At 36.0% G+C, this 57,832-nt stretch overlaps 7 protein-coding genes, 1 long non-coding RNA gene and 2 pseudogenes across 15 annotated transcripts; 8 read left to right on the top strand and 2 right to left on the bottom strand.

Moving 5' to 3' along the window:
* The first annotated feature begins 8,130 nt into the window (after positions 1-8,130).
* On the top strand, positions 8,131-11,660 carry LOC110774486 (receptor-like protein EIX2). The gene has a single exon (XM_088248748.1). The coding sequence runs from the start codon at positions 8,182-8,184 to the stop codon at positions 11,353-11,355; it is 3,174 nt and encodes a 1,057-aa protein (XP_088104874.1). The 5' UTR covers positions 8,131-8,181; the 3' UTR covers positions 11,356-11,660.
* A 462-nt stretch (positions 11,661-12,122) lies between these two features.
* Positions 12,123-15,850, top strand: LOC110774483 (cinnamoyl-CoA reductase CAD2). 2 transcript variants are annotated; one of them, XM_021979026.2, is made up of 6 exons: positions 12,125-12,362; positions 12,860-13,029; positions 13,407-13,598; positions 14,077-14,239; positions 15,056-15,242; positions 15,522-15,850. In XM_021979026.2, exons 1-6 carry the CDS (start codon positions 12,245-12,247, stop codon positions 15,658-15,660), a joined length of 969 nt encoding a protein of 322 aa, XP_021834718.1. In that variant the 5' UTR covers positions 12,125-12,244; the 3' UTR covers positions 15,661-15,850. The 2 variants fall into 2 exon arrangements, with proteins under 2 accessions (XP_021834719.1, XP_021834718.1); XM_021979027.2 differs by lacking the exon at positions 13,407-13,598 and having other exon boundaries at positions 12,123-12,362.
* A 2,827-nt stretch (positions 15,851-18,677) lies between these two features.
* Positions 18,678-20,978, bottom strand: LOC148296244 (uncharacterized). Its single transcript, XR_015833742.1, has 2 exons — positions 20,309-20,978; positions 18,678-19,670 (listed from the first exon to the last, which is right to left on the bottom strand). It is a non-coding gene; the product is annotated as an uncharacterized LOC148296244 (long non-coding RNA).
* A 2,054-nt stretch (positions 20,979-23,032) lies between these two features.
* Positions 23,033-26,684, top strand: LOC110774485 (receptor-like protein EIX2). Its single transcript, XM_021979032.2, has one exon. It carries the CDS (start codon positions 23,085-23,087, stop codon positions 26,262-26,264), a length of 3,180 nt encoding a protein of 1,059 aa, XP_021834724.2. The 5' UTR covers positions 23,033-23,084; the 3' UTR covers positions 26,265-26,684.
* Positions 26,685-26,753: 69 nt separating this feature from the next.
* On the top strand, positions 26,754-30,956 carry LOC110774484 (cinnamoyl-CoA reductase CAD2-like). Of its 5 annotated transcripts, none has more exons than XM_088248750.1 (6): positions 26,754-26,983; positions 27,459-27,637; positions 27,977-28,198; positions 28,676-28,838; positions 29,600-29,786; positions 30,064-30,674. In XM_088248750.1, exons 1-6 carry the CDS (start codon positions 26,866-26,868, stop codon positions 30,200-30,202), a joined length of 1,008 nt encoding a protein of 335 aa, XP_088104876.1. In that variant the 5' UTR covers positions 26,754-26,865; the 3' UTR covers positions 30,203-30,674. The 5 variants fall into 5 exon arrangements, 4 of the variants coding, with proteins under 4 accessions (XP_088104876.1, XP_021834720.2, XP_021834722.2 ...); XR_015833741.1 differs by lacking the exon at positions 27,977-28,198 and adding an exon at positions 30,692-30,956 and having other exon boundaries at positions 26,760-27,031; positions 27,459-27,628; positions 30,064-30,536; XM_021979028.2 differs by lacking the exon at positions 27,977-28,198 and having other exon boundaries at positions 26,760-27,031; positions 27,459-27,628; positions 30,064-30,669.
* Positions 30,957-31,322: 366 nt separating this feature from the next.
* On the top strand, positions 31,323-31,982 carry LOC148296243 (uncharacterized; annotated as a pseudogene).
* A 1,341-nt stretch (positions 31,983-33,323) lies between these two features.
* On the top strand, positions 33,324-36,683 carry LOC148296242 (phenylacetaldehyde reductase-like). Its single transcript, XM_088248339.1, has 6 exons — positions 33,324-33,571; positions 33,804-33,973; positions 34,585-34,776; positions 35,354-35,516; positions 35,724-35,907; positions 36,262-36,683. Exons 1-6 carry the CDS (start codon positions 33,454-33,456, stop codon positions 36,404-36,406), a joined length of 972 nt encoding a protein of 323 aa, XP_088104465.1. The 5' UTR covers positions 33,324-33,453; the 3' UTR covers positions 36,407-36,683.
* Positions 36,684-41,010: 4,327 nt separating this feature from the next.
* LOC110770917 (phenylacetaldehyde reductase-like) lies at positions 41,011-45,569 on the top strand. 2 transcript variants are annotated; one of them, XM_021975149.2, is made up of 6 exons: positions 41,011-41,170; positions 43,657-43,826; positions 43,915-44,106; positions 44,504-44,666; positions 44,905-45,091; positions 45,193-45,569. In XM_021975149.2, exons 1-6 carry the CDS (start codon positions 41,053-41,055, stop codon positions 45,335-45,337), a joined length of 975 nt encoding a protein of 324 aa, XP_021830841.1. In that variant the 5' UTR covers positions 41,011-41,052; the 3' UTR covers positions 45,338-45,569. The 2 variants fall into 2 exon arrangements, with proteins under 2 accessions (XP_021830841.1, XP_021830842.1); XM_021975150.2 differs by having other exon boundaries at positions 41,012-41,157.
* Positions 45,570-45,741: 172 nt separating this feature from the next.
* LOC110745781 (pentatricopeptide repeat-containing protein CRR2, chloroplastic pseudogene) lies at positions 45,742-46,740 on the bottom strand (annotated as a pseudogene).
* Positions 46,741-52,539: 5,799 nt separating this feature from the next.
* Positions 52,540-55,148, top strand: LOC110770919 (phenylacetaldehyde reductase-like). 2 transcript variants are annotated; one of them, XM_021975153.2, is made up of 6 exons: positions 52,540-52,678; positions 52,954-53,123; positions 53,293-53,484; positions 53,653-53,815; positions 54,133-54,319; positions 54,859-55,148. In XM_021975153.2, exons 1-6 carry the CDS (start codon positions 52,561-52,563, stop codon positions 55,010-55,012), a joined length of 984 nt encoding a protein of 327 aa, XP_021830845.1. In that variant the 5' UTR covers positions 52,540-52,560; the 3' UTR covers positions 55,013-55,148. The 2 variants fall into 2 exon arrangements, with proteins under 2 accessions (XP_021830845.1, XP_088104463.1); XM_088248337.1 differs by having other exon boundaries at positions 54,856-55,148.
* The last annotated feature ends 2,684 nt before the right edge of the window (positions 55,149-57,832 follow it).

Here is a 57,832-nt window from a genome sequence, read left to right as displayed (position 1 = left end):
ACATCGAGGGCTCACTAATATGAAAAACAAGTGGATATTGCATCATTGGATATGAAGAAAAATTGGAGGAAACTGAGTGTGTTCTGCAAAGAAAATTTCGTTAGTAACATATTTATATACAAATAAGAGGAATAAGTAAATCCGGTGAATTTCAAATTAACCGTAGATATTTGCGAGATTCTCGGGGAGCTTTTGAAAAAGTAACTCCGTGAAATCCGCAAAGCAAGATCGGCTTTGATGAAAATAATCCTGAAAACGCCGAAAGTGCCGACAGATATTACTGGAGACCACGTGAAGTTTTGGAACCTGGGAAAAGAAAAAGAATATGGGGATCCGGGGAAATATTGGGATCCTGGAAACGGTGCCACATTTCCACCTATAGATATTACCTCTGCAAGATTTGATTGGAGCAACTGTGTTTCAACTCAATTCCTTTTCATTCTCTGAAAGTCCAGTTTTTCTAAAACTTTCCTCAAAAACCTTCTAAAAATGGCTTCCTCTTCTTCCTGCCCAAATCATTTCAATTTAAATGATGCTCCCACAACAACCCGTGATGCCAAAGTTTGGCACCCATCCTTTGTATCCCAAAATCGTCATCTCACAGTTGATGATTCTGTGATGATGAATGATGCTACTGCTGTCACAGTAGCTAGGAATTTCCTTATTCCTATGGATGACATGTTGTTAACCTGGAGGTCTGAAGAAGAGGCCATTGATGACTCATTGGCTTTTAGCATTCAGAGTGCTGCTTCTGTTTCTAACATGGCTAATCGTTTGCGTGCTAGAGCAAACGAGATTCAGGAGTTGAACACTGAAAATTTTTCTCTTCAGAGAAAGCTTCATGAGTCTCAACAGGAGGTTGAGAAACTTAAAGAGGAGAATAATGCCTTGTTGAAACTAGTGAGTTCATACTCCACTGATACGCAGACAAGGCTTGACATGCTGCAGATTTCCAATGAAAAGATTCTGGAAGAACACGAGTGGCTCATGGCTAAGCTTAAGAGGTGTCGTCCTCTTCCTGCAGAGGCTTCCAGAACATAATGGAATTTTATAGATTTTAACAGAGCCTGCTCCTTTCTTGCAGGTGAAGAAAATCTATCTGTTGTATGCTCCTTTTCTGTTATAATAATTGGGCAAATTCTTAAACTTGCACCTGTGGTTTTTTACGCCTTTTCAAGATGACGGTTAGGAACCTTGTGCCTTATAGGTTCAAATAACCACAAAAAAATCCCTCAAATTACATATTTCTATGCATGTGAGTTCGGAACTTCTGCCCAGGGCTAAACACGACTTCAAAATTTATTTGCCCTTTTCAAATGGGCATGAAATATGAATTGAGTAAAAGCCATGATAATATTGCAATATAGTAGTGAGGAGCATTAACTACTATATACCCAAAACTTCAAGTTCGGGATCTCTCATATATTTGGATCCATAGACTTCCGGCCCAGATCATATAATATAACAAAATATGTGGGGAGCCTCAATTCATCCTTTGAGGTTTATCCTGATATTATCCATTTCACGGTGTATTCTTAACAACCGAAATTCACAAAATATATTTCTTTCTTGAGGTGTCGATTGTAACTGAATCGAACTTTATCAAATTCATCATTTTCTTTTGCCCAAAGGAATATGTGGTGTTCCACAATTTGCAATAATACCTCAAGGGTTGTCCATTTAATTGTTGGAACTTCAGGTTCTCAATATTGCCAGATTTGAACTTCAGGCCAAAATCACATATTCTCATGGTATGGACATTTTTATAAATTCCTGTACATATTTCAGGACTTTAGTCTTTTACATAATTGTCCATGTTTTGAGGATTTCCTGGCATCTCATTTAATTACTCATCCATGAATTTAAGGAACTGTAGGTCCCCTTTTGTATATAGTGATAGTTTACCCTAAATGGTTAATATTTATGCATACGTCACTATTCATGTATATGGTACTATTCATCAGGTCATGAATACGTATCTATTCATGCGTACAGTACATTTGCCAGTACAATTACTATTCATGTGTACGGCACTATTAACCAATACGGTACTGTTACATTATCAAGGAACTCCAAGTCCTTATTTACATATCAAGGATCAAGGATCTTCAGATCCGATCTCTTATTTACAAATACAGTACCGGAGAGACTGCCAGCTCTCATATCATTATTATCATCAAGGATCTTTCAAGTCCTGATGCAGTTATATGATGAGGATCAAGGAACTTCTGGTCCTGATCTCTGTATTCTGTAAAAACTCATCATACCACACAATTAATTCATAAAATAAATAGCTTGTAAATAAATTACTGGTAAATAAATTGCTGATATGGACGATAAACCCGCACCATACTTTAAATAAATGTAAATGTGCGGGAAAGTAAATTCATAAATTAAATTGCTTGTTGTATGGACGTTAATTCCGCACCATACTTTAAATAATAAAGTAAATGTGCGGTAAAATAAATGTGCTTGTATGGGCACTAATTCTACTCCATACTTTTAAATAAAAGTAGAGGCAGTTCTGTGGACGATAAACCCGCGTCACACTTTTAAATAAATACTGTTGTATGGGTAATAAACCTACACCATACAGTAAATAAAGTAAATGCGGGATTAAAAACCACCACTTAAAAATATAGAAAGTGAAACTGTCCATAGAATTACTATATATATGGATAAAGTAAGGGCAATTATTTGTGGGTTCTTATCAACACCACAATTAAATAATATATATGTTGTCAATTTGAATTGCCTCCCCCTTTTTTCTTTCGGTGGAATTCCTCCCAAAATCAGAGGAAATAGGAAACAATATAATATTATTATATTAATATATTAGTTTGAAAGCTAGGGATATCATGTTAGCTTTTCTTCTTTCCACCTGCAATTAAGTTGAACTTGTTGTGCATAGAAATAATAAAATAATAGGAAAGGTAAGGGGGGCAACTTATCCTTCGATGTTGTTTCTTCTGACCACTTTTTCAAATCGCAGGCAGAGTCCTAGCAAAAGCCACCCTGCATCTTCTTTTCCTTTTTTTTTTCATCAGTACTTGTCATCCATGAACTTAGCAGAGACCAAGGCGCTGGCAATTATGAAGCAAGAGGGCTTGCATCTATTGGCGGAATCGGCGCCGTGCTTGCTGATCGTCAGCTACAGAAGGACCAGGGGTGGAAGCCTCGAGGCTCGCTGCTCCAGGGGCCTCAGCCGGAGGCGCAGGTGGGCTGTCCAATCTGGAGTGGGAGTAGCTGCCGGAGACTTGTGCCTAGTGGGAGTTGCAGCTGATGGTGAAGTAGTAATGGTATTATGATAAGCTTGAATTATGCTCAGGGCCCACTAGGAGATGGAGAAGAATTGAAGACCCATGAGAAGTTTTGTGAACCAATTCTGGTTCTTGAATTTGTGAAGTGGGTTAGCAAAAGAAAATCCCACCAAGCCCCTGATTGAGTTTTTGCAAGGTGGTCTGTTCTGGTGTTGATTAGGAGAATTCAGCTGGTATTTTTAGAGATATTCGTGCTGATAACGTGTTATAAAACTAAAGAGATTGAGGAGAGAATTTAGAGAATTCAAATAGTGATAGAAATATTCTTCTGATATTTTCATTGAGTCTTTCTCTATATCTCTCACACTACAAACGAGAATGAAGCCATAGTTTTATATGCAAAGCTTTGGCTAACTATTCGGTAAATAGAAGACTCGTGAAGGTCTCTTGGCTCCCCGTGGATGTGCAGTGTATCTTCAGAATTTTCTTCAATCAATTAAGTAGTGGACCCTATCATTTTGGGCTCCACATTCTTGACTTTACAACAGTGCTTACTATGTTTCAAATTTGTGAATTTTATAAGGACACACATTGACTGTTGGGAACTGGTTTGGACGTTTCTTGCAATTAAATATTTATATGTTGAATTCAAATTGTTCCCATCTTTTCCTATGGTCTTTTTCCATGAAACTTCACTTTTAAAAAAAAAAAACTCTTCTGAAGAATATGGAATTAGTTTCTTACTTAGCACGCAATTGAACATTATAAGTTGAAATCTCATCATGGTTCATGGCTTACAGTGCTTGCTTATCGAGAATTGAGTTTATGGAAACAGTTTCAATGCTTCAAATAGTGTTATTGCTAATTCTCTCCTGTACAATAGCAGAGTTTGCTTTTAGTAGTGATGCTCGGGTTATAGGCTGCCTAGAGGCAGAGAGAGAAGCTCTTATTGACTTCAAGGATGGTCTTGAAGATCCTGAACAATTTACCAATCTATAAATTAACATTGTCAACAAATCAAGTGTCTGTCAAATTCATTGAACAATTTGACCCATTTGGAATATAAAAACCCCAACAATTTGCCATGTCTGTCAAATAAGAATCACACCATTTCGTGTTTCGTACTTCATGAAATATGAAACTTCCCTTTGCAATCTCTTAATCCCATGTGTGTATTAATTTAATTACTTACTATTTCTCATGCCCAGAACGTACTTCCTCCTCTAAAGGTAGTTTGTGGGATTTAAATAGAAAATCTCTTTTATTTCTTATTTTTTCAGCTTGGGGTGTATTTAAGGGTAGTTTGAGAAGATAGTGGGGTTTACTTAGAAATTGTGAAAATTTAGAGCATGGGGATGAACTAAGAGAAGTGTGGGGTTTAAATAGAAAATCTCTTATTATATATACTTCCTAAATAAGTAGAAAACAAAGACCAAATATTAATTGTGTCAAAATTTTGGGGGGGCCCAGCCCCTTCAGGCCTTAACAAGCCTCCGCCATTTGCAGTCACGACACTCACATTGTGGCCGCTACATTGACTTGGTGTCCAGGCAATTCTCCTCAATTTGAAAGTCAGTAATTAGTAGGACCAATAATGATGATTTTTTGTATAATAAGGATTAAGGAAAGGGAGCTTCACTAATATACCCAAAATGGGTGCTGAAATTATAAAAAAACCCCATATGAAAAACACTTTATAAACACACCCAAAACCCATTTATTAAATAACAAATTAGTGTTGAAGTTCCTATATATTACAAGGCTGCCATTGATAAGCCCAACAGAAAAAAAAAACTTAAAAAACACCCAAAATCAACCCAGCCCAAATTTATAAACAAGCCCAAACATTTTAACCTCTAGAAAATCGTAACTTTTGTCCAAAAAAAAACATTAACTCAACCTCCAGCACGTGCTTTTATTAACTTCTCTGCAAAATGTCACTTCGTTCACCTTCATCAAAGCGTCCTCATCTTCAATCAGACAGAAACTCCATAACCACCACCAAGCACCAAGAACAAATACGACACAGTGACCTTCGCTTTCAAAACCAAGAGAAAAGTTCAGAGAACGATTTCAACACGAAAACGCATCAAAGGTAAGACATTCAATACCGAACTTACTGTAATGTTGATAAATTTATATAAAGTTCCATTCTAGGGTAATAACAGCATTTTAGATTCGAATCAAAGACAAAATCTTGAAACTATATTGGATTTCATTATTGCACTGACTGCTTACTATCATTATTTTAGTCGCTAGTTCACTGAAATTTCTGATTAATGACTGTAAAGTTCCAATACAGGGTATTAACACTGATTGTTTCCTCTGAAATCCTATTTCTGAAGAATGTCTACCACTGTAAAGTTCCAGTATAGGGTATTAATAATGCTTGTTTCCTCTAAAATCATATTTGTAATGCATGTCTACCACTGTATAGTTCCAGTATGTGGTAATAACACTAGTAGACGTGCATTAGAAATAGGATTTCATAGAAAACAAGCAGTGTTATTACCCTATACTGGAACTTTACAGTGGTAGACGTGCATTAGAAATAGGATTTCATAGCAAACAAGCAGTGTTATTACCCTAGACTGGAACTTAATAGTGGTAGGCGTGCATTAGAAATAGGATTTCATAGCAAACAAGCAGTGTTATTACCATATACTGGAACTTTACAGTGGTAGACGTGCATTAGAAATAGGATTTCATAGCAAACAAGCAGTGTTAATACCCTATACTGGAACTTTACAGTGGTAGACATGCATTAGAAATAGGATTTCATAGCAAACAAGCAGTGTTAATACCCTATACTGGAACTTTACAGTGGTAGACATGCTTTAGAACTAGGATTTCATAGCAAACAAGCAGTGTTAATACCCTATACTGGAACTTTATAGTGGTAGACATGCATTAGAAATAGGATTTCATAGCAAACAAGCAGTGTTATTACCCTATGCTGGAACTTTACAGAGGTAGACATGCATTAGAAATAAGATTTCATAGCAAACAAGCAGTGTTATTACCCTATACTGGAACTTTACAGTGATAAAGTTCCAATATAGGGTAATAACACTGTGAGATCACCATGAAATCACCATACAAACTAAGTCGTTGAATTTAAAACGTTCATAAGCCAAACACAAACAGAAAACACAACGATTCATACAATAAACACTAGAAAAATACTGAAATGGGAAATCATCATAAGAATAAACTATGAAAATACGTACATCAGATGTGTTACTGATGAGCTCACGGAGAAAGATCTCCTTGTTGCTGTAATAGGTGTTGATGATCAAACTCAGAAGCTGGTTGATCTCATGGATCAGGACTCGAGTTCACCTCCTGAGTTGTAAAACGACGTTGCCGAGGTCGGCGTATCCAGCTTTTCAAAGAAGAGCTTCTTCAATGGCGACCGCAGAGAGGAAGACGAAGCGGCAGCCCCTCTGGATCTGGAAGTATCATTGTAGTCGGCATCGGCGAATAGGAGATCATGGTTGCAAATCGGGAACACTGGACGGATCTGGCCATTTTGGAATATATCGTCGGTGGAAATTGGCGATCCGTCGGGATTGGTGCAGGTGAAAGAGAAATCGTCTTCATCTTCGTTCTTCTCGCAATCACCACCGGCGTTGGCGTTCTGAAAGCCTTCGTCCGGCAATTGACACCTCAAATCCGCGAGCTTAACCATTAGCTATGTTCATATCGAAAAAAAAAATGGAAATTAGCACCAAATTCAACGAAGAAACTGAAATCGAGTCAAAATTCAAGTAAATTAAGCAAAAATCAAAAGGATAATAACGAATTGAAACAGATGGAACAAACCTGAAAAGGAAATGGAGGCATCGGCGGCGAGAACATGTGTGAGGCCATCGACGTAACGGAGATTGTCGTTGGTCTTGTGTTGGTCCATGGCTCTGAGACTGTTTGGTTTACTTTGAAGGCAGAGAGAGGGAAGAAGGGAGAGAACAGAGGAGAGATGAGGGTTTGAAGGTAAGACAACCTTCAACCTTTCCTGCTCGTGAATCGAACGAAAACATGAGAAAATGACGCCGTTGAGGCCACTGGTGATGAAATTGAGGATTGAAAATTCTAAATGGAGAAGAGAAATTGAAAGTGAAATGAGCGAAGAGGAAGACGACAAACCTACGTCTTGGAAGAAGAGCCGATAAGAGCGTTGGCTAGAGCACCGAAAGGATTGGCGGAAGAAGATGAGCTTGGAACCGCACAGGCTACTCCACCAGTCATGAGCTCGCGCATCGTCATGGTCGATGTTCTTCTTCTTCTTCTCATTCCTCTTCAATCCACAAAGTAATTGTTATTAAATAAATGATAAAAAAGAATAATTTTTAAATCAGCTAGTTGGGTTGAGATTTGAGAAAAAGTAGCAATTGGTCTTCTCGGGATACCAACTTTTATGGCTTCCAGGTTGTTTTTTGTTTTATTTTTCGCATGCTTTTATGGATTCAACGTTTCTCAAAGAAGGTGAGCTGGCGATCATGGGTTTTCCTCTATACTTTATGCTAAAAGGGTAAAATCAGAATACAATATAAGTTAATAGGACAGCTGTCAATTTTTGGGTGTTTTTTGGGTGTGTTTATGGGTTTTAAATGATGTAGGGTTTATTTATAATACTAGTGTTAAGAATGGGTATATAACTAAATTTCTATTAAGGAAAATGCTTACTATGTTTCCAATTTGTGAATTTTATAAGGACACACTTTGACTGTTGGGAACTAGTTTGGACGTTTCTTGCAATTAAATATTTATTTGTTGAATTCAAATTGTTCCCATCTTTTCCTCTGGTCTTTATCCATGAAACTTCACTTTTTTTATTTTTTAAACTCTTCTGAATAATATGAAATTAGTTTCTTACTTAGCACGCAATTGAAGATTATAAGTTGAAATCTCAACATGGTTCATGGCTCACAGTGCTTGCTTGTTGAGAATTGAGTTTATGGAAACAGTTGCAATGCTTCAAATAGTGTTATTGCTAATTCTCTCCTGTACAATAGCAGAGTTTGCTTTTAGTAGTGATGCTCGGGTTATAGGCTGCCTAGAGACAGAGAGAGAAGCTCTTATTGACTTCAAGGATGGTCTTGAAGATCCTGAAAACCGGCTTTCATCCTGGAGAGGAAGCAACTGCTGCCAATGGTGGGGGATACACTGCAACAATACAACTTCCGCTGTTATAGCAGTTGATCTCCATAACCCGCATCCGCTGATTTCATACAATGATTCTTCTAGCAGGTATGGATTCTGGAACCTTAGTGGTGAAATTAGACCGTCATTGAAAATGCTGGAGTCTCTGAAACATTTAGACTTGAGCTTCAATACATTCAATGGCATTTCAATTCCTGCATTCTTTGGTTCCCTGAAGAATTTGCAGTATCTAAAGCTGTCACATGCTGGGTTTAGTGGCGGAATTCCTCCAAATTTAGGGAACCTCTCTAGCTTGCAGTATCTTGATGTGTCGTCTAATTTTGTATCTGTTGATAACCTTCAATGGATGGCTGGTATGAGATCTATGGAATATCTCAATATGAATGAAGCTGACCTTTCAATGCTAGAACCAGAATGGATTGAGACCCTTAATAAACTCTCGTCCTTAGCTGAATTGCATCTGTCGGTTTGTGGCTTGTCTGGTTTAATTCACTCTCCCAGAGTTATCAATTTTACTTCTCTTGCTGTAATAGAACTTGATTTGAACAGCTTCAACTCAGAGATACCCAGTTGGCTTGTCAATATCAGTAGTCTTGGAAGTGTCAGTATAAGCTATTCTGGCTTGTATGGAAGGATTCCACTTGGTTTCAGTGAATTACCAAGTTTGAAGGTTTTGGCTCTTTCCGGGAATGAAAATCTAACAGCAAGTTGCTCTCAGCTTTTCAGAGGAGGATGGAAAAAGACACAAGTTATTTATCTAGCTTCCAATAACTTACATGGTAAACTTCCTGCTTCCTTTGGCAACATGACAGCTCTAACTCATTTTGATCTTTCTGGCAACAATGTCGAGGGTGAGATCCCGAGCTCCATCGGTAAACTTTGCAACCTAAGAGATTTTTTCATATCTGGTAATAACCTAACAGGATTACCTGAAGTCCTAGTAACAGGGAACTGCAGTTCTAGGACTCCGCTGCCTAGTCTACAGCACTTTGATTTTTCAGTCAATCAATTGGTCGGTAAATTGCCCGAATGGTTGGTTCAGCTTGAGAATCTTGTTCAACTAAGTCTGTCCTATAACTTACTCTCTGGTCCCATCCCTTCATTAGTTTCATTACCAAGCATTTCCACTCTGGATCTTGGACATAATAAACTAAATGGGACTCTACCAGATAGTTTGGGAAAACTTTCTCAACTGTCTTCCTTTGATGTTTCTTTTAATCATTTGACAGGTAGTATAACCGAAACACATTTTTCGCAGCTCAGTAAGCTGACAATCTTACATCTGTCTTCCAACTCTTTAACATTAAATGTCAGTTCAAATTGGATCCCTCCATTTCAAGTCTGGAATCTTGATCTAGGCTCATGCCATTTGGGTCCATCATTTCCTGCTTGGTTAAGATCACAAAAGGAGGTCGAGTATCTAGATTTCTCCAATGCTAGCATTTCAGGTTCCATTCCTAACTGGTTCTGGGAAATCTCATCTAACCTTTCACTGTTAAACATTTCATTCAATCAGTTAGGAGGTCAGCTCCCAAATCTGTTAAATTTTAATCCATATGCGGATATTGACTTGAGCTCCAACTTCTTCGAAGGTCCAATTCCTCTTCCAATTGTTGGTGTTGAGTTACTAGATTTATCCAACAATGGATTTTCAGGTCATATCCCAAAGACCATTGGGGAAACCACGCCAAACTTGATCTTCCTCTCTCTTTCAGGAAACCAACTAATCGGTGAAATCCCAGCTTCTATAGGCAGAGTTCTGCTTCTAGGAGCCATTGATCTTTCAAATAACACGCTAACTGGAAATATTCCACCTAGCATAGGGAACTGTTCTATTCTAAAGGCTCTAGACCTTAGCAAGAACAATTTATCTGGAAACATTCCCAGCTCCTTAGCTCAGCTGAGAATGCTTCAAACACTGCACCTAAGTGACAACAAACTCTCTGGAGGTCTCTCACAATCTTTGCAGAATTTGTCGAGTTTGGAGACACTGGATATTGGAAACAACATGCTCACAGGAAGAATTCCACCATGGATTGGGAAAGGATTTGAACATCTGAGAATATTGAGGTTGAGGTCAAATGCATTTTTTGGAGAACTTCCGATGGCGCTATCAAATATAAGTTCTTTGCATGTCCTGGACCTTGCAGAAAATCAATTCAATGGAAGCATTCCAGCTAGCTTTGGAGATTTCAAAGCTATGGCTCAAACGCAAAACATGAACCGCTATCTATTCTATGGGATGTACAGGGGCAGTTACTATGATGAAAGCTTGATTGTGAACTTAAAAGGCTCGCCTCAAAAATATACCAAGACTCTCTCCCTTGTGATCAGCATAGACCTCTCTGGAAATAATTTGAGTGGAGATCTTCCTGAAGAAATAACTAAACTGTCTGGTTTGGTTGTTCTGAACTTATCCGGAAACCAAATAAGCGGTGGCATTCTGCAAGGCATCTCAAAGTTGACGCAGTTGCAATCTCTTGATCTTTCTAGTAATAGGTTCTCAGGTCTTATTCCTCAAAGTTTGTCTTCACTTTCGTTCCTGGGGTATCTAAATCTGTCAAACAATGACTTATCTGGTATGATCCCATATACAGCTCATTTGACAACTTTTGATGCAGCCTCTTTTGCTGGAAATCCAGGCCTTTGTGGTCCTCCTCTTGTTGTAAGCTGTCCGGGTGCTGATCCAGGCAAAGGAGGAGGAACTGTGGAAGATAATGACAGTGGCAACAGCTTCATTGATAAGTGGTTTTATTTGAGTGTTGGATTGGGATTTGCAGCAGGTCTTCTGGTTCCTTTTTTCATTTTAGCAATCAGAAAGCCTTGGAGTGATGCCTATTTTCGTTTCGTTGACAAAGTTTTAGAGAGAATATCATGTTTGAGAAACAGAAGAGCAGTACATCACAGGACCAGGCGTCCTCACCTGAGCTAACCTGTCTTTCTTTTCTTTGAGTTTGGTGCATCTGATTTTATACTCTTATGTACTATTTGAAGACTTTGATTTTAAGTTTTCTTATCTGGATTTAATTTATGTAGAAAATGAAAAATGGTGAACAAGTGGGTTGTCTCTGAGTGCAATTCCTTGCTGCATTTCATCTATAAGGACCAGAAAATTGAAGTATTTATGTGTTATTGGAACTTGGAAGCAGACCTATACTTGAACCCATATCCAAAACCTCTTGCTTATTTAGTGACAGAACCAGGAATTTGTTCTTGGACAAACCAAATAAAAATTGTGATGATCAATATTTTTCTTTCTATGTACTATATTTCTACTATACATAATAGCATTGGAAAAATAAAAACTATGTAATTTTTATATATTTATATATTTTTTTAATAGATATTTATAAAAATACCCAATTCTAGACATGTATTTATAAAAATACCCAAGCACTATTTAAACATAGAAACATACCCAAAATGGGTTTTGGGTATGTGTGTAATGATGGGTTTTGGGTATGTTTATAAATGGGTTTTGAGTGTGTGTAATGATGAGTTTTGGGTATGTTTATAAAGTGTTTTGGGTGTTGGGTGTTTTTATAATTTCAGCCCGCATTTTGGGTATTTTAGTGAAACTCCCTTTTTTTAATATGGTCAGATAGAAAAAAAGAAAAAAAGAAAAAAGAAGAAAAAAAAAAGAACATAGCTCTGTCAAAATGATTGGTGTTTTTTCCTCTCTTTTTTCAAATACCAAAACGTCGGTTGGACAGTTGGACTAATAGCTCAGCCAATAATAAAAAACCCAGATGACGTAAAATTACCAGAAAACGATCATATAGATTTCCACAGAGAGAGAGAGAGAGAGAGAGAGAGAGAGAATGAGTGGAGCAGAGAAGGTGGTGAGTGTAACCGGAGCGTCCGGTTACATAGCTTCGTGGGTGGTAAAGCTGTTGCTGCAACGGGGGTATACTGTTAAAGCCTCAGTTCGTGACCCAAGTCAGTCATCAGTCTCACTTCACTACTTTGTTTGATAAATAGTTAAATACCCACTTCTTATTTTTCTTTCTATTTCAATTGATTGCAATCGCTTCCCTTTTCTGATTAATTTGATGATCGCTGAGCCCTTTGTGTTTATAGGAAGCTTATGATACTTTATTTGGCAAAATTCTAGTTTATTGAACAATGTATCAGGCCTGATATGTTGGGTTTGTAATAATGCTTGAATATTTTCATCAAAGTTGGTAACTTTTTTAGAAAATTTGTGTGGGTTTCTGAAATTAATTAGTTTGATCACTATGATTTTGTGTGATTCGGACCTTGATAACTTGATTAGTTTAGTCACCTCAAGTAAATATTGGTAGTATCAAACTAATCCCCAAGAGTTGATATATAGATGTTTAGTAGATTGGGAATGTTTTGATTGGTATCACAAGATCTTTTGTTAAGGTAGGGTTTTTATGGTTTATGGGGTTATTTTCTTGTATATGCCACAGATGATAAAAAGAAAACAAAACACTTACTTGCACTGGATGGAGCTAAGGAAAGGCTACAGTTGTTCAAAGCAGACCTACTGGAAGAGGGATCTTTCGATTCCGTAGTTGAGGGTAGTGAAGGTGTTTTTCATACAGCATCCCCATTTTATCACGATGTCAGTGATCCGCAGGTACATCCTGTATCACTTTTAACCGCTCTGTTGCTTACACATTAATTATGATGTGTCTACATTTTATTTCAAGAAGTGACCGATTTCTGTTGCATTCTTGCTGGATTTACTGAAAGTTTATGATATTTTGATGTTCTATGCTGTGATTTTGTTGAGGAAGTCTGTCTTTCATAGATTTATTAGTATACAGTTATTGTTTGAAAGTTAAATTCTTTATGCTAAAAATGTTCACCGGATGCTAACTATAAGTTCTCAGTTGCAAAAGGAGCTAAGTGCAATGGTCTGCTATTGGATACTTTGCATTCAATTACATCTTATCTGCAAATTCTAAAATCAAGACCCTATAGGCTGCCGCTTTTAAAGTTTTCTTTTGTCAGGCAGAACTAATTGACCCTGCTCTGAAGGGAACGCTTAATGTCCTTAGATCGTGTGCTAAGGTGCCATCTATCAAAAGGGTGGTTATAACATCCTCTATGGCAGCAGTTGCGTTTACTGGAAAACCTCTTGCTCCTGATGTGATAATCGATGAATCTTGGTTTTCAGATCTAGCTGTTTGTGAAAAGTTAAAGGTTTGCGCACTTCTCATGCTAATTTTTTACGATGGAATATCTCTTCTATAGGTTCTTCGTGAACATCCATGTGAAGATGTAACTGGTTTATGTATTTGAAAAATCAGATGGAATTTTTCCCCCGATTTTTTGGCACCTGAGATCCAGTCTTGTTCAGAAATTTGCCCCCTTACCCTTTAGGATCATGCTTTGCCTAAGATATCTCAGTTTGTTTTTTACCTTCTTAGTGAGCCTACATATGAACACCTTTTAGGATTCTTTAGGCAGTAATGTCGTATTAAGCGGTGGATGTAAATTGAAAGACATAATTACATGTTGTGGCGCAGTTGATGCTCATATACATATATGTTTTTTTTTGGTCTGGTTGTTTGCATACCTTTTGTAAATGACTAATTTTTATTGTGTAAGAGTTAAATCTTATAGCTTTCATGCTTTAAATACATGTTCATTGTGTTTATTAAGACCTTTTCTTCATCAGCTTTGGTATATGATTTCAAAGACCTTAGCTGAGGAAGCTGCTTGGAAGTTCACAAAAGAGAACGGAATCGATATGGTTGCAATAAATCCAGGATTGGTGATTGGTCCTCTCTTGCAGCCAACTCTGAATACAAGTGTGGAGCCTGTTCTAAAGCTCATAAACGGTACTCTGAAGCGTCTGTATTGTATGATTTTATTATACAATCATTCCTCATAGAAATATATGAAGTATCATGATTTTAGAGATTTACTCTTTCTATATAAAAGATATAATAATTCTATTAAAAAAAAAAAAAATCTATTCAAAAAAATATAAAAGATATAATAATAAAAGAAAGTTATACTCTTTTATTCCTAAGAAAATTTAGTTTTATCTGCAAAAGTAATCTCCTATATATGACTGCTCAAATATGGATGCTTGATGCTTATACTAGGGTGCAGCAGAACTATTATATCCATGTTTGCCTTGTCAAACATTCCTCAATATTAGCTGGTGCATGATGAGTCCCGTTCTTAAGAGGTGTCCCTCATTTTAGAGTAAAGGATTACTTTGTTAGATTTCAACAATAAAATCTTTAAACCTTGAAACATACCAGATAATTCAATATTTATGGGATGAAATATGCCTCCTTTGTAAATAATGTGTCAAGTTATAGCATACACATGTTTACTTATCTAAACTAAGAATCCTTGAATGCTAAGTTAATTTAAATGTCGAGTATAGAATTTTTTTTTTTAAGAACACACAGAATTCTATTAATGAAAAAGGAAATTTAAATCTGTGGATAAGCAGTCCACAGCAAAAAAGATGAAACTATAAGGGTTCCTTCTGAAAAATCCTTGTACAAAAACTACGAACACGAAAAAATTGCTTCAAAATCCAAGACACAAGGTAATGCTTCAATAATACTTTCTCATTATCTCTGTGATAACATACAATCTGCTAAGAAATTCTTATTGCTGATGTTTAACCGATGCAGGTGCTGAAACATTTCCAAATATAACTTACAGATGGGTTGATGTTAGAGATGTTGCCAATGCTCATATTCTAGCCTTTGAGAATGCTTCAGCTAGCGGGAGATATTGTTTAGTTGGAAGAATAACACACTGTTCAGAGGTCGTGAAGCTTTTGCGTGATCTCTTCCCTGCTCTCAAGATTCCAGAAAAGTAAGTTGCAAATATAATCAAATTATAGCATGTTACTCCTTTCCAAGATATCTGTATCAACCCTAGAGATAGAGGAGGAATTCTTTGGTCAAGTTTACCATCTTGTTCTAGCCTAAGAAATCCGTGGCCATTGATATTGTTCTGTTTAACATTGATAGGATAAGCAGAGTCTGTAATATGAATTTTTCTTCATAAGTGCTAAATTGCGAAACGTAATATTTGGACTTTAAGGTTTGAAAGTCCAAACTTCAAAAATTAATGTCTATGTCTTCATGGCAGATGTGCAGATGACAAACCTTTCACACCAACTTACCAGGTTTCCAAGGAAAGAGCCCAAGTCTTGGGTGTTAAGTATACGCCTCTGGAGGTAACATTGAAAGATACTGTGGAAAGTTTGAAGGAGAAGAACTTCTTTTAATCATGGAACTCATTCGAATTACCGTCGAGACATTAGAGCTCAGTTTATCCATTATGAAAAGTATGTTAGGCCAATTCGCAACAAAAGTCCTTGTCTAAGAGCCCTTTACATTTTCAACCAAAAAAAAACAAAGCCCTTTACATGAAGTTTTATTAGTCACCTAAATGCAGTAATGGGGAACTTGTTTCAACTGCCTTTTACTTATTGCAAGCTTTAAACTTTGAAGTGACTCCATTAGAAGTTCTGCTCAACCCACGCCTTTTCCTCTCTTGAGGGACTTTTAGTGCGGATTGATAATCAAATTGCTGAGCTCCAGGAAAGGTAAAACTGAAAGTGACTTATTGGAGATGAAATTTTGACAGTTTATTATTAGGTGGATGTTATCTTCTAGAGAATTTTTTTTTTAAAATAACACACCATCAGATAAGCTTAAATACAACTTGGACACATTTTTACTATCAAACGGACAAATAATCACCTCAGGGGAACGTTTAATTCAAATTAGGAATATTCTACCAAGGTGTACATTACCCGATTCGAACGATGACTTCTTAGGCATGTACGAAAGTCTGTTGTAACAAATAACCCATTTTCTGGTCTGATAAGAAATTTGCCACTATGTTGCATCCGCATTGGAATAGCTTCATCATGGTCATGGTCCAAATCATGTTGTCCATTGTGATGTGAGCCAAGCAACGTACTACTGGATGATGATATGGTTGAACATGATGCTGATTTTGGCATTGCAAGACTCTTAGGTGAAGGGGATTCTATGACCCAAAAACTGACCCTTGCCACAATTGGGTATATGGCTCCAGGTGATGTACTGTTACTAGTTTACTTTCCAATTTTATATATGTTGTCCTTCATTATGAACAAGGTGACCTTATGATTTTCCTTCATATATAACTAAATTCACATATATAATACTTCAGAGTTTGGAATGGAGGGAATCATTTCAACCAGAGGAGATGTGTATAGTTTCGGTATTGTACTAATGGAGACATTCACAAGAAGGAAGCCAACTGATGAAATGTTTGCTGGGGAGATGAATTCAAAGCGACTGTCCTCCTACCAAATAAGGATAGGAAAGTAAACATAAAGTCAAGCAAACATTCTGCATATATGCAATGTAAGCGTCATGTCAACTCTCTGGCTGCTAGAAGATACAAATTGTTTATGAAGCTTACCATCACCGGAATTTATACTTTATTATACATATTAGTTTAATTAAAAATTATTGGTCTCTAATCAGTCAAAATACATTAATTATTAAGAAAAACATGTTTTTTTTATTCAGAGGAATTTGTGATTTGTGATTCAAGAATGGGACATGGATTTGACTTGGACAAACCAAAGAAATGACAAAACCAACATCTTACAATGGAACATTGAAGCCGCTGTAGCAGTTGTTTATTATTTAAAACCCCGCAATGGTTCCCTTCCTATTTAAACTTTAAACTTTGAACATTTTTTTAGATCATTTGAAAGCTATTTAAACTTTGAACTTGGTTCCCTTCCTAAGCCAATTGCACACATCTTCTCCAGCAACGGTCAATAAGCAATCCAATATTCCAATGGAGAGACAACCTGGTTTCCTCTTGTCAATAATAACGTTGCTACTGCTGTATACAAAGGGGGTGGAGGATTTCTCAAGGTGTTATGAGGATTCGAACCTGAGACCATGAGTCTACAAGTTAAAGGCCATTTTTCACTGGGCTAGACCCCGTTGGCAAAAATGTGACTATTTTAAAAGCAGCTAAAACCCACTATTCCTATTCTCTTTTTTTTTGCTTTTGCAAAGTTTAAAAACTTTTAAATTAGTTCTCTTTAAACCTTTTATTTATTTTTTATTTATTTTTCCTGTGGCACACATGACAGGTAGGATACCAAGAGAAATAGGGAATTTAACAATGTTGAAGATTGTATACCTTGACTTCAACAATTTCGAAGGTATACATTGGTTGACCTTAATACATGATCATAGGGGCTGGGGCCTGCTGGCTATTAAATAATGATCTCGAGTTTAATTGACTATTTTTCAGAAATTCCATACTTGAGTGGCAGCAGATATGAGGTGAAGGAGTTGTCTATGCAGAGAAATGGCCTTAAAGGGCTTGTTCCTACATATGTCTTCAACATGTCATCTTTGACTAGTTTGGTTCTACATGGCAACAGCTTGAATGTGCTAAAACATAGAGAATATTGAGAGTAGAGAGTGGAAAGTGTAGAGAGAATGAGAGTTGTAGAATATTTTCTAATTTTCACTTATGTTTCATTACTTACAATCAACACATATATATACAAGTTCCTAAGACATTAGTCAAGCCCCCCAAGTTAGGCAACCAACCAAGTTAGGCAACCAAACTAATTAGGCAACCAAACTAGTCAAGCCCCCCAAATATTGTAGGTGCCAAACATTAATTGACTACATAATTAACACATTAATTGACTAAACATTGTAGGCTACCAACCATTGTAGGTGCCAAACTAATCCTCATTAATTGACTATTGCTAACACTCCCCCTCAAGTTGGTGCATAGATATCATCAATGACCAACTTGCCAAAAGAGAGACTGTCGTTATTAATATTTCCGCATCAAGCTTCTTCTTAATAGAATGTCGATCTACTTCAACATGCCCCCTCACGTGGGACCACTACATGGTGGGCCACACGTGGAGCAAAGGCCACATCGAAGTTAATCATTTCGGTCTGTCGGTGGCAACACCAAATCCAAGTGCAGCCGGTTGGTCGGTAGATCACATAAACCATGCGAACAAGGCAAAGGCAAAACAAAGAACACAGAAACCCTGTGAACACGGCAAAGGTAAGGTAAAGGACACAGAAACCCTGTGGACACGGCAAGGACACAGAAACCCTGTGAACACGGCAAAGGACACAGAAACCCTGTGAACACGGCAAGGACACAGAAACCCTGTGAACACGGCAAGGACACAGAAACCAAACCCTAAAATAGGGAAAGGCACGTCAAGGTAAAACCAAACCCTAAAAAGAAAGGGTAAGGCAAGGTAAGGCAAATAAAGGCCAAGCAAAGGCAAGGTGGCAAGGCATGGCAAAGAAAGCCCAGATAAGGCAACAAAACCCTAAAGATAAGGTAAGGCATGACAAAGGTAAGGGCAAGGAAAACCAAACCCAAGCAAAGGCAAAGGCAACCAAACCCTAAAAAATAGGGTAAGGCAAGGTAAAGAAAGTCAAGAGCAAAGGCAAGGTCAACGGGCGTGACACAGCGGAAACACACCAGCAAAGGCAAGAACACGGTAGAAGCAACAACAACATTGTCCTCAACAAGAGACAACAACATTGGCAGCAGCAAGAGCAACACTGGCACCAGCAAGACAAGGCAGGGCAAACAACTGTGGCAGTAGCAACATCAGAGACAACTTCTCTTCACTCCCCATCTCCCCCTGAAGAGAAGGGGTCAATGGAGCCATATGATCAGTGGTACTGGCACCAGTGAGAGAAATCTAAGACACTGGCACCAGCAAAGGATATAGTAGGCAGCAACAACAATACTAGCAGCGTCACAAATACTTCCATTATTGCAGACACAACTTCTCTTCACTCCTCCTCTCCCCCTGAAGAGAAGGGGTTGTCAGAACCATAAAAGCAGTGGCACTTGAGAAACAGAAGCTGACTGAAGCTCAGATGTAGAAGAATCAGTCATGGCAGATAGGTAACTGAATTGCAGGCAGCGGAATAGATGAGCAGCAATGTCACTCCCCCTCAAATCCGACGACGTATGAGAGTCGAGATTTGGAGAAAGCAACACCGGTAATGACAATAAAGTTGCAGCACCCAAATAAAGTTGCATCTATCTCCCCCTCAAATCTGACACTGGTAGAGGGTCGAGATTTGGAAGAAGAGAAAATGAAATAATAGTAAAGAGACTCAAACATGCCAGTCTCGTGGTAGAAACAAATGCAAGGAAATGTGGAATGGAGATGGGCATCCGACAACTGGAGAAAAGGAATAAAAGATGGAAAAGAGTCTGCAACCCAAACAAAAAGAAGGATTAAAAATGAATGAAGGTGGATGACGTGTATGCACACATAGAGAGAAAGGGATGAATATTGTATAGATAGGGTAGGTGACGTGGACAAGTGTAAGAGGTGTTGAAACGGAAGCCAAGTTATTGGCGTGGGTGTGCATGAGAACGAAGAGATGAGGAGAAAACACCCGTGGGTAACACAGAGAAAAGTGAAAGGCAACAAGGGAGAAGAAATATACCAGACAAAAAATTGGATGGAAATAGAGTGGAAGAAATAATTTAAGGAAATAAAAGGGAATAAAATAAGAAGTATGAGATTGGTGGTGAGAAAAGAAACCATAAAAAAGAGAATAGTAGTATTAAGAAAATGGAATGTAACAAGTAAGACACCTATCACGTGGGCACAAGAGGAAATGATGAAGAAAGGCAATATGTGATAAGAAACAAACAAACAAAAAAGGAACCCACCAAAAAAAGAGACAAAGAAAGGGTGCTAAAAAACGAGAAGGAGAAAGAGAGCTCAAGATAGCAGCAAAGAAGATAGAGACCAGCAGAAAAGTCAAAGAAAAAACATAAGGAAGCTTGTTAGAGCTTGAGAGATGATGCAAACACCAGAGTGGCTGTGCAAAGGGAACAACGGCAGTAGTGTAGCTCGGCATGACAGAGACAAGGCCGAGTAGGAAAAGGCTCAGCGAGCGGTGACGAGGCTCGCGGAGGAAAGGAAATGGCTCGGTGAGCGATGATGAGGCTCACGGAGGAAAGAGATCATGGTGATCAAGGAACGTAGTGCCCATAGGAAACAAATTATGCCATCGTGGCCAAGGGACTTATTGCCCATACAAATAAAGAGAGGAAATTTAACAGAAACAAGAGAATTTACAGCAACATGAAAAAAAAACGCCAACGACTCTCAATTTGATAGAGGATCTTAAGGATTAGCCATAGGCTCTGATACCATGCTAAAACATAGAGAATATTGAGAGTAGAGAGTGGAAAGTGTAGAGAGAATGAGAGTTGTAGAATATTTTCTGATTTTCACTTATGTTTCATTACTTACAATCAACACATATATATACAAGTTCCTAAGACATTAGTCAAGCCCCCCAAGTTAGGCAACCAACCAAGTTAGGCAACCAAACTAATTAGGCAACCAAACTAGTCAAGCCCCCCAAATATTGTAGGTGCCAAACATTAATTGACTACATAATTAACACATTAATTTACTACATAATTAACACATTAATTGACTAAACATTGTAGGCTACCAACCATTGTAGGTGCCAAACTAATCCTCATTAATTGACTATTGCTAACAGAATGGTAGTGTTTCGGACAATATATGCCGGCATCTTCCTAGTGTTGAGGAGTTGCATTTGGTTTGTAAGAGATCTTGGGTCTGGAACCTCCAATCCTCATTTCCCCTCTTCTTTGTTGGTTCAATTTGCAAGTTTAGGATTCATCAAACAAATTTGTAGAGTGTAGGGTAGGATTAGCAATCAGAAAGCCTTGGAGTGATGCTTATTTTCGTTTGGGAAGGATATTAACTTCATCACCAGTATGCCCCGGTACCTATTACTTTGCACAATCACAATTTCGAAACTCTTCTATGTGGACAAGAAAAATGGAAAGTTATCGTCTCCAGCAAATGAAAAATGATTTGCAAGAGGGGGTACCCTATCCCTTATAACTCTGTAATTCCATTGTTTAATTTCATGTATTTTTTGCAGTTACATAACTCGTGTTCTTAATGTTTTAGATGTAATGCAGTTTTTTTTTTTTTTTCCTCCCTTAGATATTTGCTAGGTGTAAATAGAACACATGGTTGGGCTTACCCAGAAAAGTACAAAGTATTAAAACAAAACCAACCGATTACAATGATTTTCAAAGCACAACATAAGTAACTTTTAAAAAAAATAACAGCAATCCCAAACTGGCCCTACAAAACACCCCAAAATGAACAATATTTTTATTCCAGTCCTGCATTATAATAGTATTTACAATCACAAGCAATTAGCCAGTGGTGAAGCTAGGAATTTATGTGTTGGGGGGCCAACATATAAACCAAACAAGGCATTAAAAAATTTCAAATTTTCAACATTAACAATGTTTGGAAAAATAAAAGGCAGAAAATAATTGTTTATTCAATTAGGTATCAAAATAACATTCGTCGTTCTTTCATATCTCCAAAACCATCTATGAGATACGACAAAAAAAATAAATCATATTCTATGCATAGAACATATAAGATACGAAACATATAACTATAACAATGAAAACTTCAATTTTCACTCATATAAACATATACAAATATATTCTCATGAAAAATAAATAAACAAAGGAAAAAAACTATGACTATGTAAAGTTATCTAACTTGGAATTAAAATTTTTGAAGCAGGAGGTTGGAGAGCAAACAACAAAATTCAATTATTTTCTTTTGATGTGTGCAGCTGCTTCAAACTAAGTTCATGTTGCTTCATATAGGAACAAAAATTAAAATCCCAATCCTTTTTTATTTGGGTAAAAGTCTACTTCCTATTTTTGGTTACAACTTCCTATTTGATAAAGGAGATTTTTTGAAACTTTATTTGATTGGCTGCTTTTATTTTCTTTTATTTTTATATTGTTTGGCTCCTATTCGAAGAAATCACTTTAGTCTCTTTTGGTTACATTGGGAGGAAAGAAACCCCTTGGGGTTTCGAACCTGAGTTCTCAAGCAGGGGGAAGGGGGAGGCCACCACTGTGGTACCTGCACTCGACAATCACTTTAGTCTTTTACTTGTATAGAGAAACACATATTTTCTTTATTGTGAGGGGGCCACAAGCAATAATTATTAATATATACTTCCTAAATCAGTAGAAAACAAAGACCAAATATTACTTGTGTCAAAATTTTGGTGGGGCCCAGCCCCTTCAGGCCTTAACAAGCCTCCGCCATTTGCAGTCATCACACTCACATTGTGGCCGCTCATTGACTTGGTGAAGTAGAAAACAAAGACCAAATATTAATTGTGTCAAAATTTGGGGGGTGGGGAGGGCCAGCCCCTTCAGGCCTTAACAAGCCTCCGCCATTTGCAGCCACGACATTCACACTGTGGCCGCTACATTGACTTGGTGTCCAGGCAATTCTCCTTAATTTGAAAGTCAGTAATTAGTAGGACCAATAATGATGATTTTTTGTATAATAAGGATTAAGGTAAGTGCTTACTATGTTTCCAATTGACTGTTGGGAACTGGTTTGGACGTTTCTTGCAATTAAATATTTATTTGTTGAATTCAAATTGTTCCCATCTTTTCCTCTGGTCTTTATCCATGAAACTTCACTTTTTTTATTTTTAAACTCTTCTGAATAATATGAAATTAGTTTCTTGCTTAGCACGCAATTGTAGATTATAAGTTGAAATCTCATCATGGTTCATGGCTCACAGTGCTTGCTTGTTGAGACTTGAGTTTGTGGAAACAGTTGCAATGCTTCAAATAGTGTTATTGCTAATTCTCTCCAGTACAATAACAGAGTTTGCTTTTAGTAGTGATGCTCGGGTTATAGGCTGCCTAGAGGCAGAGAGAGAAGCTCTTATTGACTTCAAGGATGGTCTTGAAGATCCTGAAAACCGGCTTTCATCCTGGAGAGGAAGCAACTGCTGCCAATGGTGGGGGATACACTGCAACAATACAACTTCAGCTGTTATAGCAGTTGATCTCCATAACCCGCATCTGCTGATTTCATACAATGATTCTTCTAGCAGGTATGGATTCTGGAACCTTAGTGGTGAAATTAGACCGTCATTGAAAATGCTGGAGTCTTTGAAACATTTAGACTTGAGCTTCAATACATTCAATGGCATTTCAATTCCTGCATTCTTCGGTACCCTGAAGAATTTGCAGTATCTAAAGCTGTCACATGCTGGGTTTAGTGGCGGAATTCCTCCAAATTTAGGGAACCTCTCTAGCTTGCAGTATCTTGATGTGTCGTCTAATTTTGTATCTGTTGATAACCTTCAATGGATGACTGGTATGAGATCTATGGAATATCTCAATATGAATGGAGCTGACCTTTCAATGCTAGAACCAGAATGGATTGAGACGCTTAATAAACTCTCGTCCTTAACTGAATTGCATCTGTCGCATTGTCGCTTGTCTGGTTTAATTCACCCTCTCAGAGTTATCAATTTTACTTCTCTTGCTGTAATAGAACTTGATTTTAACAGCTTCAACTCAGAGATACCCAGTTGGCTTGTCAATATCAGTAGTCTTGAAGGTGTCAGTATAAGCTATTCTGGCTTGTATGGAAGGATTCCACTTGGTTTCAGTGAATTACCAAGTTTGAAGGTTTTGGATCTTTCCGGGAATAAAAATCTAACAGCAAGTTGCTCTCAGCTTTTCAGAGGAGGATGGAAAAAGACACAAGTTATTTATCTAACTTCCAGTAACTTACATGGTAAATTTCCTGCTTCCTTTGGCAACATGACAGCTCTCACTCATTTTTATCTTTTTTGGAACAATGTCGAGGGTGTGATCCCGAGCTCCATCGGTAAACTTTGCAACCTAAGAGTTTTTTCCATATCTGGTAATAACCTAACAGGATTACCTGAAGTCCTAGTAACAGGAAACTGCAGTTCTAGGACTCCGCTGCCTAGTCTACAGCGCTTTGATTTGTCAGTCAATCAATTGGTCGGTAAATTGCCCGAATGGTTGGTTCAGCTTGAGAATCTTGTTGAACTAAGTCTGTCCTATAACTCACTCTCTGGTCCCATCCCTTCTTCATTAGTTTCATTACCAAGCATTTCCACTCTGAATCTTGGACATAATAAACTAAATGGGACTCTACCAGATAGTTTGGGAAAACTTTCTCAATTGTCTTCCTTTGATGTTTCTTTTAATCATTTGACAGGTATTATAACCGAAACACATTTTTCGCAGCTCAGTAAGCTGACAATCTTAGATCTGTCTTCCAACTCTTTAACATTAAATGTCAGTTCAAATTGGATCCCTCCATTTCAAGTCTTGCATCTTGATCTAGGCTCATGCCATTTGGGTCCATCATTTCCTGCTTGGTTAAGATCACAAAAGGAGGTCAAGTCTCTAGATTTCTCCAATGCTAGCATTTCAGGTTCCATTCCTAACTGGTTCTGGGAAATCTCATCTAACCTTTCACTGTTAAACATTTCATTCAATCAGTTAGGAGGTCAGATCCCAAATCGGTTAAATGTTCAACCAAATGTGGCTATTGACATGAGCTCCAACTTCTTTGAAGGTCCAATTCCTCTACCAACTGCTACTGTTGGGTTACTAGATTTATCCAACAATGCCTTTTCAGGTCATATCCCAAAGACCATTGGGGAAACCATGCCAGACTTGCTCTTCCTCTCTCTTTCACGAAACCAACTAATAGGTGAAATCCCAGCATCTATATGCAAATTTTGGTCTAAAGTAAGAGTCATTGATCTTTCAAATAACATGTTAAATGGAAATATTCCACCTAGCATAGGTAACTGTTCTTATCTAGAGGCTCTGGACCTGAGCAAGAACAATCTATGTGGAAACATTCCCAGCTCCTTAGCACCGTTGAGTATGCTTAAAACACTGCACCTAAGTGACAACAAACTCTCTGGAGACCTCTCACAATCTTTGCAGAACATGTCGAGTTTGGAGACACTGGATATTGGAAACAACATGCTCACAGGAAGAATTCCACCATGGATTGGGAAAGGTTTTGAACATCTGAGAATATTGAGGTTGAGGTCAAATGCTATTTTTGGAGAACTTCCGATCACGCTAACAAATTTAAGTTCTTTGCGTGTCCTGGACCTTGCAGAAAATCAATTCAATGGAAGCATTCCAGCTAGCTTTGGAGATTTCAAAGCTATGGCTCAAGCGCAAAACATGAACCGCTATCTATTCTATGGGATGTACAGGGGCAGGTACTATGATGAAAGCTTGATTGTGAACTTAAAAGGCTCACCTCAAATATACACCAAGACTCTCTCCCTTGTTATCAGCATAGACCTCTCTGGAAATAATTTGAGTGGAGATCTTCCTGAAGAAATAACTAAACTGTCTGGTTTGGTTGTTCTGAACTTATCCGGAAACCAAATAAGCGGTGGCATTCTGCAAGACATTTCAAAGTTGACGCAGTTGCAATCGCTTGATCTTTCTAGTAATAGGTTCTCAGGTCTTATTCCTCAAAGTTTGTCTTCACTTTCATTCCTGGGGTATCTAAATTTGTCAAACAATGACTTCTCTGGTATGATCCCATATACAGCTCATTTGACAACTTTTGATGCAGCCTCTTTTACTGGAAATCCAGGCCTTTGTGGTCATCCTCTTGTTGTAAGCTGTCCGGGTGCTGATCCCGGCAAAGGAGGAGGAACTGTGGAAGATAATGACAGTGGCGACAGCTTCATTGATAAGTGGTTTTATTTGAGTGTTGGATTGGGATTTGCAGCAGGTCTTCTGGTTCCTTTTTTCATTTTAGCAATCAGAAAGACTTGGAGTGATGCCTATTTTCGTTTCGTTGACAAAGTTTTAGAGAGAATATCATGTTTGAGATACAGAAGAGCAGTACATCACAGGACCAGGCGTCCTCACCTGAGCTAACTGTCTTTCTTTTCTTTGAGTGTGGTGCTTCTGATTTTATACTCTTATGTACTTTTTGAAGACTTTGATTTTAAGTTTTCTTATCTGGATTTAATTTATGTAGCAAATGAAAAATGGTGAACAAGAGTGGGTTGTCTCTGAGTGCAATTCCTTGCTGCATTTCATCTATAAGGACCAGAAAAATGAAGTATTTATGTGTTACTGGAACTTGGAAGCAGACCTATGCTTGAACCCATATCCAAAACCTCTTGCTTATTTAGTGACAGAACCAGGAATTTGTTCTTGGACGAACCAAATAAAAATTGTGATGATCAATATTTTTCTTTCTATATACTATATTTCTACTATACATAATAGCATTGGATAAAAAAAAAACTATGTTCTTTTTAAATTTTTTTATAAAAAAATATGGTCAGATAGTAAAAAAAAAAAGGACATAGCTCAGCCAAAATGACTGGTATTTTTTTTTCTTCTCTCTTTTCAAATACCAAAATGTTGGTTGGACAGTTGGACTAATAGCTCAGCCAATGTAAAAAAACCCCGATGACGTAAAATTACCAGAAAACGATTATATAGATTTCCAGAGAGAGAGAGAGAGAGAATGAGTGGAGCTGAGAAGGTGGTGAGTGTAACCGGTGCGTCCGGTTACATAGCTTCATGGGTGGTGAAGCTGTTGCTGCAACGGGGGTATACTGTCAAAGCCTCAGTTCGTGACCCAAGTCAGTCGTCAGTCGTCAGTCTCACTTCACTACTTTGTTTGATAAATAGTTAAATACCCACTTCTTATTTTTCTTTCTATTTCAATTGATTGCAATCGCATCCCTTTTCTGATTAATTTGATGATCACTGAGCCCTTTGTGTTTATAGGAAGCTTATGATACTTTATTTGGCAAAGGGTTTGTATATTTTACTAATAATGTTTGAATATTTTCATCAAAGTTGGTAACTTTTTTAGAAAATTTGTGTGGGTTTCTGAAACTAATTAGTTTGATCATTATGATTTTGTGTGATTAGGACCTTGATAACTTGATTAGTTTAGTCACCTCAAGTAAATATTGGTAGTATCAAACTAATCCCCAAGAGTTGATATATAGATGTTCAGTGGAGTGGGAATGTTTTGATTGGTATCACAAGATCTTTTGTTAAGGTAGGGTTTTTATGGTTTATGGGGTTATTTTCTTGTATATGCCACAGATGATAAAAAGAAAACAAAACACTTACTTGCACTGGATGGAGCTAAGGAAAGGCTACAGTTGTTCAAAGCAGACCTACTGGAAGAGGGATCTTTCGATTCCGTAGTTGAGGGTAGTGAAGGTGTTTTTCATACAGCATCCCCATTTTATCACGATGTCAGTGATCCGCAGGTACATCCTGTATCACTTTTAACCGCTCTGTTGCTTACACATTAATTATGATGTGTCTACATTTTATTTCAAGAAGTGACCGATTTCTGTTGCATTCTTGCTGGATTTACTGAAAGTTTATGATATTTTGATGTTCTATGCTGTGATTTTGTTGAGGAAGTCTGTCTTTCATAGATTTATTAGTATACAGTTATTGTTTTAAAGTTAAATTCTTTATGCTAAAAAATGTTCACCGGATGCTGACTATAAGTTCTCAGTTGCAAAAGGAGCTAAGTGCAATGGTCTGCTATTGGATACTTTGCATTCAATTGCATCTTATCTGCAAATTCTAAAATCAAGACCCTATAGGCTGCCGCTTTTAAAGTTTTCTTTTGTCAAGCGGAACTAATTGACCCTGCTCTGAAGGGAACGCTTAATGTCCTTAGATCGTGTGCTAAGGTGCCATCTATCAAAAGGGTGGTTATAACATCCTCTATGGCAGCAGTTGCGTTTACTGGAAAACCTCTTGCTCCTGATGTGATAATTGATGAATCTTGGTTTTCAGATCTAGCTGTTTGTGAAAAGTTGAAGGTTTGCACGCTTCTCATGCTAGTTTTTTATGATGGAATATCTCTTCTATAGGTTCTTCGTGAACATCCATGTGAAGATGTAACTGGTTTATGTATTTGAAAACTCAGATGGAATTTCCCCCCCGATTTTTTGGCACCTGAGATCCAGTCTTGTTCAGAAATATGCCCCCTTACCCTTTAGGATCATGCTTTGCCTAAGATATCTCAGTTTGTTTTTTACCTTCTTAGTGAGCCTACATATGAACACCTTTTAGGATTCTTTAGGCAGTAATGTCGTATTAAGCGGTGGATGTAAATTGAAAGACATAATTACATGTCGTGGCGCAGTTGATGCTCATATAGATATATGTTTTTTTTGGTATGGTTGTTAGCATACCTCTTGTAAATGACTAATTTTTATTGTGTAAGAGTTAAATCTTATAGCTTTCATGCTTTAAATACATGTTCATTGTGTTTATTAAGACCTTTTCTTCATCAGCTTTGGTATATGATTTCAAAGACCTTAGCTGAGGAAGCTGCTTGGAAGTTCACAAAAGAGAATGGAATCGATATGGTTGCAATAAATCCGGGATTGGTGATTGGTCCTCTCTTGCAGCCAACTCTGAATACAAGTGTGGAGCCTGTTCTAAAGCTCATAAACGGTACTCCGAAGCGTCTGTATTGTATGATTTTATTATACAATCATTCCTCATAGAAATATATGAAGTATCATGATTTTAGAGATTTACTCTTTCCATATAAAAGATATAATAATAAAAGAAAGTTATACTCTTTTATTCCTAAGAAAATTTAGTTTTATCTGCAAAAGTAATCTCCTATATATGACTGCTCAAATATGGATGCTTGATGCTTATACTAGGGTGCAGCAGAACTATTAAATCCATGTTTGCCTTGACAAACACTCCTCAATATTAGCTGGTGCATGATGAGTCCCGTTCTTAAGAGGGGTCCCTCATTTTAAAGTAAAGGATTACCTTGTTAGATTTCAACAATAAAATCTTTAAACCTTGAAACATACCAGATAATTCAATATTTATGGTATGAAATATGCCTCCATTGTAAATAATGTGTCAAGTTATAGCATACACATGTTTACTTATCTAAACTAAGAATCCTTGAATGCTAAGTTAATTTAAATGTCGAGTATAGAATATTTTTTTTAAGAACACACATAATTCTATTAATGAAAAGGAAATTTAAATCTGTGGATAAGCAGTCCACAGCAAAAAAGATGAAACTATAAGGGTTCCTTCAGAAAAATCCTTGTACAAAAACTACGAACACGAAAAAATTGCTTCAAATCCAAGACACAAGTTAATGGTTCAATAATACTTTCTCATTATCTCTGTGATAACATACAATCTGCTAAGAAATTCTTATTGCTGATGTTTAACCGATGCAGGTGCTGAAACATTTCCAAATATAACTTACAGATGGGTTGATGTTAGAGATGTTGCCAATGCTCATATTCTAGCCTTTGAGAATGCTTCAGCTAGTGGGAGATATTGTTTAGTTGGAAGAATAACACACTGTTCAGAGGTCGTGAAGCTTTTGCGTGATCTCTTCCCTGCTCTCAAGATTCCAGAAAAGTAAGTTGCAAATTAATCAAATTATAGCATGTTACTCCTGTCCAAGATATCTGTATCAACCCTAGAGATAGAGGAGGAATTCTTTGGTCAAGTTTACCATATTGTTCTAGCCTAAGAAATCCGTGGCCATTCAAATTGTTCTGTTTAACATTGATATGATAAACAGAGTCAGTAATATGAATTTTTCTTCATAAGTGCTAAATTGTGAAACATAATATTTGGACTTAAGGTTTGAAAGTCCAAACTTCAAAAATTAATGTCTATGTGTTCATGGCAGATGTGCAGATGACAAACCTTTCACACCAACTTACCAGGTTTCCAAGGAAAGAGCCCAAGTCTTGGGTGTTAAGTATACGCCTCTGGAGGTAACATTGAAAGATGCTGTGGAAAGTTTGAAGGAGAAGAACTTCTTTTAATCATGGAACTCATTCGAATTACCGTCGAGACAATAGAACTCATTCAGGTGTACATTTCCCGATTCGAACGATGACTTCTTAGCCATGTACGAAAGTCTGTTGTAACAAATAACCCATTTTCTGGTCTGATAAGAAATTTGCCAGATGTTGCATCCGCATTGGAATAGCTTCATCATGGTCATGGTCCAAATCATGTTGTCCATTGTGATGTGAGCCAATCAACATAATACTGGATGATGATATGGTTGCTGATTTTGGCATTGCAAGACTCTTTGGTGAAGGAGATTCTACGACCCAAACCATGACCCTTGCCACAATTGGGTATATGGCTCCGGTGATGTACTGTTACTAGTTTACTTTTCAATTTTATATATGTTGTCCTTCATTATGAACAAAATCAAGAATATTCCCGTGGGACGAAAATCGCTCCCACAGTGACCTTATGATTTTCCTTCATATAAAACTAAATCTACATATATAATATTTCAGAGTTTGGAATGGAGGGAATCATTTCAACCAGGAGATGTGTATAGTTTCGGTATTGTACTAATGGAGACATTCACAAGAAGGAAGCCAACTGATGAAATGTTTGTTGGGGAGATGAATTTAAAGCAACTGATCAGTTCTTTGGCCAAGTCAAGCAAGTGTCCTCCTACCAAATAAGGATAGGAAAGTAAACATAAAGTCAAGCAAACATTCTGCATTATGCAATAAAAGCGTAAAGTCAACTCTCTGGCTGCCAGAAGATATAAATTGTTCATGAAGCTTACCATCATCGGAATTAATACTTTATTATACATATTAGTTTAATTAAAAATTATTGGTCTCTAATCATTCAAAATATATTAATTATTAAGAAAAACATGTTTTTCTTATTCAGAGGAATTTGTGATTCAAGACTGGGACATGGATTTGACTTGGACAAACCAAGGAAATAACAAAACCAACATCTTACAATGGAACATGGAAGCCGCTGTAGCAGTTGTTTATTATTTGAAACCCCGCAATGGACATTTTTTTAGATAATTTGAAAGCTATTTAAACTTTGAACTTGGTTCCCCTCCTAAGCCAATTGCACACATCTTCTCCAGCAACAGTCAATAAGCAATCCAATATTCCAATGGAGAGACAACTAGGTTTCCTCTTGTCAATAATAACGTTGCTACTGCTGTATATAGCTATAGGCCCAGTAGCAGCACAAATTACCAACTTCACCACAGACCAATCTGCTCTTCTTGCTCTCAAATCCCATATAACTAGTGATCCTCACAACATTTTGACCACCAACTGGTCCGCCAATACCTCCGCTTGCAACTGGGTTGGCGATACATGTGGCGTACGCCACCTTAGAGTCACGGTGTTGAACCTTTCTTATATGAATCTCACAGGCACCATTCCTCCCCACCTCGGCAACCTCTCAATTTCTTGCAGAGCTGCGCTTCAGAAATAACAGTTTTTCTATGGTAAATTGCCCCATGAATTGGCTCTTTTGAGGCGATTGAAGTTGATTAGTCTTGCATTCAACAAATTTTCAGGAACCATTCCAGCCTGGCTCGGGTCTTTATCCAAACTTAAAATCTTCGATTTGCGTAGTAATCAGTTTTCAAGTTGGATACCCGCTACTATCTTTAACTTATCTGCACTGCAAGTAATTGATCTGGACCGTAACTTGCTATCAGGTAAGTGTGTATCAACCAACTATCTAGGAATCTATATGATCGACCATTTTGTTATATGATCGACCATTATCTAGGAATCAATCATTTCTACAACTTGGAAATCAGAATGCCAATCCACCTCCCCAATATATGTAGCACTTTCTCTAATGCAAAATATTACAAAAAAATGTGATTATTTTTCGAATACAAGCGATAGTCATAACAACAAAAGGGAAGGAGGATTTCTCACACACACACTATCAAGGTGTCATAGGAATTCGAACCTGAGACCACTAGTCTGCAAGTTAAGGCCCTTTTCCACTGGGCTAGACTCTGTTGGCAAAAATGTGACTATTTTAAAAGCAGCTAAAACCCACTATTCCTAACTGTTTATTTTTTATTTTTTGTGCAATTAAACCTCTTTTTTTTTTTTTATAATTATTATTATTTATTTTTCCTGTGGCACACATGACAAGTAGTATACCAAGAGAAATAGGGAATTTAACAATGTTGAAGATTGTATACCTTGACTTCTACAATTTCGAAGGTATATATTAGTCGACCTTAATACATGATCACAGGGGCTGGGGCCTGCGGGCTATTAATTAATGATCTTGAGTTTAATTGATCATTTTTCAGAAATTCCAAACTTGAGTGGCAGCAGAGATGAGGTGAAGGAGTTGTCTATGCAAAGAAATGGCTTTAAAGGGCCTGTTCCTACATATGTCTTCAACATGTCATCTTTGACTAGTTTGGTTCTACATGGCAACAGCTTGAATGGCAGTGTCCCGGACAATATATGCCGGCATCTTCCTAGTTTTGAGGAGTTGCATTTGGCTTACAACCACTTTGATGGTCCACTTCCATCCAAATTCTGGCAATGCAAACAGCTTCTTATATTATCATTAGCTAAGTTCAGCTTCTTATGTTCCATTGTGACTAGTTTGTATTGACTTTTTGTGGCTAGTGACTTTTTTGGCTGAATTATGAATGCAATCCCAAAATTTAAGGGAAAAAAAAAAAGAGAAAGCAAAACCATGAAATCAGTGCATATGTATGTGCATTTTTACAAAGAGACTCATAACAAATTGGTTTTATTGAAAATTAAAAATTCTAAAAACTATATCATATTTCATTAAATATCGGTAATATTCTCGATAATACTTCGATATTTATCGTTTTTAGTGAGTACCAACATTAGATAAAATGATATTTTGCTAATATTCGTAACTGTACATTTTATCCAAAATATTCATATATCAACGATTCGAACCATTTATTTTTAAGTATTTATTCAAAGGTTATTCTTGCAAAAAATTAGCAAAATTAGAAACCATTAAGTTACCTAGTTGTGACTTATACACATAATAAATTAATAATTTATCCTTTTCTCTTCATAATAAAATTCTAATTTTTGGTCAACACTTATCGTAAGCAATGACGGCCATTCAAAGCGAAGACTGAATTTGCCTCCAATGTGCCTAGTCTTCTTTTGCCTTCTTCACGATAAAATACACCAACTGAATTTGCCTCCAATGATCCTAATCTTATTCTGAGCTTGGAGACAGACAAACAGACACAAAGCGAGATAGGATGAGTGGAGCAACAAAGGTTGTTTGTGTAACAGGAGCCTCCGGTTACATAGCATCGTGGCTAGTTAACCTCTTATTGCAACGAGGTTATACTGTCAAAGCTACTGTTCGTGACCCATGTTAGTCTTAGTACTTGCTTCCAAGTCTTTTCTTTTCCCTTTTTCTAAACTTGATCATATCTATGTATACCAATAATTGTCAGTTTCGAATTCTGTTTTTTTTTTTGTTTGTTTTTGTTTGCATTCAAAAAGAGAACTCTAGTATGTAGTCATTTTCTGATCTCTTCATCTGGAGTGTCTCAAGTGCTTCTTGTGTTTTTATTCTCACTAGTTCTGTTTATGCATGCCACAGATGATCCAAAGAAAACAGAACACTTGCTCTCACTGGATGGAGCAAAAGAGAGGCTTCATTTGTTCAAAGCAGATTTGATAGAAGAAGGATCTTTTGACACTGTAGTCGATGGATGTGAAGGTGTTTTTCATACAGCATCCCCTGTACAATTTTCGGCTACTGACCCACAGGTTTGTCCCTTTACTTCATGCTTCAAATGTTCTACCGTTCTCATAATAGTCTGTTGCTTACAGGGCTTCTTTCACCAAGTGTATGTAACATGGCATTCATGCTCACTAGCCATTTCAGAATCATTAGTTGTTTGCATTAATTGTTTGCTGAGAAATGTCCGAACAAAACAAGAAATTTCATTGGCAACTTATGTAGGCAATGCTCACTAGCCATTTCCGAATCATTAGCAGATCAGGATGAAAGGTGTGAACCAACTCATATTATTTGTTTCGTGCATCTTTTTAAGAGATTCTTTTAGGATCTTTTCCCTCACTCCCAATAGACAGCACTGATCTTTATCGTTTGCTTTCACAGTTTAGTAATTGGCTGCTTCTTTCCCATATTTTTCATCAGAGACAAGGGAGTGGACTAGATTCCTGGATAGATTAATTTGGTGTTTCCAAAAAAACCTATTTGAATTTGAGGTTTGATGTCTAGCTTTAACAGATAGGTTCCATTTCCCTGTGTGCAGGATCATGCGTTTGCGGGTTTCTATATGTATTTAGAGAATCAACATACTTCTAATACTTTTTATGTGAAACCATAATGATTCTTTGTCTCCACAATTCAGGCTGAAATAGTTGACCCTGCAGTGAATGGAACACTCAATGTTCTCAAATCATGCGTGAAATTTTCTACTGTCAAGAGAGTGGTTTTAACATCTTCTATGGCTTCAGTAATGATGAGCGGAAAACCTCTGACCTCTGATGTGGTAATTGATGAAACATGGTATTCAGATCAAGTTGTTTGTGAGAACCACAAGGTATGTATAATGTAGGCATGTTATTATCCTTCTCCAAGTTTAACTTTTGATTCATTGTTAGTGTGCTATATTTCCCTGTCAATGGAAACAGGATCTAATCTTGCCACCTTAACAGGTATCTGGATTCAATTATAACAATACTTCTTCATTCTTTATATTTTCCACTGTTCTTTACTTATCCTACAAAAGCAGCTTTTAAGTTGTTGCGCATCTTCCGGCATTCAAGGTGTCTCACTGTTTGCCGCACCTCATTTTGGGCATTTTTTCGTTGGAAATCGATGCTCTTTTTCATAAAATTAAGAAACTTTACAATTTTTGGGAACCAAAGCTTGCACAAGGGCATTCTAGCTATCAGCATTAAACTATATCATCTGTGTTTTTTTCTTCCTCAGAAAAAAAAGGGTACAGAACATTAGGTGTATGTATAAATGTATCCTACTCAAAGTCTGCCAAATCATTCATCTCATTCTTTGAATTATATTAGAAATATAAAAAAGCTTAATGTAAGACAAAGCAATACATCTTGGTTTTGCATGAACTACAAGCTCAATATTATCTTCCTTTTGCATTTGTTCAGCAATGGTATATGCTCTCAAAAACTTTAGCTGAGAAGGCTGCCTGGGAATATGCTAAAGGAAATGGGATTGACTTGGTTATAATGAATCCTGGGTTGGTGATTGGTCCACTCTTACAGCCAACTCTTAATCTCTCCGTGGAGCTGATTCAGAATCTCATAAGTGGTACACTTCAGCAACTTTCTTTTTTATTAGTTGAGGCAGATAGCATGGAAAGTGGAGATGCAGGCCTTATCCTAGCAAATTTACTAAATTAGAATTAGATGTGTCAAGACAGTAGCTTAAATCTATCTGAACTTATCAACCAGTTGCTTCAAGTAACAAATAAATTGAGTTGATTGTTTTCTCTCTCTCTCTCTCTCTTTTGTACAGGCACCCAAACAACACCTGTTTCAAATTACAGACTCATTGATGTTAGAGATGTTGCCTCTGCTCATATTCAAGCATTTGAAGTTCCTTCAGCTGCTGGAAGATATTGTTTAGTTGGCCATGTTGCAGGCGTTTCCAAGACTCTGAAGATTTTACGACAACTTTATCCCACTTTGCTTCCTGAAAAGTAAGCTATCATTGATAAAATGCCACAAATTGGTGCTCGATTGCCATTAATTCGGATTACTTTATCCCACTTAATGATCTACTCTGCTTAAATATATCAGTAATAAATTTTCTTTTTCTTCTCAGATATCTTGAGTAACTAAACCAAATGGTAGTGAAAATTATTATCTTTCATATCAATCTGAAAACTTACCTTTTCAGATTTGAAGAATATCACATATAAAAACAGAGAAGAATCAAAATTACATTTGGACTTCCAAAACACCAAATCTACACCAGTTAGGAATATCCTCAAACTCACTGAATGTGGCATATTTCTAAGGGATTTTTTTAATCTATTTTTTGTTATTGGCAGATGTGAGGTAGGCACTCCTCCGGAGCCAACATATCAAGTATCCGTGGAGAAAGCAAAAGGTTTAGGAATTACTTTCCTTCCTTTGGAAGTAAGTCTTAGGGACACTGTTGAAAGCCTGAAGGAGAAAGGCTTCCTCAAGATTTGAATTATGCAATTGATAGCAACTTGTTAATTTGCTGCACAAGTTGGTCGAATATTGTCAATTTGAACTTTGTTTTCTGCTCAAGTACTCCAAAGAGATGCTGAAAATTATAATGTTCCTCTTAAGATTTTCTTAAATTAAGATAGCCACAGAGTTGACTAGACAGATGCACTCAGAAGCTGCTTTCAGATTTTTATATATTGTTCAATCTTCCTGCATGTAAATCATTTGTGAAGTTTCAAAATTACTATAAATAAAAATATCAAGTTCAACTTGTTTTAAGGCACTCTTTTCTTGCAAATATTTTGAATCAGTTAACTTCAGAACATCTTGTCCATAAGTCTAAAATTCATTTCAATTTTTTTTTTTATTCAAGCGATATTATACTTTTATCTAATCTAAACTATAAGGAGGAGGATTCGACTCAGGTACAAAGTGGAGAGCACATCCACTCTAGCCAATTTAGCTAAACCCATGTTTGCAAAATTCATTTCAAATTTAAATTGACATATTCTAAGCTTCTATTGTGAATAATTTTACAATGTAATAAAAATGAATATTTACTGAAAAAACTAGCATGAATTCTTTCCAAGTTGGTGAAGTATTTCAATCAAAGACACCACTTGGAAAGATTCATTGATCTTCATGCCTTTAGCAAGAATCTCATGGATAATTTTCTAGAGTCTTCAACTTGTTTGACAACAAGTTTGGAATCTACCATCTTGAAATCCAGAAATCTACCTACAACAAATTTCTTGGATCCTGCATCTTTAGTTTTATATTTTTTCTCAAGAGATTCCCAAACTTCTCTAGCCGTCTTGAGTGCGCATAAACATCATATAGTGTGTCATCGAGGTCATTCAAGATATAGTTCCTGCACAAGAAATCAGATTGTGTCCATGCATCAATTGCAGTGACAGTCTCTCTGGTTGCAGGATTCTCATTCAATTTCTCATGCTTTTCAGCATGAGAGGTCTTACTTCCTGATGGTTCCATATTACTGTCTAAAGATTGATGGAGAACAATCATAATATAACCAAATAACAGAGTAAAAACAATACGAAATATATTATATATATATATATATATATATAATCAAATCAATACAACAATAGAATCAAATATAGAATACTGACTTAAATAAATGATAAAGTCTGATATCTCTTCATCCAACAGTTACAATAACTGTTTAAATAGATTCGAATTTCAGATAATGATTTTATCCGAAAATGAATTTCTAATTAATAAAAAAAAATAATAATTAATTTCAACAGAGGTCCAAGGCCCATCTTTTGATATATATATATATATATATATATATATATATATATAAATTAATAATTAATCAAATATATATATTCCAAGCCCAAACCAAGATCAAGCCCAACTTTGCCTCCACTAGGCCCATACCCTATTTAGTGTTTTAAAAGTGTTGGTGTTTATAAACCATGAAAGGAAACAACTCCCTTCCAATGTGGAACTAAGTGAAAGTGTATTTTCCTTTACAAACTCTAACAATTTCTATGTGGAGAAGCCTGCAAGATATGAAATAACAAGATTGTGTTTCTTTCTTCTTCAATGCTTTATGTGAAAAGGTTGTAGATGTTTCCAAGCTAGATAAGTTGGAAGCATATGCAGTGGTTACTCTATGTTTGCTTGAGAAATACTTCTTGTCTTCATTCTGCGGTCAGCATCTGAGTTGGTTAGGCAAATGCTCCGACGTTGCTTTTAGATCATTATATATGGCTCAATCTTCCTGTATGTAAGCACATCCACCTCCTTAGTGTTGCTTTACAAGTTTATCATGTGTAAATTTTCAGAATAACTATAAATAAATTAAAGTTCAAGCTGGATTTGTTTTACTTCACTATCTTCAAAGAAATCTTAGTTCAGGCACTCTTAGTATTTCTTGCAAACATTTTGAATCAGTTAAATAAGTGCTTCAGAAGTTTCCTGTCTAGAAGCTTCTAACTCAAGTAGCCGGTTAATATCATGTATCTCTTTTCGAAATCCATTTCGACTCATTTTGTTTTAAAATTTTGGAATTCCTGGAAAAACTGATTTGTTTAATCATTCCAACTCTGGGATGTCGATTGTAAATGAAGTGTTTGAGCCAAGGAGAATATGATGATCGATCCCTTCGTAGTAAAATAATGACTGCCAACATAGTTATCCTTTTTTCTTCTCAACTTAATAATATATTTTCTGTTTTCTGGTCAATGTTAATAATAAACATTGACTGCTAACACAATCTTCACTTTTCCTTCACAAACACAATAATATCTTTATTTCTATCTTTGATGAATCTTTATAATAAACAATGACTGCCATAACATAATTATTCTGAGCTGAAGACTGATGGTGACTCCATAGACCCTAATCTATCGCTGACATTTTAAATATAAAACACCAACTGAAGAACCAAAGCTTATTCTGAGCTTAGAGATATATAGACACAAAAAGAGAGGATGAGCAGAGGAAGGAAGGCGCTGTGTGTAACAGGAGCGTCTGGTTTGATAGCATCATGGCTGGTGTAGCTCTTATTACAAAGAGGTTATACTGTCAAAGTTGCTGAAGAATATATACAAGTCCCACATCGGAATCATGACTAAATAAAATCCAACATATAATGAATGGTTCCACTACCAATATCTCCGAGCCATTTTGTGATAAAACTCCATACGTATTGAACTTTGTAGGCCCCTTTTTTTTTTTTTTTTTTTTTTTTTTTTTTGAGAAATGAAATCCATTCATAGAATCAAAATAGCGTATATAGAGCAACACAATACAGTGGCCTCATAGAATCAAAATGGAAAATTCATTCATGCATGTAAACCCCATACCTATTAGGCTTTGTAGATGGTTAAGTTGGGGACAATATTAGTGTTGCTAGTAGTGGGCCACCAGCCCGTCTCTCTTAAATTAGTACCTACAATACTTTTTATTTTTTCATTATCAAAACTTCTAGCATATGTTAAACAGCTCTTTCAATAGTGATCACTTTCAAATTTTGGGTTTTGTATATTGTTTAGTTTTCAACTAGACTAAGAACTAGTTGGTGGCGCAGACCTTCCTAACACCAAGAAAATAAATAAATTCAGTTATCAAAGAGGGTAAAATATAGTGTTGCCCTTACTATGTTATATGATTTTAGTAATTAGACCAAATCACTCGTTCTTTTTATGTATGCCACAGATTATCCAAAGAAAACAGAACACCTACTCTCACTAGAGGGAGCAAAAGAAGGCTTCATTTGTTCAAAACAAATTTATTAGAAGAGGGATCTTTTGACTTTGTAGTTGATCGATGTGAAGGTGTTTTTCACACAGCATCTCCACTATTTTCATCCACTAACTCACACAAGGGCAGAGCTAGAATTGTAAAGTTGGGGGGGCCGAAATAGAAAATACAAGTATATCAAACATCTAAGAATTCAAGAGTTTTAGAGCTAAATATTTTTAATTTAGTCATCTCTAATTTGTTTTATAGAGGGAATTTTAACTTAAATTATAAGTGTTTATAACTAATTCTATATGTTATATATATAATATAATAGAGGAGAGATCAAAAATCTAAAGGGACTAGGGCCACTCCAGGTCTAGAAGTGGCTCATAGACACACAAGTGCTTCCTCCCTTAAACTAAATGGTCGCATATTTTGATAATTATGAAGAGAAGATGAGAGTGCAGTAGGTTTCTTGAATGGAAAGAGAAGAGTAATCTGACAATAGGATGTAGGGGAGTATGTGTTTTTCTAAAACTTAATATGAAGAGTGGTGGGGTGTGCGGGGTGTGTGTATAGATGTACTAGGGTTAAGTATAAAGTTGGATGACATTTTTTGTCTTTTTACACAATAATAAAACTTAAGAGCTTAATAATTTAAGTATTGTAGTGAACAAAAAAAAGTATGGAGTTTAAATAGAAAAACTCTAATTAAAAAGCTCAAGTTGGCATTGTGTTGCTTCACTATCTTTAAATTAATTCTCAATAATATTGTGTCTATTTTAATATTTGTTCAAACTATTGTGAATCAGTTAATTAATTAGTGCTCAAAACGATCTTCTCTACACAACTCTAACTTAGGAACCTTAGCCTGCCTCAGGCTGTCTGCTTGCTAAATGGCCAGACCTGAGGTGGCTCTCAAACTCTCAAAGTCGGGCCTGTAAATATAATACAACATTGTGTGTGACGAAATACATGGTCTGAAAATATGAAATATTTTAAGTTAGATGGAAAAATGGTAGTTGGTGGAAAGTGAAAGAAATGTGACAGAAAATGAAAATTAAAAGCTACGGCTACTAATCTTATCCCACGAATCAATGCACACAAAGATCTTCTGTAATGCACAGGTTCTTAAACTACAATAGGCAAATCTCCACCACATAAAAAGTACTTTTAATAAAATTGTAAAAAAATGATAACCACAATCGTTGTACTTATCATCTTTCCATTTTCTTGACCAAAAAAAAAAAAACATCTTTCCATTTTTGTCGTTGTTGAGAAGTCGCCGACTTGGACATCTTTAGTTGACTTTGCCTCCATGGACATTTTTGTCGTTGTTCAGCTCATTTCTCTCACCATAAAAGCCCACCAACACCATATATATTAATACTAAAAGCTTCACATATACAGAGAGAGAGAGAGAGAAGATGAGCAGAGAAGGGAAGGTGGTGTGTGTGACAGGAGCGTCTGGTTTCATAGCATCATGGCTGGTGAAGCTCTTATTACAACGCGGTTATATTGTCAAAGCCACGGTTCGTGACCCAAGTCAGTATTTATATCATTCCCTACTATTTTCTTTCTTCTTTTTTCTTCATTAAAATTTACTCATAATAATTTTCAATTTTTAAATAACATATAATGTTCATCATGATTCTTCAAATCAAGGTATATATTAACTACGGGTGCATGTTGGAAATAATATTTCCATTTTGGCATCACATATAATTGGATATGAAAATTTAAATTGTGAATAAACTTATGATTCAAAAAAATAAAAATAAAAAAAACTTATATTCAAATTGAAACTTGGAAAGTGTCCTAGAACTTTACTTTTTTGGTAAACTGGAGGGGATGAACCTCGAACACAACAACAACTAAAAAGAATCAAAACAAACTAATCTAGTTTTCGCTACACCAAGAATATCATCAAGGAAAAGTGAACCAATCCAAGCAGGAGCTTCATCAAAATAAAAGATACCTAGGTCTAAGTTGTAACTCCAGTTATTTCTGAAACGTATATTCAGAAAATTTTAATTCCCTATTCGAAATAACTTTACAATTTAATTTTAGTAAATATTCGGTGTGTGTTCTCGTATATAATACTGATACACCTGTTTCACTTATTCACAAGAGATTTGTGGTGCATGTAACAATCAGAGTACATAACATGTGAATGTGGGTGTTAGAAGTTAAGTCAAATTATTACACTTAGTGAATAGTGACCTTTCTAATTAACATCTAACTCTTATAAATCTTAAATGGTGAACTCTAAACTTAGTAAATGTGTTGTTGAGTTTTGTGTTGACATATTGTCACTTAAGCTTCTTCACCAACCAAACTACAAATTGAATATCATAGAAGCCACCGACCAGCAGAAGCAAAAAATAATAAAAATAATAAAAATCTTGGCCTATAATGGTATATGGAATGAACAACTGGATTCATAATGCTTTCGGGTATCACCAACACAACATATAGGTAAGTGATCATTGCCAATATGATAGTGAAACACATAGCGGTTGGCAAGAGCCACATAAGTAAAAGATGCTTTAGATAGGATCCGCTAGCAAGCAGAAGGGTTACTGTCATAGAAGCAAGAGAAAGACTTCTGATGACCAGGGTGCATAGCCTAACACTGCAGTTTCAACATAACATGGTTTTTCTTGGGAGCAACACACATCTCCTCGAATGTTATGGCTACAAGGGTATACTGATGCAATACTTTCCAAGCTGCAATACTCATGTGGCCATAGCCATCACCATGTCTTTTGTTCTACCGTCGTTTTTTGGTCGTCTTTTTTCCTTTTTGTAGTAGTGTATCATTAAAATTTGTGATGAAGTGGTCATCATCGACCGAACTAAAAATAATTAAGCTCACTTAATCAAAGTATATAAAAGGCTGAAGTACCATGACTTCCAATTGTAAATCTTAATGTGATGAGAGGAGAAGGATGAGCCAAGAAAGGAAGGTGGTGTGTGTCACAAGAGCATCTAGTTTCATAGGATCATGGCCTATCAAGCTCTTGCTAGAATGAGCTTATATTGTCAAAGCCAATGTCCGTGACCCAAGTCAGTATTTATATATTACATATTTCTTGACTGTTAGATTGTATGTTGCATATTAAATCTACCAACACATTTAATAAATGCAATCCAACATCAGTGATTAGAAATATGTAATCAATTATTAACTTAAATACTTATTGGAGAATAATCCTATATACATCCACTATACTTCATTTCTTCTCCCTTTCTCTCCCTAAACTTGGTATCAAACTAATTACCTGCTTGCTAATCATTTCTCTTTCAATATTTTTTTTAACAGTTTTTTTTTAAAAATTTTTTGAAAAGTACTGAGAACATGTTCGGTAACTTTTTTTTCTTAAATGATTTTCATTTTCAACTTCTTGGTTTTGATCAGATCAACAAAAACTTGTGAGTTTCGGTTTTTCATCTGTAATCATGTGATTAATGTTAGACAATTATGAATATGGGCTAATCTTGCAACACATGTCATCATCTAAATGTCTCTAACAAGTACCATGACAGAAAACCATTAGGTTCCAAAAACATAAGCTATCAAAGAAATGTGAGTGAACAATATTGTAGATCTATCATGCCAACAGTGTACAAGTTTTTTCCTCCACGCTCGTGACCAGCATAAATAGAGAGCACCCTAGTGTTGGCTAAGAACTTCTTATCTCGGCCATACATTAGAAGTGTTAGTGAGTTAATATGTACCATACATGCAATTCAATAGCTGAGATTATAAATCCTTAACTACCTTTAACATAAAATCCTTAATGGACCATCTCCCGATTATATTTATGTCAAAAACGTGGTTTTTAAATGTTTTGAGTTAATATTTTTACCATTAGGATATTTGTACTGGAAAGATAATAAGGTTAGAAAAGAACTTTGGATACAAACACAATATCATCACCCAATAAAAATAAATAAATAGAGCATATGTATGGAGTGGCCCTTTTGATGAACTAATTACTTTTGCATTTATGCCTATGATGCCACAGATGACCCAATGAAAACAGAACACTTATTGGCACTTGATGGGGCAAAAGAAAGGCTGCATTTGTTCCAAGCAGATTTGATAGAAGAAGGATCTTTTGACGCTGCAGTTGATGGATGTGAAGGTGTTTTTCATACAGCATCCCCTGTCCTATTTTCAGCCACTAACCCTCAGGTACTATATAATAGCATTCATCCCTTCACTTTCATTTCTTATAGAGTTCAAAACTGAAATGGTTCTTTTTTTGTCTACACAATCTCAGGAAGAATTAATTGACCCTGCAGTGAAGGGAACCCTTAATGTACTAAAATCGTGTGTAAAATTCGCTACCGTCAAGAGGGTAGTTTTAACATCTTCTACGGCTGCAGTCATTGTCAATGGAAGACCATTGACCCCTGATGTGGTGGTTGATGAAACATGGTTTTCAGATCCTCTTGTGTGTGAGAATTTGAAGGTAAGTGTGTAGGCTCCCATGCTTATTATCTTCTTCCAAGTTACATCTTTTATTCATGAAATTCATTATCATTTGTTATATTTACATGACATTAACTAGATTGAATTTGTCACCTTTACTAGTATCTGCATCCAATTATGTAGGAGATGAATAATTATCCTATCTTTCTTCTTTCCTTTTATTCTCCCCTGTTCTTCATTTGTTCTACAGAAGTAGCTTCCAAGTTTTTGTCCATCTTCTTGAGCACAATCTCAGTTGTTTTTCAGCCATAAAAATAAAATAAAAATAATAAATCAGTTGTTCATGTGATTCGTTGCATTGAGGTATGCTTAACATAAAACAAGGCAGGAAGTATATCTTGGTTTAGTACGAACTTCTTTCTCTTCTCTGTGTCCAGCAATGGTATGTTCTTTCAAAAACTTTAGCTGAGGAAGCTGCTTGGAAATTTGCTGAAGGAAATGGGATTGACTTGGTTACCATAAATCCACCCTATGTGATTGGTCCACTGTTACAACCAAGCCTTAATCTCACTGTGGAGGTGATTCTCAACCTCAAAAACGGTACACTTCAGCAACTATATATGATTTTTCCTTTTCAATCTTTGCTTGGTTAGAGCAGACTATGATGGAGAGTCAGAATTAACTTAGTTGAGGCAGCTAGCATAATTGTTAGAGTATTAGGTATGTTTATCTAATGTTAACGAAATGTTGGTTCAGGTAACAAAATAACATTTAAAGTTAGTCATTTGATGTTATATGATTCTTGTGATGCAAGTTTGTTTCTTTTCTATGCATGCAGATATTGAAGATGTAAACAGTTCAATTTATTCATGTAGTGATGTCAGAGATGTTGCCTCAGCTCATGTTCAAGCATTTGAGGTTCCTTCAGCTAATGGAAGATATTGTTTAGTTGGACATGTTACACCCATGGCCAAGGTTCTGAAGATTTTACATGAACTTCATCCCTCTCTGTGCCCACCCGAAAAGTAAGTTATAATTTGCAAAATGCCACAAATTGGAAATTTTCTTTTTCGAATATGACAAATTTCTAAGGGAAGGAAAGATTTATTTGTTTCATTGTTGGCAGATATGAGGAGGCCAATCCTTCTGAACCCACATATCAAGTATCACAGGAAAAAGCAAAAAGTTTGGGAGTTAATTTCCTTCCACTGGAAGTAAGTCTTAGGGACACTGTTGAAAGCCTCAAGGAGAAGGGCTTCCTCAAGGTTTGAATTATGCAACTGAAGGCAACTTGTTCATTACACAAGTTTATCCAAAGAGATTGTGAAAGTAATATTGTTAATGTTCAGACTTTCTAAATTTGTTTGCAGCATTTTCCCAATGTTCAGCTCGGTTGAAAATGAATTAAAATGAAGTGACTTTTCAATCTCTGGTGTACCAATCAAAAGTGTCTTTAATTATCTGTTTTATAATAACAATTTCTATTAACTTTTTCTTCATTGAGTTTTATCCTAATAACTTATGGCCTGCTTGAATTCAATGAAATGAAATGAAAGACTTTATTAATCCACAATCAGGGTTAAATCAGTGGTACAAAAAAGAGTATAGAGTTGGAAAATTACAATAACCACCATATGAATCATAAAATCAGAAAAATCATTTACTGATGAGGATTTCAAAGAACATGTATAATTTTTAACAGAGTGTTCCTATTATACAGTATACACCTTTTGGTATTTATGAGTCCGAATGCAACTGCTAATTTTTCACTATGGCCTAATGCTATTCGTTCCTTCTCTTCCTCATCAAGATCATGTAGGACAACTTTAGTTTGCGGCTTAAATCCTCTGTCCTTCATCTCTGTTGACAATTCAGCCAACAATGCATGGAGCTGCTCCATCTGTGGGTTAAACTCATCAACCGAAATGAATGAGTATATCTTCCTTTTAACTTCAATCCAACTCCGACCTGGGACCTTTTGTAGTTCTCGAGCTTCTAAAAGCTTCTTCACTCTTTTTACCTCATCCCACATCTTGGCTTCAGCATAAATATCAGCTAGTAGTACATAATTGCCAGCATTCCTAGGCTCAAGTTCAAATAGCCTTTTACTTGCTCTCTCCGCCACAACATTACAATGTATTCTACATGATCCAAGAAGAGCACCTCAAACTTTAGCACCTGGTTCAATCCAAATATCTTCTATGACTTTGGCTGCTTCATCGAACCGATTGGCACGACCAAGCAGATCCACCATACAAGCGTAGTGCTCAACGCTTGGATATATTCCATGTTCTTTTACCATAGAATTAAACAACATCTTCCCCTCTTCAACAAGACCTGCGTGACTACATGCGCCCAAGACACTAACGAATGAAATGGGACTCAATGATACTCCATGATAGACCATGTCTCCAAAAATTTGAATTGCCTTCTTTCAATATCCATGAACGCCATAACTTGAAATCAAAGAATTCCATGAAACAGCATCCTTCTTATTCATCATGCTGAAAACTCGTTCTCCCAAGTCAAGCCTACCGCATCTTGCATACATTGTGATAAGGGTACTCATAACTGGAAGGATTGAATCAAGACCTCTTCTGAGGATATATCCATGAAGGAATCTCCCCTGTTCCAGAGCAGTATGAGCTGCACAAGCTTGAAGCACACTAACCATTGTCACAGAATTGGGTAACAAATAAAAACAAGAAAAAGATAAAAATGACATGTGTTGATTCTAGAGGAAAGTGTAGAATAAACTAAAAAACTCACACCAGCAAACTCACAGACAACAAACAGACCAAACACCAAAGATGGCACGCAGATGAAACCCAAAGAAAATCAAGCAAGAAAACACTCACTCAAGAACTCACACAGACTCGGAAGAGAATAGAAGGAAGAAGACTCAAGGAGAAAACTGATAAGCCTTGTTCGATAATATTCAAACAGCAACAACAACTACTAATACAAGTAGAGGCCTAGAGACAAGAAAGCACACTTCCGACACCATGCCTAATACAAAATATATCCTACATAAAGCATGTGCATGCTTTTACAAAGTGAATAATAAGATATTAAAAGTGGCTTTGAATTCGGTGGACTTGGTTTAACTTTCAACAGAAAGAAGCTTAATGGGCCGCAAATTCAATAACAAATCACTTCGTTCAAATTCAACCTCAAGATTTTCAGAATCCGAAGCATGGTTTTCAATGTTTGACTGTCCAAATTATTTAAGATAAATAAATAACATTAATTAGTATCTATTAAGTAATTTATGAAATTAATTAAAATACTCAAATACTAATTATTCATTAAATAAAGAATAATTAAAACATAAATAATAATTAATATAATTAAATAAGGCTAAGATATTACTTAATTGCAAAGATTAAACTAAACAAACTAATTTTGTATAAAAACTAAAAAACAAAGTCAACAAAATAATTAATTACTATTTATTAAGTAATTTATGAAATTAGTAAAATATTTAAATACAAATTATTCACCACAGAAATAATAACTAAAACATAATTACTAATTAAAGTAATTAAAATGGACAAAGATATTACTTAATTAAAAAAAAGGAAACCATTTTGTACAGTATAGCGCGGCTATAGGGTTAAAATATTAATATATTTTAAAGAGCCGCGGCTGGACTTTTAAACTATTCAAAAGAAGCGGGTATAGCCGCGCGGCTATACTGTTAAGTATATACGAATATTTAAAGAGTACAGCCGCGCGGCTATACCCTTGAAATATTAATATCTTTTAAACGTATAGCCGCTCGGCTATACTCTTGAAATAGTAATATATTTTAACAGTATAGTCGAGCTGCTGGACTTTTAAAATATTCTAATATATTTAAATAGTATAACCACTCGACTATACTATTTAAATATTAATATCACTTTGTTATCATCACGAATTAGGTTTATCCTGTGAGATGCAGAGTTCAAAAATAAAGTCAATAAATAATCTTAACATTCAATGAATAAATCAATTACTTCATTAGCAAGGCTTCAATACTATATGATCTGAAGAGAAGTTAATCTAAAATCTTTTACTGAACAAATAAAAACAAGAAACAAGATAAAAATGACGTGCTGATCATTCAAGTGGAAAGAATAACTTGTAATATCAAACGTCAATTGAAATACCTGCTTAATAGGCCGTAAATTCAATAACAAATCACTTAGTTCTAATTCAACTTCAAGATTTTCAGAATCCGAAGCATGATTTTCAATGTTTGACTGACCAAATTATTTAAGATAAATAAATGTTCGGTTCATTTTTGCACATGATTTATCATGTTATTTACCTATTATTTTGAGTTAGTTCTTGACATTTTATAGCTTTTTACTTCCTTTTTGTGTTTTCTTAGATTTTACCTTGGTTAGATTGAAAATGAGCTAAAAGGGCATTATTGGTTTTAAATTCTGTTTTTGTTCATTTTCGTAGGTCAACTTCTTGGCCTGGGATCAACATGCTCTGGTGCTCGGATGAGGTGAAGATCTTCATGAAACTTGTTCCAATGGATGTTAACTACAACATATCCAAATTTGAGCTCCATTGGACAAGTATTGCCTATCCAACCAATCCAACATGTTACCACAGCTCTGGAAATCCGAAATTGTCCAGCTTTTACCTCCTTTGTGTCATCTTGATTCTTCTTGTTACCATAACACTTGGTAACAAGAAATTACCTTAGTAAATGAGATATTTTTTGAAGCAATTGGCATCTTTGTGAAGACAAGGCTTCATCCTTGCAAAGGGGACAAGGGCAAAGGCTTTAACTAAAGCATGAGTTTTATATTATTTCTTGGAGCTGGAATTGATGGGCAAAAGGCACTTGGGAGGCAATTTGAAGTGGGAGAGCTTCTTGAACGTGGGTAATCAAACTATTCTATCATTCTACACATTGGGAGCAGATTTTGGAGAGCTTGGAGCTAGGAGAAAGCGAAGGTGCAGCCAAGCAAAGTGGAGAAGAAAGCTTCCACCATTGAAGACCTTGAAGCTTTCACCATTTCCAAGGATGAATCATTGTTAGTGGTCAGTCAACTTAAAATAAACTATACATCTTTACTTGCTTAAGGTGCTGCACTCAACCAAAAGAAATGGAATTGAATAACAAAAGCAATGGAAGTGGTACGTGTGCATCAATTGAAGAATTAAAGAAGAGGAAGGCTGGCGGCAATGAGCAATTCCAATAATCCATAAATAGAGGTCTTTGCTGCAGCTTCAGACACCAAGCTCACAACCTTCTCTTGAGCTCTCTCTCCTTCCTCCAATTCTTCTAGTTCTAAATTTCTGTTTTAGTTTTATTTTATGGGGAACTAACTCCCTAGCTAAGGCTAGGGAGAAAGCTTTTAATATAAGTGTGTAATTTTTATTAGTTTGATCCAAACTTAAGCTTTAATGTGAATTTGTAGTTTTTGTTCAAATGGAATTTGTAGTTTTTTTTTTAATTAATTGATGAATGTTTGATAATCTATTTCATGGGTTCAATCATGTTTTTCCCATTGTGTAGTAAAAACTTTCATGCTTTTAAAAGAGAAGAGAATTACTAAAGATTAATAGAATTTTGATGAAGATTATTTTTTGATAGTTTGTTGCCAATGGTACAAGTTATGCTTAGAATACTTCTAAAGGAAATTAAAAAGAGCTTTAATTAATTTGAACAACTACAATGGAAAATATTTTGTGGATCAAATTATTAAGAGTTGCATGCTTATGTTAAAAGTGGAAACCCAATGCCTTAGTGTTTTAATCAATTAAACTTTCTCTAAATCAAATCTTGCATAAATCTACCTCTCAATCATACTTGTTCTTTTTCATCTCCGTTATTTTCTTTACACTGCTCTCTGTGGATACGACACTCGGACTTCCGAGCTACACTGCTATACGACACCTCCCTTGGGTTTTGCAAAAGTGGTGCAAACAATTCCAATTCACCAAATTAATCTATCCTTGATGTATGTTCTTCTTTGATTGATCACCTTTGAAAGCATGCTTCTTGAGGTTGTTGGGATTGTGTGTATCTTCATGTTTTCCTAAGCAATAAATGGATGAAGTAAGAATCATCTATGTGATTTGGTTTCTTGAATACCTAATGTAAACATCATGCTATTAGGATTCTTGTGATGTTCATATTCTCTTTGAGCTTAATGGATTTTTCTTGTAATTGAATCAAAGTACTAAGCACACCTAGATTCGGTTATAGGGAAGGCACAAGCATTGTAGCACTAGTACTGCACTTTACGTATATTAGAGAGAATCAATGCGTCTTGAGCCACTAGTACTGATCTTGATTGCGAACATCTTCATTAACACGTTTAGAGTTCATCACTTGAGTATCCATGAACATGGGTAGAATTGTTTAGGGTGGATTCCGAAACCCTAGTGTTTGTTACATTTTAATTCCACTTTTTGATAATTCATCTCTACCATTCTCATTTAAATTTAAAGTCCATTTACTTTCATGCAATAGAAATAGGTCACTTGAACCAAATCAAACCCCCCCCCCCCCCAATGTGTGTGTGAGTTGTGTGTTTGACACGTTATGTGTCTTGTTTACTGAATTTTGTTTGTTTTCGTAATTGTTTTGGACTTTTGGTCCGCGCTGTGTTCTTTCATTTTCTGTGCTGAATCCAACCGTATAAAGAACGTGAATTTTGGACAAACGGTTGGAAAGTTATAGGTCAAAAACTGGACAGAGGTCGAAACTGAAAAATAGAGAAAACGACTCTGTGCAAAAACGACCGGTCGCTTTTACCTGACGACCGGTCTCTCATCACGTCAAAATTTGAGTTTCGACTCTGCCCAAAAATGACCGGTCGCTTTTACATCACGACCGGTCTCCAGACACTGTTCACGCACTATTTTAGCGCTGTTCACAAGTGATAAAGTGGTGATAAAATGGTGATAGAAAATGTTGTTTGTGTTTTTCTTTAGTTTTCTTGTGTTGTTTCATTTCTTTTACACTTCTTTACTCATTTTTAGTTTCCATTTTGCATTTGTGTATTTGTGGTGTGTCAATTAAGTGTTCTTTACGTACTCAAATTAGAACTTATAGGAAGCCAACAAGTTCTTCGTGGGATCAACCCCGTACTTACATAATCTATACTTCTTTAGATTCGTGCACTTGCGGGTATTTTTAATTGGTTGTTTGCACATTAATTTGTGTCCTTTTAGGAATGCAAATTAATTATAATACTTAAATACTAATTATTCATTAAATAAAGAATAATTAAAACATAAATAATAGTTAATATAATTAAATAAGGTTAAAAAATGAAATCTAATCCTAAAATCTATAGAAAATTTAAAAATAAAATAAAAAAAGCATCGTAATCAACGTGCACCAACAACCCGCAGCCACCATCTTCTCCAAAATCATCTTGATTCTTGTGGTGCAAGATTCAAATGATTCTTGTGATGCAATTTTGTTTCTAATCTATGCGCAGATATACCAGATGTAACCGGTTCAAATTATTTGTCTACTCATGTTAGAGATGTTGCCTCTGCTCATGTTCAAGCATTTGAGGTTCCTTCAGCTACTGGAAGATATTGTTTAGTTGGACATGTTACACCCATGTCCAAGGCTCTCAAGATTTTACATGAACTTCATCCCACTTTTTGCCCACCTGAAAAGTAAGATATAATTTGCTAGTAGCGCTAGCTTATAACTATTCGTGCTTCTACAGAGAAGTATATAGGTTGATGTTTGGCTATCACATATAAAAGTATTTTTTTAAAACCAAATGTAGTGTATGAATATTAGATATTTATCACATATATTTATAATTTGCATATATTATATATATACATGTTTTCTTCACGTAAAACAGAAAAAGAGACTGAAAATTAAAACAAATTATAATGTAGCTTTTTTTTCTTTTTTTTGTTGTTGCTATTTTATTGCGTATGATTCTGCTCTTCTTCTTATTTTCCGTTTTCCATATGCTAGCAAAGAATTTTTCCTTTTGATTTTTTGCTTAGGGATGAATTAAGTTTATTATTGAAAGTCACCCATACTGTCGAATTTAGTATTAAGTTTTGCCCAATAAATTTTTGAAACCTAGAACCGCCATGTATACAAAGATCATTGCGACGCAAACCAACAAACTATGTTTACTGATGATTTATCTTCTCCAGTTGTGCTTTTAATCTATTCATTATTTTCTCCAAGTTATGCAAGATGTACCAAGCTCGTTTCTTTATACATTTTTTCATATATATAAAAACAAAAGATTTATGGATTCCATGTAATGCACAAGTTCTGCTGCACATGGTCAAATAATAAAATTGTAATGAAAAAAATATTACAGAATCAATCAACGACCCTACGTTGCGCACTTGTTCTTTGTATTTTTTCGTTCTTGAATTGGAAGACCTTTTTTAATAAAGTAATATATAGTCATCAACATCAATGTCTTACACCATAATAAAAGCACAAAATATAAAACTTCAGATCAGAGGTTACACAGAGAGAGAGAAGATGAGAGGAGGAAGGAAGGTGGTGTGTGTAACAGGAGCATCTGGTTTCATAGCATCATGGCTGGTGAAGCTCTTATTACAAAGAGGTTACATTGTCAAAGCCACTGTTCGTGACCCAAGTCAGTATTTTACCACTCTTTTTTTTTTTCTAAACTTGCTCTAATATACTTCAAAACAGGTATTGGAATAGTTTTCATTCTAAAACTTTTTGTTTTGATGACAACAATAAAAACTTCTGGGCTTTGATTGCTATTTTTCATTTATTTTTTGCTATTATCTTACTCAAACGCGTTTTGCGTCTATAAAATTTTTATCGGACATGAACTCTTATTTTCTTTTTGTATTTTCAATTAAACTATTGTTGTACTTATTTGTATATATGTGCATGCTACAGGTGATCCAAAGAAAACAGAACACTTACTCACACTTGATGGAGCAAACGAAAGGCTACATTTGTTTCAAGCAGATTTGTTAGTTGAAGGATCTTTTGACCTTGCAGTTGATGGATGTGAAGGTGTTTTCCATACAGCATCCCCTGTAATATTTTCTTCCACTGACCCCCAGGTTCATTCCTCCCACATATACTTCAAATACCATTCTTGTCTTGCCGATTGCTTAATTACATGAGTGTCGCCATTTGTGTATTTTCTCAGAGAATAAAATAAAACTTCCAAATGTTTTTGTTTTTTTTTAAATGTAAAAACTGCAATGATGCTTTTTCTCCACATCTCAGGAAGAATTACTATACCCTGCAGTGAAGGGCACACTAAATGTTCTGAAATCGTGCGTAAAATTCCCGACTGTCAAGAGGGTAGTTTTAACATCTTCAATGGCTTCAGTTCTGAACAATGGAAAACCTTTGACCCCTGATGTGGTAGTCGATGAAACATGGTTTTCAGATCCACTTGTTTGTGAGGATTTGGAGGTATGCAATTTATTCTTTTGTTACAAGTATATATGGATCCAATTTTGTGCATCATGATGTTCAAGATGTCCAAGTAGTTGCCTTCAAAATTGCTTTAACGGCTCAGTTTGTTTTAAGTCAATGAATTTTATTCAAATCAAGAACTACCTTTTCTTTCCATATGTCCAGGCATGGTATTTTCTTTCAAAAACTTTAGCTGAGGAGGCTGCTTGGAAATTTGCTAAAGGAAATGGGATTGACTTGGTTACACTAAATCCAGCATATGTGATTGGTCCACTCTTGCAGCCAACTCTTAATGCCACTGTGGAAATGGTTCTGAATCTCCAAAATGGTACACTTAGGCAAAACTATCTTTTTCTCTTGCTGCAGGCCAGTTTCTAACAACCAAAACTTTATTGATTTTATAAGTAGCTAGGAATGTCTATTGAAAACTAATATCTAATTGTTGCTTGCAAACATAACAAATAAAATTTAAAGTTTTAAGTCATTTGAGAACAAAATTAATTCGTCCATAGCTTCTACAATTGCAGTTGCATAGTGAATTAAGGCAATTAACTACTTTTTGAATGCTTTAGATGATTCTTGTGATGCGCTAACAATCGATTGTATTTTTTTTATTTTTTTGTTTTCTGTTTGTTTTCCATGCAGTTATGCAGGACGCAAACAAAACAAATTATATATCTACTGATGTTAGAGATGTTGCCTACGCCCATATACAAGCATTTGAAGTTCCTTCAGCTAATGGAAGATACTGTTTAGTTGGACATGTTACACCCGTTTTCGAGGCTTTGGAGATTTTACAACAACTTCATCCCATTTTTTGCCCACCTAAAAAGTAAGTTATGCTTGCCAAATGCCACAATTTGGGGATATTGTCATTAATCAAGTTTTACTTATCCCACATCTCTCCATTAATGCTCGTTTGGTGGCTCTGAATGGACAAGATCAGGAGTGAACCTAGTCTCGTCTCATACAACCCAGGAGATGACTTGTAGCTTCTCCCATTTAATAAGTGTAGTCCGGATTGTTAATTAAGTTCATTAAACATAAAACTTTAAAAAGTTAATAGTTCATTTTAATTGGTCTTGTCTTGTCTAGCCCTAGAAACTTTTTTTTTTATTTTTTATACAAGCGATGGTCTAAACTACAAGGGGAGGGGGGGTTTCTTACACACACTACCAGGGTGTTATGGGGATTCAAACTTGAGACCAATACTGATCTGCAAGTCAAAGCCCTTTCTCACTTGGTATAGCCTTATAAAATACTGCTTTGGATCAAATTCCTATTTTCCTATAAGTTAAATATATACATCACCGGTGAAATACAATGTGGCAAATTTCTAAGGGAAATATTCGTTTCTTTCCTTGACAGCAGATTTGAGGATGGCAGTCCTTCTGAACCCACGTTTCAAGTATCGCAGGAAAAAGCAAAAAGCATGGGAGTTAGTTTCCTTCCATTGGAAGTAAGTCTTAGGGACACTGTTGAAAGTCTCAAGGAGAAGGGCTTCCTCAAGATAGAAACTTCCTAATTTACTGCACAAGGTGGTCACATTTTGGCATTTTGTAGTCTGTCTTCTGCTAAACTCCAAAGAGATGATGAAATTAGTTTTGTTCTTGTTCAGACTGTTCTCATTGACTACGCAAGTTCTTAGAAAGTTGCTTTCAGATCTTTATATATGGCTCAATCTTCCTGTATATATTTATCCCTTTTGTCTCTCTTTACAAGTTGATAATTTTTTTAAGGGTTATCTACTGTAAACGTCCTGAATTTGGCCTCCAGTTGCAATTGGGTCCGTGAACTTTTTTTTATGCCAATGACATCCTTTAACTGGATAAATAGTTGCAATTGGGTTCTACCGTCCAACTCTGTCAATTTGTCCGTTAAAATGAGGGGTAAAAGAGTCCTTTCAAGTCTGAAGAAAAAAACTGAAAAAATAACTAAATAAACTTTAAAATAAAAAATAAAAATAAAAGTCGCTCTCTTTTTCGCCCTGTCTCTCTCTCTCTCTTTCCATTCCCCCCTCCTTATCCCACCCCCCTCAAAACCCAGATCCCAAACTTAAAAATAAATAATTTTTTTTTATAGGTTGCAGCGATGGGGCGGTGGGTTGCAGGTTCAATATTTTCAGATACGATTCTAAAGAAGTACTCGTCCACAGTGGCCACTATCTTCACAGGCATAGCATCTGCTTTGTTGTTTGGTCATAAATTGACTATGAACTTTGTTTTAGGAATTTCTATGTCTTCATCTCGATGCAGGTAACCTAATAAATGAACTTGCTTTTTTTTCATTAGTTGATAAAGAGAATGAGAGAGTTTCAAAACAAGAAAATGTGTAATTAAAAAGAGCTTTCTTTCTTTTTCTTCTTGTTCTTCTGATTTGAATGTTGGGCAAGCAATCAGCTGGTATTCACAATTCTCTTTTCAAATTTTCCTCTCTGTTTGTTCTGCTATGCTTCGAATTCATGCATTTCTTTCATACTGTTATAGTACACCCTGGCTATGTTTTTTTTTTCTTTCAGTGAACTCTTTTTCAATCAAGTCATTATATCTGGGCAATAATCAATGAAGATCCTAGTTTACTGAAAGCGTAGTTCTTGACAATTTATTTCAATACTGGCTGGAATTTTATTACAATTTTTCTAGAACAAGTTGGCGGCGGCGGCGATGGGGGGTGGGTTGCAGGTTGGGTTGGGATCTGGGTTTTGAGGGGGTTGGGATAAGGAGGGGGGAATGGGTTGTGAGAGAGAGGGACTTTTATTTATTTATTTTTAAGTTTATTTATTTATTTAATTTTTCAGTTTTTTAGTTTTTCTCTTCAGACTAGAAAGGACGGTTTTACCCCTCATTTTGACGGACAAATTGACAGAGTTGGACGGTAGGACCAAATTGCAACTATTTATCCAGTTAAAAGATGTAATTGGCATGAAAAAAAGTTCACGGACCCAATTGCAACTGGGGGCCAAGTTCAGGGACGTCTACAGTAGATAACCCTTTTTAAAATAACTATAAATAATTAAAAAGCTTAAGTTGGCATTGTGTTGCTTCACTATCTTTAAATTAATTCTCAATTGTCTGTTTTAATATTTGTTCGAACTATTGTGAATCAGTTAATTAATTAGTGCTCAAAATGATCTTCTCTACACGCCACTTAGGCCATGTTTGGTAGGCCTCACTATGCCTCACTGGACTGGATTGGGCTAAATAACACTTAAAACCCATGTTTGGTAAGGAAGGGGATTAGCTTAAATGAGACTCCATAGTCCAACAGTGAAAAAACAACCGGACTCGCATGTCTTACACAGCGAGCCCCAAATGCACTTCGCAAAATAGCACCATCGCTATTTCGAACACTCGAGTCCTGCTGGATTTCCTTGCGCCTTGAATCAAAACCCCACCACCAGAGACCCAATCGACAGACTCTGGAAAAACCCAATACCCAGTGCTCCACCTTCTCCCCCGAATTTGTTCTCCCTCATGACCACCACCCTCAAGCCACACACAGACCCCTCTCTCTTCGCCACCCCAGCCACCCGTAGAACCCAGAACCATCTCTCTTCGTCATCTCTGTCTGTACACAAGAGAAAAACACAAATCAGAATAGGTTTATGGAATTGGTAAAAGAGAAGAACCAGAAAATAAAGAAACCAGAAACAGAGAATAATGAAACCCAAAAATAAGAAGAGAAAAGCAGTTCCAATTCGTAGAAGTTCCAAATAGAGAAAAGCTGAAAGTAATGAAATCAGAAACAGAGAGAAGAAAGAAGGAAAGAAAGAGGAAGAAAAGAAAAGAAGAAAATGAGATAAAAAAGAAGAGAGAGAGAAGAGAGAAAGAATAAACAATAAAGAAAAGAGAAAAGAAGATGAAAACGTTTCACCGTTACATACAGACAAGTTAATGAAATGATGAATTGACCAAAAAAATAAATATTATAATTTTATATTTATTTATTTATAGGTTAAATTTTTTTTAATTAAATATTTATTTTTTAGTCCGACAGATCACCAAACATAGTTCTTCACTATTTTTACAATCCAGCTTCTTAGTCCGATGCAGCACCAAACGTAGGTCAGTACTTAATCCAGCTTAGGCCAATCCGAGCTAATCCAAGATAGTTCCAGGATTTAATCATGTCCATAACAGTCCGCCGTACCAAACGAGCCCTTAGGAACCTTAATTAGCCTGCCTGCTAAATGGCCTGACCTGGGAAGGCTCTCAAACTCTCAAAGTCGACCCTATAAAAATAATACGACATGGTGTGTGACGAAGCACATGTGGTTTGAAAATATGAAATATTTTAAGTTAGATGGGAAAATGGTAGTTGCTGGAAAGTGGACGAAATGTGACAC

This window comes from Prunus avium, chromosome 2 (genome assembly GCF_965620075.1).
Source record: "Prunus avium chromosome 2, drPruAviu1.hap1.1, whole genome shotgun sequence".
In the NCBI taxonomy this organism is placed as follows: domain Eukaryota; kingdom Viridiplantae; phylum Streptophyta; class Magnoliopsida; order Rosales; family Rosaceae; genus Prunus; species Prunus avium.
Note: the sequence above shows the minus strand (reverse complement) of the source record. Positions and strands in the feature narration are given on the sequence as shown.

What these genes read in the sequence shown, in the direction of transcription:
- LOC110770917 (XM_021975149.2), top strand. Translation starts at nt 41,053, where the DNA reads ATGAGCAGAGAAGGGAAGGTGGTGTGTGTGACAGGAGCGTCTGGTTTC. An exon ending in AGCCACGGTTCGTGACCCAA is followed by an intron (nt 41,171 to 43,656) that starts GTCAGTATTTAT and finishes ATGATGCCACAG; the next exon opens with ATGACCCAATGAAAACAGAA. An exon ending in TTGTGTGTGAGAATTTGAAG is followed by an intron (nt 44,107 to 44,503) that starts GTAAGTGTGTAG and finishes CTCTGTGTCCAG; the next exon opens with CAATGGTATGTTCTTTCAAA.
- LOC110774484 (XM_088248750.1), top strand. Translation starts at nt 26,866, where the DNA reads ATGAGTGGAGCTGAGAAGGTGGTGAGTGTAACCGGTGCGTCCGGTTAC. An exon ending in GTGATCCGCAGGTACATCCT is followed by an intron (nt 27,638 to 27,976) that starts GTATCACTTTTA and finishes AAGACCCTATAG; the next exon opens with GCTGCCGCTTTTAAAGTTTT. An exon ending in GCTCTCAAGATTCCAGAAAA is followed by an intron (nt 29,787 to 30,063) that starts GTAAGTTGCAAA and finishes TGTTCATGGCAG; the next exon opens with ATGTGCAGATGACAAACCTT.
- LOC110770919 (XM_088248337.1), top strand. Translation starts at nt 52,561, where the DNA reads ATGAGAGGAGGAAGGAAGGTGGTGTGTGTAACAGGAGCATCTGGTTTC. An exon ending in TTGTTTGTGAGGATTTGGAG is followed by an intron (nt 53,485 to 53,652) that starts GTATGCAATTTA and finishes CCATATGTCCAG; the next exon opens with GCATGGTATTTTCTTTCAAA. An exon ending in GGTTCTGAATCTCCAAAATG is followed by an intron (nt 53,816 to 54,132) that starts GTACACTTAGGC and finishes TTTTCCATGCAG; the next exon opens with TTATGCAGGACGCAAACAAA.
- LOC148296242 (XM_088248339.1), top strand. Translation starts at nt 33,454, where the DNA reads ATGAGTGGAGCAACAAAGGTTGTTTGTGTAACAGGAGCCTCCGGTTAC. An exon ending in TTGTTTGTGAGAACCACAAG is followed by an intron (nt 34,777 to 35,353) that starts GTATGTATAATG and finishes GCATTTGTTCAG; the next exon opens with CAATGGTATATGCTCTCAAA. An exon ending in CCCACTTTGCTTCCTGAAAA is followed by an intron (nt 35,908 to 36,261) that starts GTAAGCTATCAT and finishes TGTTATTGGCAG; the next exon opens with ATGTGAGGTAGGCACTCCTC.
- LOC110774485 (XM_021979032.2), top strand. Translation starts at nt 23,085, where the DNA reads ATGGCTCACAGTGCTTGCTTGTTGAGACTTGAGTTTGTGGAAACAGTT.
- LOC110774486 (XM_088248748.1), top strand. Translation starts at nt 8,182, where the DNA reads ATGGCTCACAGTGCTTGCTTGTTGAGAATTGAGTTTATGGAAACAGTT.
- LOC110774483 (XM_021979026.2), top strand. Translation starts at nt 12,245, where the DNA reads ATGAGTGGAGCAGAGAAGGTGGTGAGTGTAACCGGAGCGTCCGGTTAC. An exon ending in AGCCTCAGTTCGTGACCCAA is followed by an intron (nt 12,363 to 12,859) that starts GTCAGTCATCAG and finishes TATATGCCACAG; the next exon opens with ATGATAAAAAGAAAACAAAA. An exon ending in CTGTTTGTGAAAAGTTAAAG is followed by an intron (nt 13,599 to 14,076) that starts GTTTGCGCACTT and finishes TTTCTTCATCAG; the next exon opens with CTTTGGTATATGATTTCAAA.